We start from the raw sequence: 72,089 nt of genomic DNA, 5'->3' as shown, positions 1-72,089 counted from the left end.
AGGAAGCCTCTTCTTGGTTATAGGAAGTGCTTCCCTAATATTTTGCCTGGTGTTGTTTCAAAAATCTAATGGCTGACTTTGTGGAAGACAGTTCCCTGTGGGTTTCTTGTGCTTCTGCATGTTTCACATGAGGTTTTGTTCCCAACTATTTTCTCAAATAGTCTTGGAAGGTAGTGATGGCATCTATCTTAGGGGAGAAGGCAGATTTGTCTGCTCTTCAGGATAATAAAGATAATCTCTCCCCTCTGGAACAAAGGGGCAGGTTTGCTAGCAGTCTCCTTTAAACTCTGGGATTTGCAGAGGTGTGGGGCTCCTAAGCTGAGATCCAAACCCATTGTGTTGGCCACTGGACCTTGACCTGTAGCACTTGCAGGGTGGTAAGGACAACTGATATGAACGTGCACATCATGCTCCCTGCTGTACCGCAAGTAATCAAGTCCTTTATCTTGGACCCACAAGGCGTATGTCTTATTATCTGGGAGCACTCAACCTGTACTTGTCCTGTCCCCCTGGGGAGAAAGCTTGGGAACTACAGTTCCCAGACTCCTTTACAGCTGGTTTCTGGTTAGATTCTTCTAATATGAGGGAGTCTTCTGTGATGAGAAGGGGGACGTAAGCAGAAGCCCTCTGACTTGGGCTCCAGCAGGAGTGCTGATGTGCAGGTGTGAGGGCCTGCAGGTGTCGTGGCAGTGGCAGCAGCAGCATCTGGTGCAAATGTCCTCCCACGGCTTGGAGCAGAGCTGTGTGGCCTTCTGGACATCCTGATGTGCTCAATACCCCCTTCCCCTCTGATCTCCTCTAGGCCTTCCAACGGTGTTCATTTCCGTTTTTTTTTTTCTTTTAAGTTTATTTACTTATTTATTTTGAGAGAGAGCATGCACATAAGTGGGAGAGGGGCAGAGAGAGAGAGAGAGTCCCAGGTAGGCTCTGTGCTGACAGTGGATCAATGTGGGGCTCAAACCCACGAACCGTGAGATCATGACCTCAGCCAAAGTCTGATGCTTAACCAACTGAGCCACCCAGGTGCCCCATTTCTTTTGTGTTTTAAGAATGCGTTCTACTTTTTCTGCCTGAACCCTGACTGCTTCACGCACATCCCCACCCTGCCCCCGCCCATTTAAGGCTCTTCTGGCAAGGTCTTGTAGAGGACAGCAGAAATACCAAGGGCTGGAGGTTCAATAAGCTTTTTTGAAACTAAGATGGGTGGATCTGAGGGGAAGGTTTTGGCCAGACTTAACTTTCCAGTCTCAGGAAGAGATGCTGGAACACAGAGAATGTTGGGGAGTTGCTCCAAAGAACCAGGGCCACACAAATGTACCAATTAGATTAGAGAAGCAGAATGGAAGAGGAGCTTTGGAATGTGGCTGCAGGCCTTTTAAGAAAAAGCAGCCTGGGGCGTCTGGGTGGCTCAGTTGGTTAAGTGTCCGACTTCAGCTCAGGTCATGATCTCACTGTCCGTGAGTTCCAGCCCCACGTCAGGCTCTGTGCTGACAGCTCAGAGCCTGGAGGCTGCTTCAGGTTCTGTGTGTCTCTCTCTCTCTGCCCCTTCCCTGCTCACGCTCTGTCCCTCAAAAAGAAAAAAAAAGAAAAAAAAAAAGAAAAAAAGAAGCCTTATCTGCTAATAAAATGTGGGCCAATGACCAGTTCTTAATTATCTTCCCCTCCTTACAGGAGGAAAAAGTGAAGGGAATGTACGGGAGAACCCAGAGTGCTTGGGGAACTGGACACGTCTGCTAATCAGTGAGCAGTGGCAGAAACTGGGGAGTCAGGAGAGGCGGTCCTTGCTCCACAACAAAAAAACTGAACTCACTCTGTCAGCCAAGCAGGAATGAGGAGAAGCCCACTGAGACACTCACCTGAGTACGATGAGATGCGTATTTCATTTGCTTTCCCTTTTATCACCAGCACAAAAGCTGGTGTGCTTCTCGTGCGGCTGAATTCCTGCCAATGAGATCCCAAATCTAGTACAACTTGGGGACGCTTCGTGTTCGTCCATTCCGAAACTCACTGGAAGTTTTCGGGAAGAAATCTTGATTTGAAAAAGTTAAGAGTTGATGAACACTTGGATTTGACCTCAGACAAAAACCCTTTAAATCCTACTGGATTTATACACACAACCAGAGAGGTCTTGATGAAAGTTTGTGCCCTGGGAATGGTCAAGTTGAGTGTGGCTTGAAGCACTGTCTCTCCTAGATTATGCGACTCACTACGTAACTGTTGACATTTCTCCCGGGATTTCACAGCTGATCATGGAGCTGACACACTAGTTTCTTCAATAAGACTAATGATGTTTTCCAGTGCAGCCAGCTCCTGTGTTTTGTCTGCTATGTGCATGCTGATGCCATCAAAGAAAAAGTCCCATTTCTTTTTTTGGAAACTGGAAAGGTTGTCAGCAGTTTCAAAATGATGCAGTGTTTCTCAGCCAAGCAAAACTTGGCCTGAGAGAAAAATTGGGATACTCTGTGTACAGATGGGGTCTGTGGATGCTTGGCCCCACACGTGACTTTACTGCCTGCTGACATGTCAGAGTCACTCGCTGTTTTTGACACGGCCATGTGTTGGCAATCAATACCCTGTCAAGAATTCTGAAAGAAGTCGTGCTCACGGCTGTGAAGAGTGTTAAGTTCACAACTAACATCTTTTCAAGAGGGTTTGTCAAGAAAATGGGAGCCAGATACAAAGTTCGGGCCGATTTCACAATTTACTGGTTTTCCAAAAGCATATTTTGAAACACGGGGTTGGATGGAAGTTTCTCTTTGTTGAGAGAAAAAGAAAGCAAATCTACTCTTAGAATAGTTTTGACATGGGAGCTGCTCTTTCATGGCCTGACTTACCTGGCAGATATTTTTAGTCACATACTTGAGTAAATATTTTGATTCAAGGTTCTGCAATGACAATTGTGGGTGCTACTGGAAAATTACAAGCTCTTTGGCTAAGCTGCTGCTGGAGTTGGCCAAATATGTATGTGAATTTTCCGATGCTAGATAAAGATGTCTGGCAATGGGGATGTTGAGGAGGTAGCATTGTATAGATTTCTGGTAATACAGTACAGTTTGTTTGACAGCTACTTTGTTTTGATAACCTTAAAATAGGAATTTGGATTTGCAATTCCTTCCTTGCTGACAAAGATAGCATCAGTGATTCAGACTTTGCTGAAGATACTATGATGGTTACTTTATGTGTCAATTTGACCAGACGATGGTGTACCCAATATTTGGCCAAACGTCATTCTGGGTGTTTCTGTGAGGGTGTTTTCGGATGAGAGTAGCATTTAAATTGGCAGATTAAGTAAAACAGATTGCCCTCCCTGATGTGGGTGGGCCTTATTCAATCAGTTGAAGGACTGAATAGAGCAGAAATGCTGACTGTCCCTTCAGTAAGACAGAATTCTTCCTGCTTGACTGTCTTTGAACTGGGATATTGGCTTTTGCCTGCCTTTGAACTTGAATTGAAACATTGCTACTTCCTGGGTCTCAAACCTGCTAGCCTTTGAATTGGAACCACACCATTGGGCCTCCTGGGACATGCCAGTCTTTGCGATCATGTCAGCCAATTTCTTTCTTTCTTTCTTTCTTTCTTTCTTTCTTTCTTTCTTTCCTTTCTTTCTTTCTTTCTTTCTTTCTTTCCTAATATTTATTTACTTCTGAGAGAGAGAGAGAGAGAGAGAGAGAGTTTGAGAGAGAATGAGTGGGGGAGGGAGAGTGAGAGAGAGAGACTCCCAAGAAGGCTCTTCACTGTTAGCAGTAAGCCTGATGCAGGGCTTGAACTCACAAGCTATGAGATCATGACCTGAGCTGAAATCAAGAGTCGGCCGCTTAACTGACTGAGCCACCCAGGGGCCCCTGAGCCAATTTCTTATTATCTCTATCTCTATTGCTCTCTCAGTGTCTATATCCTTTTGGTTTTGTTTCTCTGGAGAACCTTGGCTAATATAGACGACTTTATTGATGTGAGGATAAAAGAGATAATTTGACTTCTAGTCAGTTCACAGTCCGAGAGAATCCTGGTGTTGCTTGACACAATTATCTTCATTCGGCAAACCAAGTGATGGTAGTTTTGACTTCCTTTACTGCAGAGAAAATAGTGTAATATTAAGGGCTGCCTCCCAATTCCTTTTAGAACTGTCTCTGTTGGGAAGCATACTTTGACAAATGTGTAACCGGGATTGGATTTTGTCACTACTCAGTTTTGCCCAGATGCTGAACTGGTGGCTTGCCCCTCCATACTTTGGCAAATCCTGGGCTTTTGAAAAATAAAGTATCTATATGACATGTTTTGGAGGTGGGGAGAGTTCAGGTAGATGTCCTGCTGGTGGGTGATCCTCGGGTGGCAAGCCTCCCCCATCAGCATGAGAGGAGAGCTAACACAGCCCCTGGGGTGGTTACTGAGCTGGCTGTGACTGTCAACTGGAATGGCCATAGGTGGAGGTTGGGCATCCACACAGCTTCCACTGGGCCCCCTGTAGACAGTGCTTTAGAGATCTGGCTGCCCTTGGTGGTGGCTTTGCCCCGCCCCCAACCCCATCCCCTTTGTGATTCATCCCTTCCTCCCGCCTCCTGTCAGGTGCTGTGCTAGTACAGGGCTTGTCCCTGTCGCCTCTTTACCCAGGCAACCCTCATTTAGTTCCCACGGAGATTTGAGGGAAAAATTGTCTCCTTCGGTTTTCTTTCTAATAAATGATTATAAATAAATTCCATGTCCTGATTCCCCGCAAGGCTTTCCTGCTTCTCACTTAACATTTTTTTTTTTAACATTTATTCATTTTTGAGAGACAGAGAAAGACAGAACACCAGTGGGGGAGGGGCAGAGAGAGAGGGAGACCCAGGACTGGAAGCAGGCTCCAGGCTCTGAGCTGTCAGCACAGAGCCGGACATGGGGGTCCAACTCAGAAACCGTGACATCATGACCTGAGCCAAAGTCAGACGCTTGACCCACTGAGCCACCCGGGTACCTCTCCTGTTTCCCACTTAACAGCCCATTACAGATATAAAACAGGAATCAAAAAAGGTGAACCCAAAAATCCACCAAAAATTGAAACCCTCCATTGGATTTTTTGCTTTTTATATGCCTGCCTTTATGATTCTAATTATTTTCACAGCAACTTGGTTGCCTGTTACAGACTGGGAAGAGTCAGTACAAAGAAGTGGTATAAAAATAACAGAAACAAGGTACAGAGATTATCACTGGGTAAAAGAGAAACCCCCTTAGGGCCTGGACATCAGTGGGTCTCAAAGCTTCAGAGAATGGCCATAACTGCTTTGTCTGATAGAAAGAAAAATTTAGAGTCAGTAAAATAGTACAACATTGCTTGATGTGACCTTTCTGCATGCCCCTCTCAAAAATAAGATTCAGTCAAATCTATTAATGTCACAAAAGCTTGTGTGTGAGAAGGGCCTCAGACAGAGTCAGTGTTGGGTGAGATAAGGCAGAATATAAGGACATCTGAGCTTAGAAGTGAGGCCAGGCAGATGCCAGTTGGAGCAGGATTAACAGCAACCTTGAGAGAGAGTTTTGGATTTCACGAGCTGCAGAATTATTGACTAAAAGGACATTTTACCTAGAGATCAAGGGGCCAGTGAGGCCTCCAGCTGCCTTGAGGGTTATCATAATTTACAGCTTTGCGATTAAGCAAAATGGAAATAAGTTGACTACGAAAGCCGACAAGTGTGTTATGTCAAAGATCACGGTGATTTTGCCTTCTTCTTCTTGCCAAATAACTTCAGAATTCTCATTTCTGAGCAGTCATCAAATCATTTTCATTTCCTTTGAACAATTTTAACTCATTTTGCATTTTTCAGGACGTTGCCATTAATTTCAGTAAGAAAACAAAAGAAAGTGTAGCAGCCAGGGCTGATAAAGCAGGAAAAGAGTTTACTGAAAGACTATGGGATTGCTCCCAGAGTTACCAGGAGGGCTGGCAAACAAGCCTCATGAAACCAGAAGGAACAGTGGCAGACTAGGAGTCAGAGCCATGGTCAATATTGTACTACAGAACCAGACTCAGGGAGGTACACTGCTGCCTTTACAGGGCCGGGGATGCCTCAGTTTTTATCACTGCCACAGAAGGCACTGAACGTTGCACCTAACTGCTACTGCCCTTGACATCATAACGGATTCTCTCTCGCTCCTGCCTCTTTGTCTGGGTTGAGAATGCCAGGCGGCTGCACTTAAGTAACCAGACCTGTGCCAGTAGTCCATGTCCTAAGTCAGAGGCGATGGGGAACAGGCTTCTGGGTTTTGTGGCTCCCATGGTGGAAAGTAAGTTTGAGCAGTGAATGGGGCTAATATGGGGATAATATGCCAGGAAGTCAAAATGATTTTTTTTATAAAAATGGGGTCTTTTTCTATTTTACCTGTGTGAAAGTAATGAACATTCAAAGCAGTAATATAAATCGTAAGTAAAAATGAACTCAGGGTTTTGTTTTATTGAGATAGAGTTGACATACAATGTTATATTAGTTTCAGGTTTACAACACAGCGATTTGACAACTCGGTAGGTTACGCAACGCTCACCACGGTAAGTGTAGTTACCATCTGTCACCGTGCAAAGTTATTACGGTATTAGTGACTATATTCTCTATGCTGTGCTTTTCATCCCTGTGACTTCTTTTATAATTAAAAGCTTATAACTTTTAAGCCCCTTCACTTCATTTGCCCATCCCTCCACCCCCTTTCCTCTGGCAACCATCGTTTTTTAAATCTGTATTAGGGGTGCCTGGGTGGCTCAGTCGGTTGGGCGTCCGACTTCGGCCCGGGTCATGATCTCATGTCTGTGAGCTCGAGCCCCGCGTCGGGCTCTGTGCTGACAGTGCAGAGCCTGGAGCCTGTTTCGGATTCTGTGTCTCCCTCTCTCTCTCTGACCCTCCCGCATTCATGCTCTGTCTCTCTCTGTCTCAAAAATAAATAAACGTTAAAAAAAAAATCTGTATTAATGAGTCTATTTCCATTTTGTTTTGCTTCTTAGATTCCACATATAAGTGAAATCATATGGTATTTGTCTTTGTCTGACTTATTACACTTAGCATAAAATACCCCCTAGGTCCATCCATGTTGTCTCACATGGCAAGATCTCATTCTTTTTTATAGCTGAGTAATATTCTGTTGTATATAGCATTGATCCTTGAGCAATGTGGATTTGAACTGCATGTGTTCAGTTATAAGTTAATTTTTTTTCAGCGAATACAGTATAGTACTATAAATGTATTTTCTTTTTTATGACTTTCTTAAAACAATTTTCTTTTCTCCAGCTTACTGTACTATATAAATACAGTAGATAATATGTCTAACATACAAAATATGTGTTCATTGTTTATATCATCAGGAAGGCTTCTGGTGAAGAGTAGGCTGTTAGTAGTTAAGTTTTTGGAGGAGTCAAAAGTTATATGTGGATTCTAGACTGTACGAGTGTCAATCTTCCAACCTCTGTGTTGTTCAAGGGTCTACTGTATATACGACCTCTCCTTTATCCATTCTTCTATAACGGACACTTAGGTTGCTTTAACGTCTTGGCTATTCTGAATAATGCTGCAATAAATATAGGGTACCATATATCTTTTTGGGTTAATGTTCTCATTCTCTTTGGGTAAATACCCAGAAATGGAATTACTGGGAAATACAGTATTTCTATTTTTAATTTTTTGAGGAAACTCCATACTGTTTTTCATGGTGGCTGCACCCATTTACACTCCCACCAACAGTGCACGGGGTTTCCCTTTCTTCATATCCTCACCAACACTTGTAATTTCTTGTCTTTGTGCTACTAGCCATTCTGACTGGTGTGAGGTGATACCCCATTGTGGTTTTGATTTGCATTTCTTTGGTGACTAGTGATGTTGAACATCTTTTCATGTGTTTTATGGTCATCTGTGTATCTTCTTTGGAAAAATGTCTATTCAGGTCTTCTCACTTTTAATTGGATAATTGTTATCGGTGTTACATTGTATGAGTTCTTTATAGATTTTGGATCTATATTGGGTATATTATTTGCAAATATCTTCTATTCAGTAGGTTGGCTTTTCCTTTTGTTGATGGTTCCTTCACTGTGCAAAACACTCAGGTATTTAATTAATTAATTAACTTTTAAAAGTTTAGTTATTTTAATGTTTTTATTTATTTTTGAGGCAGAGAGAGACAGCATGAGCAGGGGAGGGGCAGAGCGAGAGGGAGACACAGAATCTAAAGCAGGCTCCAGGCTCTGAGCTGTTAGCGCAGAGCCGGACGTGGGGCTCGAGCTCACAGACTGTGAGAGCATGACCTGAGCTGAAGTTGGACGCTTAACTGACTGAGCCACCCAGGCACCCCAAAGTTTATTTATTTTTGAGAGACAGAGAGAGAGAGAGAGGGAAACAGAGAATCCCAAGCAGGCCCTGTGCTGTCAGTGCAGAGCCCAACATGGGGCTAAATCTCATGAACCACAAGATCATGACCTGAACTGAAACCAAGAGTCAGACACTTAACTGAATGAGCCACCCAGGTGCCCTAGATTCTGTTTGCTTATATACCAATTCTTATATTTTAAAAAATGGTGAAGTGATTAACCACAGTAAGCAAAAATGGTTATTTAGAGGGGACCTCAGGGGATGAGGAGGAGACAGAACTGATAAGAGTCTTTTGTGAATGTACCTTGTTCTATTTTTTGAGTTTGCCACATTGGTTTACATAATTTAAAAGAAAATTGAATAATAAAAAGGAACCCTTGAACATTAAAAACTAGTAGAAATAAATAAATCTAGCTGTATGCATATTAGTTTGTAGCATAATCACATGCATAAATGAATTATTTAAAGATACTTTAAAGCTCAGTATTATGACTGTTCCTTACTAGTGGGGCAGATTATGTCCCATCCAAGTAGCATAAACACAAAGAGGTCCACACCCAGACACATCTTAGTAAAAATGATGAAAGCCAAATCAAAAAAATATCTCGAAACAAGTGAGAGAAAAATGACTCTTCGCATACAGGGGAACTCCAGGAAGATTAATAGATGAGTTCTCATCAGAAACAATGTAGGCTGGGATACAGTGTGGATTGACCTATTCAAAGCTTAAAGGAAAATTTTGCCAACTAAGAACCTTACATTCCACAGAAAAGATGAAGTAAAGGCATTCCCAGATCAACAAAAACTGAGAGAATTAGTTGCCAGGAGATCCACCTTACCTGAAATGCCAATGGAAGTTCTTCCGGCTGAAGCCAAGTGATCCCAGACCTTAACTCATTTGTATGCTAGAAAACAAAAAGGACTGGTAAAGGTAAGTATGTAATTATTAAAAGATAATATAAATGCACATTTCTTCTCTTAACTACAATTTAAAAACAATTATATGGGGGCGCCTGCATGGCTAACTCTGTTGAGTGTCTGACTTTGGCTCAGGTCATGACCTCGCTGTTTGTGAGCTCCAAGCCCCATGTCAGGGCCTGGAGGCTGCTTCAGATTCTGTGTCTCCCTCTCTCTGCCCCTTGCCTGCTCACACTCTGTCTCTCTCTCCAAAGTAAAGAAACATTAAAAAAAAATTTTTTAAAGCAATTCTATGAAACTATGTATAGAACTGAATTATTGGTCCTATAACACATAGGAATATAATATATTTGACAAAAACAGCACAAAGGAAGTGGGTGGGAACAAAGCTGTGTTGGAGTAAGGAAATGACACCAGATGGTAACTTGAATCTATGGGAACAAAGGAAGAGAACCAGAAATGAAAAATAAAGATATTAATTTAACAAACTCTAGATATATACTTGCTCTTCTTTATTCTTTTCCTTAAACGACAACATTTTATAAAGTAATGATTAGAACATGTTTTGTTGGGTTTGTAACATATATAGATGTAGTACATATACTGATTATAGGCCAAAAAAGGGAAAGAAGGAATAGAGCTCTACCCATGAGAATTGAAAACATATATTCACATAAAAACTTGTCCACAAATGTTCATGGCAGCATTATTTCATAATATCCCCAAACTGGAATCAAATGTTCATCATCTGAGCAACAAGTGTGGTATATCCATAGAATGGAATATTATTCAGCCATTAAAAGGAATGAAGTACTCATATGTGTTTAATAGGGATGAACCTTGAAAACATACTAAGTGATCAGGTGCCTGGGTGGCTTAGTTGTTTAAGCATCTGACCTTGGCTCGGGTCATGATCTTGTGGTTCATGGGTTCGAGTCCTGTGTCAGGCTCTGTGCTGACAGCTCAGAGCCTAGAGCCTGCTTTAGATTCTGTGTCTCCCTCTCTCTCTGCCCCTCCCCTGCTTGTGCTCTGTCTCTCAAAAATTAATAAACTTTAAAACAAAATAATAAAAAAAAAAGGCAACATGCTAAGTGAAAGAAGGCAGACAGAAAAGACTGCCTATTGCGTGATTCCATTTATATGAAATGTCCTTAATAGATAAATCAATAGAGACAGAAAGTAGACTAGTAGTTGCCTAGGGCAGGGGGTGGGCGAATTGGGGAGTTACTGCTGATGGGTGTGGGATTTCTTTTTAGGGGAATGAAGATGTTCTAAAATTCATTGTGGTGATAGTTGTACAATTCTGTGGATATAATAAAAATGGAATTGTATACCTTAAAAGGGTGAATTGCATAATATGTGGGTTATACTTAACAAAGATGTTTAAAAAAAAGTCTAATATGAAATCATGTCAACGGGGCATAGGAGCCGGTGCAAAGGATCTCCCCGTGCATGGGGTGGTAACATCAAGAAGACTGACTACATTGAATTGAAACACAGCATATATACAAAAGCCAGTGAGTTTGTAATGACAACAAAACAAAACAAAATAAAATGTCTCACCATTCACCACTGGAGGTTGCCAGAGCACCAATCATTGCTCTGAAAAAGGGAAAGAACGAAGCACATCCTGTGTTGCCTCTATGAATTGTATATTTATGTAACTGCATAGCTGATGAGGGAAAATTCTTCTTTATAGAAGAAGTACAGTTAATAGATGCAGAAAGAATGGTAGAACTAGAAAATCACAGTTTTGCAACTTCTAACAAAATAATGCTTTTAGGCAACAAGTATGGATAAATGATAAAAGCATGAGGTAGATTGTGATGGGGAATTTTGTAGTGGAGGGATCCGGCTGATACAACCTGAACTCTCTGATTTCATATTAAAAAAATAGCTTTATTGAGAAATAATTTACATATAATAAAGTTCACCCTAAAAGTGTACAATTCAGTGGTTCTTAGTATAGTCACTTAGTATAGAGTGGTACAACCATCACCACTGTCTAATTCCAGAACAAGTTTCTTCACTTCTAAAAGAATCCCCATGGCTATTAGCAATAGTTCTCTATTTCTTCTTCCTACCTGCCTTTGGAAACCACTAATCTACTTTCTCTTTCCATAGATTTGCTTATTCTGGACATTTCATTTAAACAGAATAATATAATATGGCTTCTTTCATTTACCATAATGTTTTTATGTTCATCTACATTGTAGTATATAACAGCATTCATTCTTTTTTTTTTTTTTAAGTGTATTTATTTTGAGAGAGAGATAGCATGAGTGGAGGGAGGACAGAGAGAGAGAGGGTGAGAGGGAGAGAGAGAATCCCAAGCAGGCTCTGTGCTGTCAGCATGTAGCCTAATGCGGGGCTTGAACTCACGAACTGTGAGATAATGACCTGAGCTGAAATCAAGAGTTGGATGCTTAACTGACTGAGCCACTCAGGTGCCCTAGCATTCATTCTTTTAATGGTTGAATAATACTCTATTATATGGATATACCACATTTTGTTTATGCATTCATTAGTTGATGGACATTGGGTTGTTTCCTTTTTTTGGCCATTGTGAATCATGCTGCTAAGAGCATTTGTGTACAAGCCTTTGAACATAGGTTTTCAGTTCTCTTGTGTATACCTAGAATGAAATTGCTGGGCCATATGGTAACTTATGTTTAACTTCTTAAGGCGATTACATCTTATCAGTGAGAGTAGGACAATCAAGTATTATGCCCCTCATAATGTGACACAAAATAATTTTACAACATACCTATAAAGCATTCTGGTCTAAACAATTGAATCTGAATGTAATCAAGCATCTAGATGAAGAGCCTTTGAACTTTTTCCATTAAGGGCCAGGCAGTAAATATTTTAGTCTTTGTGGACCACACAATCTCTGTCACAACTTCTCAACATTCCTGTTGTAGCACAGAAGGTGAAGACAATATGTAAATGAATTGTATGGCTTTGCCCCACTAATTTTTTTTTCCCCCGAAGCAAGTAGCAGGTCATATCTGGCCCACAAGCCACACTGTGCCACAAGATTTTATAGGAAATTTGGTGGTTATAGAAACACCTTAAATCACCCAAACCCAGAAAACGAGACAAATGACTAAGTTTTTGCAAAAAAACACTGATGGCTTAAAGAAGGCTCAAATTCTACTTTTCCCATAAATTCTTTCTTTTTGATCTCATGTTGCATGTTTCTTGAATGAGTAATAAACAGGAAGCGTGGGTGTATTGAAAAGAACACTCCGGAATTACAATGTATCTTCCAGGGACTTTACTGTGCTTCCCTTTCTCTTAGTGGTAAAGGAACCTCTGTCTGGACCAATTGTAATTCTTCGTCCCTATGGCAACAATCATCTCTCCAAGACGTGAACATTTGATCTAAGACCAGTTAGAAATTTTCCCTCAGATTTTTTTTTTTCAAAGTAAAGCTGGGGGAGAAAAGCTATCTTTTCTCTCTGGTGTAGGAGAGACTCTGGTCAGAATTTCAGGTTTGGGTAGCCATTGATCTTTAGAGAGTGAAGCCAACGTAAAAGGAGAAGGAAAAATGTGAGTGAAAGAGAGGGAGAGAGAGAGACAGAGACAGAGAATGGGGAAGGAAGGGAGAGATGTTACTTGCAACCAAAGAGTTCTGTTTCATATGCCCATCTTAAATAATTTTTGAGAGGATTAGATAGATTATGTGTAAAATTGCTGACATTTTAGAATTTTAATAAATGGCATCATTTTTAACTAAATCACAAAGTGCTTATTAAATCGCCTGCATTATTTAATTTCCTATGTTTATATGCCTTGCCTTGCAACCAGATGGTCAGTTACCTGAGGACAGGAAACATGCATATTATACTTCCTTGCTTTCCACAAAGTCTAGCATGAGTTAAGTTCATTTCTGTAAAAAAGATATGCTTCATTGATAAATAAGAACATGAAATTGAATTATTTGATTATAACCTAGAACGACCTTAGTATCTTCTAATGAAGATAGACTTGTTTTCTGTCAGTTTATCCTATGTTAGAAGTGGCATTTTAATGTAAGCTCTTCTGGGGAGTATTACTATTTTTTTCAGTTAGTGTAAGAAGTATGGTTAGTCAGTTAAATTCTAAAAAATGTTTTTCCTGGAAATTCATGGATGAGATGTTATTGCCCATGTAATTTAGGTTCTAACGTTGAATATTTAAGGCACAGTTTTAGCTTAATTGCTGGAAAGCAATATCACCACAAGTTGAAATAGTTTTTAAAATAGAGGAAGACTTAAAATTATAGTGAACATGTCATTTAGAATAATTGGCATTCTAAACAAAATCTGAAAGAAGTCATTAGAGGTATTCAGAGCAATTAGCTGATTCTTAAAAGACTCATGTAACTGGATTTATTTACTCTATACATTTAAAGGCTTTAAATATATAACACTATAATTGCTGTCCTAGTTTTTAAATAAGTAAGTGAAACTCTTTTATTTTTTCTAAAACCCAAGTTGCTTAGAACCCTAAAAATATCTATTGCTAGACATATCAAATATGACGTCAGGCCCATTTTCCAAAATTTTTAACTATGATTATGTCTTAGTTACAACATCTAGGTGATGCGTATCCTATAGCTTGCTCTTTTTAGCTAATGGTAATTTTTAACAACTATCTCATTCTCAGGAAATAGTACAATTAAATAAAAAATTTGTCATCTTTATAGTATTTCCTTATTTTTATTCATATGTAAAATGTCTTTTCCAAAAATGCTGTCCTGAGAAAGTATTTTCTTCATGTGGTTTGTGTAATATATAAGCATAATTTTATTTACATAAGTTATAGGAAAAAACTGTGATGCTTTTGTTTGAGCTTAAATTAATATTCAATTTTATGTAAATATTTAAAAATTATATTCTTGACTGCCATTTTTGTTCATGATGAATTTAACCATGGACAAGATTTATCTTAAACAACTAAATAACAAGACAAAAGATATGAAACAATGGTTTTCAGATATTGGGCAACAGGCAGTATAGGAAAATGATCTTTGTTTTTTAATGTTTATTTATTTTTGAAGGAGAGAGAGAGAGAGTGTGAGCAGGGGAGGGGCAGAGAGAGAGAGGGAAACGCAGAATCTGAAACAGGATCCAGCTCTGAGCTGTCAAGCACAGAGCCTGACACAGGGCTCGAACTCACAAGCTGTGAGATCATGACCTGAGTGGAAGTCTCTTAACTGGCTGAGCCACCTAGGTGCCTCAGGAAAGTGATCTGTGAGAGAAGGTCACAAACCAGGTGAGCCTTACGATTGCCCAAGCTACAGGCTACCAGGAGTCTTCAGGCTTCAGTGCAGGGAGGAGAGCACAACCAGGACCTGGCACTCTCCTTTAGTTGAGGAGACAAAGGGCAGAATTCATGGAGGCCAAGGCACTTAAAGTGGAAAGGGCAGAGTACTGGAGAGGAGAGAGGGCATAGGGAGAGAGTTTTGGAGACCTGGCTCTCAGATATTTCTTCAGAAAGGATCAGGTGGAATAGCCAGTGGAGCTCACATGGTGCCAGGAATAGTTTGTGCTTCTACCAGAGTGGAAAAGCCTCTTTATTCCCAAGGAATTGAGTAGAGAGTCAACTTAGCCCCAGATGAAGGGTAGAAAACTATGGCGAGCAGCTGAAATCTGGCCTTTTTTGTCCAACCCACAAACTGGGAATGGTTTTACTTTTTTTTTTTTAATGAGAGAGAGAGAGAGAGCAAGCGAGCATGCAAGAGGGTGAGGGGCTGAGGGGGGAGAGAGAGAGAGAGAGAGAGAGAGAGAGAGAATCCTAAGAAGTCTCCATCCTCAGTGTGGAGCCTGAAGTGGGACTTGATCCCATGACTCGTCCATCACGACCTGAACTGAAGTCAAGAGTTGGCTCAACCAACTCAGCCACCCAGGTGCCCCTGTCTACTTTGTTGTTTTTATTTTATTTTTTAAAGTTTGTATTTAAATTCTAGTTAGTTAACATACAACATAATATTAGTTTCAGGCGTACAGTTTAGTGATTCAACACTTAATAACATGGGCTGCTCATCACAGCAAGTGCATCCTTAATCCCTATCACCTATTTAACACCTGCCCCCACTTCCCCGGCTTTACTTTTTTTTTTTTAAGCTTATTTATTTATTTTGAGAGAAGAGAGAGAATGGGGGAGGGGCAGAGGGAGATGGAGAGAGAGAGAGAGAGAGAGAGAGAGAGAGAGAGAGAGAGAATCCCAAGCAAGCTCTGCGCTGTCAGTGGGGCTCAAACTCACAAACCACGAGATCATGACCTGAGCTGAAGTTGGATGCTTAACTGACTGAGACACCCAGGCACCCCTCCCCTGGGGTTTTATTTTTTTAAAAAGTTGTTAAAGGCAAATAAAGAAGAGTATGCAACAGGTTATATGTGGTCCATAAAGCCTAGCTGTTAACTATGTTGTCCTTTACAAAAACAAGTTTGCTGAGCCCTACCCTAGATTAATGGCTGTTCCAAACCTGCCTAATAAAGCTTAAAAGCAAATGTCAAAATATCTTTCTCCAAGTAAATTAACTACATCTTAGAACAAAGTCTAAAAATATGTAAACAAAAAAAAGTAGTATCCATTTCCAAGAAATTTTCTGCATCCCTGAAAAATGTCCAAAAATATTTAAAGGAATACAAAACATCCAGTACCTGACAATGTAAAAACCACAATGTCTGGCATCTAATAAAAAATTGCTAGGCATTCAGAGATATAGTAAATTATAATCCATAATGAAGACAAAAATCAAGTAATAGAAAAAAGTCAATAGAAACATAAATGGTGGAATTAGATGATAGAATTAGTAGAAAAGGACAATAAATCCATTATTATAAATATATTCCGTATGTTGAAAAAGTCAGAGAAAAACATAAGCATGATGAAGAGAGAAACAAAAGATACAAAAAGACCTAAATTGAATTTCTAGAGATGAAACATATGGTCTTTGAGATTAAAATGCACTGAATGGAATTAAACAGGTGATTGATTATACACTATAGAAGGAAAAATTAGTGAATTTGAAGACACAGTAATGGAAACTATCCTAAATGAACACTGCAAGAAAAAAGACACAGAAAAATGAACGGAGCCCAAACTGTTGGGGACCTTCAGTATCTTCATATACTTGTCATTGGAGTCTCTGAAGGAGAAAAAGATGGGAGGAAGGCAGCAAAAATGTCTGAAGAAATAATGGCTGAAATGTTGCCAAATTTGAGAAGACTGTAAACCCCATAGATATAAAAAGCTCAACAAACCTTGATCAGAAGACACATGAAGAAAACCACAAGGCAGATGACTAAATTGCTTAAAAGCAGGAATAGAAAAAATAATTAAATCAGTCAAAGGAAAATGACACATACAGAAAAACAGAAATCCATATGACACGGAAAGAATGCAAATCAGAAAATAGTAGGGTATCAAATTTAAAGTACCAAATGACATAATCTCTATTATTTTATTTTATTTTTTATTAAAAAGAACTTAATGTTCATTTATTTTTGAGAGAGAGACAGAGAGAGACAGAGAGAGAGACAGAGAGACAGACAGAGCAGGCTCCAGGCTCTGAGCTGTCAGCACAGAGCCTGACGGGCGGCTCAGTGTCACAAACTGAGAGATCATGACCTGAGCCAAAGTTGGATGCTTAACCGACTGAGCCACCCAGGTACCCCCATAATCCTTATTATTTTAGACATCTATACTCAACTGAAATATATTTAAAAATGGAGGTGCCATAAAAGTATTTTCCAGACATATAAAAGTTGATAGAATTTATTACCAGCAGAGCAGTACTATAAGAAGTGTCATAGAAAGTTTTTCCAGAAAAAGAAAAGTGATGTCAGATGGAAATTTGTATTTATTCAAAGAAATAAAGAGAAGCGGAGGTAAAAAAATATTTGTGTAAATGTAAGAGTTTTTTTCTTACTTAAAAATCCCTTTAAAGGATAATTGTTTAAAGCAAAACTAGTAACAATGTATTTAATAATTTAAAACATATACAGAGGTAGACTGCAATAGTACTACAAGGTCCAGGATGGGGGAAATGGAAGTAGATTGTTAAAGAGTTCTATTGGTATATGTAAAGTAGTATAATATTAGTTGAAGGTAGACTGTAACAGCTCATACATATTGTGCTCCTAGAGCAGGGGTTAGTGAATCCTACAGATATTAAAAAGATGTATATCAGGAACAATTTTATGCTAATTAATTCAACAACTTTGTCGAGTAGATCAATTCCTTGAAAGATACAAAATACTGTAGCTCAATCAAATAAGAGAAAGAGATAAGCTGTGTAGTCCTGTATCTATTAAATAAATTGAATTTGGGGGAGTCTGGATGGCTTAATTGGTTAAGCTCTGACTCTTGGTTTTGACTCGGTTCATGATCTTATGGTATCATGAGTTTGAGCCCTGCATCAGGCTCTGTGCTGGTAGTGGGGAGCTTGCTTGGGATTCTCTCTTTTCCCTCTTTCTGGCCCTCATCCAATCATACTCTCTGTGTCTCTCTCAAAATAAATAAATAAACTTTACAAAGAAAGAAAGAAAGAAAGAAAGAAAGAAAAGAAAAGAATTTGTAGCTAAAACTCTTCTCACAAAGAAAAATTCTGGTGCGGAAGATTTCATGTGAATTCTACCACATATTTGAGGAAGAAATACCAGTTTTATGCTTTTTTTCCCCAGAAAATAGAAGAGGAGAGAAAAAGCTCCAACTTATTTTATGATGTCGGCATAACCCTGATACCAAAACTAGATAAGGACATGCCCATAAAACTGGAGATCAGTATCTCTTTTTTCTGCATATCATGTTTATAACATGAATGCAGAAATTCATTTAAAAAATTACCAATTTGATTCTGGCAATATAGTAAGAGGATAATATATTATGACCAAATAGGATTTATCCCAGGAATGCAAGATTGGTTTAACATCTTAAAAATCAATAATGTAATGTAAAATATTAACAAAGAAGGAAAAGCATATAGAAAAAGCATTTGACGAGATTCAGCATAGCTTCCTGGTAGAAACTCTCAGAAAAATAAGAATACAAGGGAATTTCCCCAACCTGATAAAGAGTAGCTATGAAAAACTTACAGCTAACATCATATTTAATGATTAAAGACTGATAATTTCCTTTTAACTTTGGCATCAAGAATGTTTACTTTCACTGCTTATGGTTAGCATTAGAATAAATGCCCTGGCCAGCAAAATAAGGCAAGAAAAATAAAAGCTCATACAGACTGGGAAAAGTAAAGTAAAACTGTCTTTATTCACAGAAAATATAATAGTTTATGCAGAAAATCCCAGTAAGTCTATAAAAAGCAACTAGAAGTGATAAGTGTTAGCAAATTGTAGGATACTAAATCAATATACATAATAAAAGAATTTAAATTAAATAAAAAATATTCTTTACCTTAGCACCAGCGTATGAAATATTTAGGGATATATTTGACAAGTATATCAAGACCTATATACTAAATACCATAAAACATTGTTGAGAAAATTATAAAAAAGATAAATAAGTGGAGGGATATTCCAGGTACACAGATTAGAAGTGTCAATATTGTTAAAATGTCAATTCTACACAAAGAAAATGATATTTAACTTAATCCCAGTCAAAATCTTTGAAGAAATTTTTAGTAGAAATTGATAAGCCGATTCTAAAATTCTAAAATGCGATGGACCCAGATAGCCAAAACAATTGTGAAAACAAATAAAGCTTTTTTTTTAATGCTACTAGATTTCAAGAGTTTTTATATGGCTTCAGTAATCCCATAGTGTCCAATACTGTCTTGTTAACTATTCTATACAGTAAATCTCCAGGATTTATTCATCTTGAATAGCTGAAACTTTGTATTCCTTGACTAATCCTCTTGTTTCCCCCTCCTCCCAGGCCCTGGCAGCCATTAATCTATTCTCTGCTTCCGTGAGTTGTACTATTTTAGATTCATCATTAATAATATTGTCTTGTATACTTAAAACTGCTGAGAGGATAGATCTTATGTTAAGATCACACACACACAATAAATAAAGAAGGCAAGAGGAAACTTTTGTAGGTGACAAATTAAAAAAAATTATAGATGGATATGTTTAAAGCCTAGATTGTGGTTATGGTTTCATGGATGTATACTTACATCCAAAATTTTCAATTTGTGTGCATTAAATATGTACCGACTTTGTTTCCCAAACACCAACCTTTCTTTTATTTTTCACGGAATTCTCCAATTATGGTTTTACTCCCAGGTTTATTGAGGTATAATTGACAAAATAAATAAATAAATAAACAAACAAACAAACATAAAAACTCGTAAAAACATAAATAAAGCTGTAAGATATTTAAAGTATAGTAAGTACTGGGGCTCCTGGGTGGCTCAGTCAGTTAAGTGTCTGACTTCGGCTCAGGTCGTGATTTCACAGTTTGAGCCCTGCGTTGGGCTCTGTGCTGACAGCTCAGAGCCTGGTGCCTGCTTCAGATTCTGTGTCTCCCTCTCTCTGTTCCTCCCCTGCTCGTGCTCTCTCTTTCCCTCTCTCTCAAAAGTAAACATTAAAAATCAAAAAATATTAAAATAAAATATGTACATATTTTTGTATGTCAGTGATACCTCCCTCAATAAAATACTTCAAAAGAAGGACAGTGTCATATTGGCATAATGATAGATACACATCTGGATCAAGGGAACAGACTAGAGAGTCCAGAAATAGACCCATCCATATGTATACAGTGGATTTTTTTGCTTTATCCTTTTACCCTGGGTTTTATTTTTCTTCATAGAATTCATCCTTGCTAGACATTTCAGATATTTATTTGGTAATTGTCCCTCCCTGCTAAATTTTTTTTATTGTAGTAAAAAAATCACATGAAATCTCCCCTTTTCAAAAATTTTAAGTATACAGCACAATGTCATTAACTAGAAACACAGTGTTTGTGCAGCAGACCTCTAGAACTTTTTTATCCTGCATGACTGTAACTCTACCCAATGAACAACACCTCCCCATTTCCCCCTCCCCTCAGCCCTTGACAACCATTCTTCTGCTTCTGCTCTGTTTCTGTGAGTTTGACTACTTTAGAAACCTCAGTAGAATCTTACAGCATTTGTCCTTTTGTTACTGGCTTATTTCATTCGGCATAGTAAAATTATGTCCTTGAGGTTCATTCTTGCAGCATATAACAGGATTTCTTTCCTCTTTTTATGGTTGAATAGTTTTCCATTGTGTGTGTATACATATATACCACATATCTTCTTTTTTAAACATTTTTCAATGTTTATTTATCTTAAGAGAGAGAAACAGCACGAGCAAGGGAGGAGAAGAGAGAGGGAGAGAGAGAATCTCAAGCAGGCTCTGTGCTGTCAGCACAAACTGTGAAATCATGAGCTCAGCTGAAGTCAAGAGTTGGACGCTTAACCAACTCAGCCACCCAGGTACCCCACCACATTTTCTTTATTTATTAATCTGTTGATGCACATTTAGGTTGCTTCTACCTATTGGCTATTGAATAATGTTGTCATGAATATGAGTATGCAAATATCTCTTTGAGATTCTGATTTTAATTCTATAGGATAAATACCCAGAAGTGGGATTTCTGGATCATATGGTAATTCTATTTTATAATTTTGGGGGGAAACTGCATAGTGTCTTCTATAGCAGTTGCTCCATTTTATATTCCCATCAACAGTACCCAAGGATTTAAATTTCTCCACGTCCTCTGCATCACTTGTTATTTGGATTTTTTTTTTTTTTTTGATAATGGTCATCCTAACAGATATGAGGTGATATCTCATGGTACTTTTGATTTGCATTTTCTTGATGATCGGTGAAGTTGCATACACTTGTTGGCCATTTTATGTCTTGTTTGGAGAAATACCTATTTGAGTCCTTTGCCTATTTTTAAATTTGTTTATTTACTTATTTATTTATTATTGCTATTGGGTTTTAGGAGTTCCTTATGTATTTTGGCTATTAACCCTTTATCAGATATTGATTTGCAAATATTATCTCCGATTCCATAGGTTGTCTTTTCACTCTGCTGGAGGCAGAATTACACAGGGGCACCTGAAAACTTTTGGGGTGAATGTTTGTTATCTTGACTGTGGTGATATTATGGATATATCCATATGTTAAAACTCTTCAAGTTGTACACTTTAACTGTGTGCAGTTTTCTGCATGCCAATTATATTTCAAAGAGTTGTGAGATAAATAAATAAATAAACAACAACAACAAAAGACCCCAGAAATTTACACTCTCTTACCTAAAGTGGTTTTTTTTTTGGTGTTATATAAACTATATATTGTATATTAATTTGCAAAACAGTTGATTTCTTTATCTTGAAAATTTTGTTTCATGAATATAAAAAGTATTCAGAGAAACCAATACTTTCTTATTCATTACATAACACACCATAATTAAATATACACCATGCCAAATTCTGAATAAGCAAAATGGATTAACTCAAATTAGAAAGCACTCAAGTGGAACAATCTTTGGCTTAACATTTTTAACTGTGCTTCAATATTGTGTGATTTCATAACTGAGAATTTTTGCAGTTTTGAGTTCCAAGCTAATAAGTTTCTGTCTTCATCCTTTTATGAATGGAGGGGACTGAATGCCCCAGGAAAACTGGCTATGAATAGAGAGAACCCTGTTCTGTGCAGAAGAAGCCAGGGCTCTGAGGCTTTAGGACTCTGTCTCCTTAGATAAACCCCTGTTGTGGAATTAAAGACCAATATAGACGTTGGAAGATAACCTGCAAAAAAAATGGACATATATGTCATCTCTACTATTGGCAAATACTAAAAAGATAGTTCGACTATGGTAATAGGAAAAATAACTCACGTTTGTCTCCCACGGTTCAAAAAATTCCTCCACATACATTATTTTCTTTAATGGACACTGGTCATGGCCCCTGGAAAAAGTAAGTGCTCAATAAAAACTTGCAGAAGGAAGGAATTGAAATTCTTACCAGTACCTAGCAGATTGTAGGCACTGAATGTTTAGAGGTAATTCTAATCTCTCACATCTGTACATCCTGTGAGCAGTGGAACTGATTATGTTTATTATGAACTATCTTTTCAAGGATGTTTGTATAGTAAACAGCCTTGGAAGATAGAGATAGTATCTCCCTGGAAAACAGCGGGCAGGTTTGCTTTCTGACCAGTATAATAAAGATGTCTCTTTTTTGGGGCAGAAGTCAGACAACTTTACTTCCCATTATAAGTGGTTTGGGATCATTATACTGAGGTTTCTTCTCCTGTAATTCACTGTACTTCATACGTAGGTATGTTTTCATCTTCTTGATGTCACACTGTGGGAATTGAGGTTTGGGGAACTGTCACAAATGATAGGACTCTGGCTATTGCTATGAGTAATAAACCATCCTTTGTCTCTGACTCAGGAGTCTCATGTCTTCTGCCAGCATCTATCAGAATGTGAGAGGCTAAGTTTTATTTGCAAGTAAGTTAAAATTTCAGACCCTTCTCAGTTCTTGACATGCTATACATGTTTTTTTTTTCCACTTAAATTTATAATATCAGGAAAGCTTAAAATATCAGAATAAGTAATCAACTATACTGGGTAAGAAAAACAATAAGCAAAATCTAACCAAAATTATAACTTCCTCACTCTTCAGAACAAAGTTACCAGTAAAGGGGTAAAATAGCCACTACCTCACTATCTTGTATTGGGGAAAAAGAAGAAAAGTGAAGCCTATTTGATGTGAAGGTAGCAGTTCAAAATAATTATAGGGACCAGAAAAAAATACAGAAACTGGAACACGATAGAACGTCAACATGGGGAAAGTTGCAAAATAAGTAGTTGACTCAGGAGGCTTCCAAAGAAGTATTATGTCATTATGCTGGCATTGATTCTTTCACAATCTCTTGAAGGAAGTATGAAATATTGCACAGAATTGGTTATTTTTGAGAATGTAAATGGGATGAGAGAGAAATATACTTTGTAAAATTTGAATTTTGTACCATCTGCAGGTAGTACTTATTTAAAAAACACGTGTATCAAATTTGATTTAAAAAGCTCTTAAATGGTTTTTTTTTTCTTTTAGGTAAGAAAGCATGAGTTGTTTTTAGATTAAAAAAAAAAACTACACAGAAAGACTTTACCTTTTAAAAGATTTACTGAAGAAACTGTTCTTTTCATGGTGACTGGCAATTTGGCTTTATAGAAGTAAAAATGTCTTTGCCTTTGGAAGGAACTACTTTTGTTAAGGAAATTCTTCAGAATAGGCTCTTTCATTCTGGGTCAGTAAGATCAGAAAACACCCACCCCTTGCTCTTAGGTAAAGGTATGAGGTTACCTCGAATCTAAGAATGCACATATTGTGTTCTATTTAGTAAATGTCAATTAGATGTACATATTTTGCTTCTCAAAGAGGGTGCAGAATTAGTTTTCCTAAAAGATATTCAATAAGGATTATTAGTGTCCTCTCTTGGGCTTGTTAAGGATTGAATAACTAAGAATTTGAGATGGTCTCTTCAGGAGCACAGAGTTTGCTTTTTTACTTATGCTTCTGAAAAGTCAAGAGAGTGAGTCTGGCCAGGCTTACAGCAATCCTGAGAGGCTGGTTTTAGGGGTGCCTGGGTGGCTCAGTTGGTTAAGCATCTGACTCTTGATTTTGGCTCAGGTCATGATCTCACGGTTCATGAGATCAAGCCCTGAGTGGGGCTCGATGGTGACAGCACAGGCCTGCTTGGGATTCCCTCTCTCCTCTGTCTGCCTGTTCCCTGCCACCACCGCACACCCTCCCCCCACCAACTGCTCGCATGGGCTCTTACTCTCTCATAATAAATAAATAAACTTAAAAAAAAAAAAAGACGGAGACTTCTCTGGGCACAAAAGTGTGGCTCATACTTGAATGTCTGTGGCCCAGTACCAACAGAACTACAATAGCAACAGCAAATGGGGCATTTGTCTGGGTGGCTCAGAGTGCCATTGGAAGAAAAGTACTGGGGCTTTTGGGCTGTCTGATGAGGCTCAGATAATTATATATGGGAATTAACTCTTTATTTTGTTTTTTAAGTTTATTTATTTATTTTGAGACAGCATCCCAAGCAGGCTCGTCACCTGCAGTGTGGAGCCCAATTCAGGACTCGAACTCATGAACTGTGAGATCGTGGTCTAAGGTGAAGCCAAGAGTCCGATGCTTAACTGACTGAGCCACCCAGGCACACTGTAATTAACTCTTTAAATTAAGTAAACAATACTAAAGGTCCTTGGGAATCTCAGAAGAACCCTGGGAAAAGATGGGGCCTCTTGCAATTGTAGAGTGGGGGCTTGGAATTGTACTAGTAGATTTTTGTTACTCTAAAATGTTGAGATGGAACATTTTGATTATTTGATTATTTACTTAAACACGTTTCAATTTATTAGAACATGCTCATTCTTTGATAACTTAATCATTTAAGAGATTAATAAAGTAGGGACTCCAGCTTGAGTCTAAGTGGTGTTTGAGTGTGACTAGAGTGAAATTACGGATTAGGCCACCACATATATGTAAGAGGCTTGAGGAAACTTACTTGGGGAAGAAGAATAAGCCAATTTTGCTGAAAATACCCAGTGAAAAAAGGTTAGTCATCAGTCAGGAAGACATACTACGAATAGAGTGTAGTCACTGTTGGGCTCATGTTTGAGTCCTGTGTAATTCAGAAAGTCTGTGAGAAGCTTTCACTGAAACAGCTCTTCCCACATTTCTCACAGCCTTTCTGGAATCCTGTTAACAAAGGCAAACAGAAAAAAAAAGACTGTCTCTCACTTTGTCATAGATCCCTGCATAGGTGAAGTCTCTGAGGAAGCTGGGCAGTTCTGCTGGAAGCCTTCCCAACATGTTGGGTTGTACGCAGAGCCTCTTTTCTCAAGCTGCTCACTTCCAAATCAAAGACTCATTGTGAACACCATATGGGTAAAGTCTAGGTCATATGTTCGAGTCCTAGCTACAAGGGAGGCTGAGTTTCCTGGCTTCTACCTTGAAGATGCAGGACTCTGAAGCTTAAAAATTTGCCAAACAAAAAAAGGAAGGCTTTCAGTCAGAAAAACCACAAATGTCTATCACAACACGTATCTCCAAAGTTAAGCTATGGGAGTTGAAAGTTTTTATTTTACTGTGCAAATAGAAGTAGTTTTGAAAATGTTTTAGTTATATCTACATGTTAATTTAAATGCAGGTAATTACCTGGACCACGGGTCTTGTATTTAAAATGGGATCCAGATATTTCTGGAGTCATGTGGAAATGTTGGGTTAGCATTAAGGAATGAGAAAGCTGATAAGCATAAGAACTGAGAACTCTTCCTGGGAGAGGATTTCATTCTTGCCGTATACGTTTGCCACCTGGAAAGGGGAATTCTAATGAAACCATCCATTTTATTTATATTTATGTCTCAGGCTAGCCCTCTTTGGTCTTATATTTGAGATCTATGTGGACTAGGAGAAACAGGAAATGATTTTCATTTAAATTTCTCTAAGACATCAAGAGAAAAAGCAAACATTCAAGTAGGCATATACAAGAGGTGTCTCCCCAACTTCATAATGTACTGTCACCCTCTATTGCTGGAGAAGGAGCAGAGGTAGAGTCCTGCAGAGGCTTGAGGAGAAGTGGGGCACAGTGGACCATGCAGGGCTTGTGGGGCCACACCCATGGGGAACCCTAGAAATACTTAGGGGAGGGTCTTAGGACATAGATGAAAAAGTAAGTAAAATTTGAGTGATTACTTTTTAGGTGACCCGGAACTTGGAGAAAAATCAAGTCATACACATATTTCAGGTTTAATCAATATATTGTCGGGGTTGTTTTGTGGCTAACCAGGACTGTTCCCAAATGCATAGAGTCACTGCTCTGACAGGATTTGAATAATTGGAAAAGGATTTCATTATAATTGGCACCTTACCATGTATTTAAAACAAACACTTAGATATTAATGTATACTAGTGATGGATGCCTATTAGCAAAAATTAATTGGTTTCATAGAGGGAAGTATAAATCTATCAGATCTTAAGAAAATGTATGATATAAAAGGAACTATTTTTAGTGTTTCAATTGAATTGCTGATATATTGCAATATTTCAAAGGTCCCTGGTGAGAGATTTGCTTATATTCTTGAACTCCACTTTATTGAAAAAAATCCCAATGTTATAAAACTTGAATATTTTCAGAAAGCAAAAAGCTTTTTCAAATACAAGTTGTTCAAGGAACATTAGGTCTCTTATTGCTTGAATCAATGAGAACAAAGCTAAATGGTTTTAGAAAAAGGTTTGAAGCAGCCAAAAAGATAATCTTTCTTTTCTTCTGGTAGTCAATTTGAAAGATGAACAAGCATAGTACAACATCTAGCTGTTAAAATTTGACTTTATTTACACATTAAATTACAAAATAGAAGGAAGCTCTCTCCCATTTAAATTATCTACTGTAAGGTTTATGATTGTACCAGAGCTGAAAACAAATGAATATTTTTGCAATTAGATTTTCAATAAGAGGAAGGATGAACTAAAACATCATAGCAATTAAAATCGTATAAAGTATAAAATTAATTTCAAACTGTTTGGAACTTTCCGAACTCCATGCTACTGGTGAAACTGAGTTTTAAATAGGTATGTTTCAGAGAAAATTATATTATTAGAAACAGAAGGCTCTGAAACATGAAGATTTTTTGCTGTTTGCTTAGAAAGGGAAGCTTTCTCCTTTAACTCCTTTCTCTTCTGTGTTTGATCAAAGTGGTCAGGGTCAAGTGTACAGACCTGTTACATGAGATACACATCTGGGGAGTAAAGGTCAGTAAGAGATAAAGTGAGCTAAAAGAGAAGCTTTCTGGACTGAAGCCTGACAGGGCTGATGTCCTTGGAAAGAAAGCTGACAAACTTCTTCAATTCAGGGTCAGGAATGTAATCTGCTTGGTGATGTAGTTGTTTTTTTTTTTAATAAAAAGAGCTTTATTCTGAGCCTTCATTGTTTTCCTCTTAATAAGTTGAGTACAAATGCTACCCTGAAGGGAACACAAAACATTTTATGAATTAATTTGGTAGTGTGTGTGTTCATGTGTATGTGTGTATATTCATACTTCATTTGATTTTATACTGCTCATAATTTGCGTTTCACCTTGACACATGACATATTTCTATTTCAAAATTTAATATACAGAAAAGACTCTCTTAAGTGATTATAATGATCATTAAAGGAAAGTTAGTATTTAGAGCCTGCATTAGTACAAAAAAATGCTAATTTTCAGGGTAATTTGCTCAGTGACAGGGAAAGCACACTTTACTGTGAAATAAGTCAGAAGTAAAAAGCACAGCTGAAGATTGAATTTTATCCCAGAGTTCCTCATGGATACGTGACTGCAGGGATAGTGAATTAGGGCAGCTGCCTTGGGCAATTCTCTGGTATCTTGAATGGCTGGAAATCTGGAGGTATTCAAAAAGGCACCTCTTTGGGGCGCCTGGGTGTCTTAGTGGGTTGAGTGTCTGACTTCGGCTTGGGTCATGGTCTCACAGTTTGTGAGTCGAGCATTGGGCTCGTTGCTGTCAGCACCAAGCCTCTTTGGATCCTCTGTTCCTCTCTCTGCTCGTCTCCCCCTCTCAAAAATAAACATTTTTTTAAAAGTTGCAAGAAGACATCTCCTTGCTTTGTAGCATGACTTCTTCAGTGAAGCTTCCTTTGATATTTTAAAATTGACTTAAAAAAAATAACAACTTTATGTTGTAAATACTCTCTTCATCCTCTTCCTTCTTGATGTTTGTCCCCATTGAGACTTTTGGCATTTGAGAAATGCTTCTTCTGTGATAGATTGTATTGCTTGTCAACAATTCTTCCCCTCTCCCCATACTTGCTATGTTCATGTGGATATAATATACTTTCTAGACCTATCAGTGTTGGACTTGATCATGTCTCGATATGACTAGTGGAATATAGGAAGAAATGACTGTTCTGATTTTAATCTGAAGAGACAATATGTTTCTCTCTTTCTGTCTCTCTCTTTTTTTAGGTAGACTTCAGCCAGCACAGAACCCAATGTGGGGCTTGAGCTCATGACCCTGAGGTCAAGACCTGACTGAGATCAAGAATTGGACGCTTAATAGGCTGAGCCACACAGGTGCCCCACGATGTATGTTTCTGTTAACCTCTTGGACTCCATCATCTGCTACAAGATGAGCATACACTGGGTAGCTACTGGTATCAGTACGGGGATATGCTGAACAGAAATAAACCTGACCTACGTTTTAAAGCTGAGCTGCTTACCCAATCTGTAAAGCTGTGAATGAGAAATCAATGAATGCTTTTTGTTGTAAACCGCTGAGATTTTAGGGATGTTTGTTATACAACATCATCATAGCAGAATCTGACTTAACACACTGTCAACTTTTCATTTTTCAAACTTTGAAACCTATAGAAAAATGAAAGAAGAATAGAGCGAGTACCTGTATGCCCTTGACTTAAATTTAATAATTGTTAACATTTTGGAATTTTTATCTCTCTATACATGAGTTTTTGGGGACCATTGAGAATAAGTTGTAGGCATCATGATATTTCACTAAAGCTAAATACTTTAACTTTTAGCTCTAAGAATAAGTACATTCTTTCACTCAACTAAGTTTGAACTAGGTTATAAATATAAAAAATTGTGTTAATTTTACCCTAAGAGAAATGCATAGAAATCACCAAGACAGTGATATAATACCATTGTCTTAGTCAACTTGGGCTGCTATAACAAAATATTATAGAGTGGGGAGGAATACACAATAGAAATTTATTTTTTTTATGGTTCTGGAGGTTGGAAGGCTGAGATCATGGTGCCAGGACATGGCAGGGTTCTGGTGAGAGCTCTTTTCCTGGCTTGCAGGTGGAGGCCTTTTTGCTGTGTCTTCACATGATAGACAGAGAGCTCCCTGGTGTCTTTTCTTATACAGGGACTAGTTTCATCATGCAGGCCACACCTCATCTAAGATGAGGTGACCTCATCTAAGTCTAATTACCTCCCAAATTTCCAAATATCATCACATTAGGGGTTAGGGCTTCAACATATGAATTTGGGGGGAGGGTGGGACATAATTCAGTCCATAATAACTACATAAAAGGTGATCTAGTATGGAGATACAGGGCATAAAAAGCAACTGTAGCCCATCTATAGTGAGTTGCAACTGTCCAACAACTTCTTGGAAAACATTATTTTCAATTTTTAAAATGTAAGTAAAAATAATGATTTAAAAGTGCTGCTACGTATATTTTATAAGCATTACTGAGGGCTTAGGCAATGAGGTGTTTTAAGCTATCTAAGTTTAGTGGTACATAAATCCATCCAGGGCTGGCATGCCAGAGAGTGTAAAGAATTATAGCCTGGCATGAATTCCTAATGTGACTCAGCATAATGTGTGATGCCTGCTGAGCACTTTCAAATGAAGTGATGAAGATTTCTGTAGGCCACACTCCTTTAAACTTCACGCTCAAGGTTGTTTCTTATACTTCAGCAATGAAGTCCTATAAAATGCCCAGGACGGGGGAAGGATAAAAATCACAGATACATTTAGACTAGAGACAAAACAGCATCATGCAGACTTATGAGTTGTGCTTTGGCACTAATCAGACCTGAGTTTGAATTCTGGGTCTACCCTTCCCTGGTTAGTTATCTGGGGTAAATTTCTTAACTTTTCTGTGCTCATTTTTCTCATCTATAAATGCAGATGATAGTACCTACCTTACAAGGTTTCATTTAATGGTAAATTCTTAACTAAATACAAGTATTAATAAGTTAATATTCTTCTGGCTTTCTCTGTAATCTTCTAAACACAGTGGATATGGATCTCTGTTCATTTAGCTTCTCTTCCTGTAGTCTAAGGAGAAAGGCTTCTCAGGCAGATCTGGTAGTAATGGAGGGAAAAAAAGAGGAAAACCAAACTGTGAGGACAGCAGGCCAAGAACACTCTGGCACACATTAGGGAGACAGACCTCATCAGAGCACATCCTGGGAGGGAGTGGTGGGGAAACAGACATGGTTGGAAGGGATAGTCACAGGGGTGGGATGTTGGGGTGAAAGGTACACTCTTCTGGGGGTGTACTTGCGAGTGAAGCGCTGTGTCCGTGAGTTCTCATATATTTTATTAGACATAGCTCTGGATTGGAATCCAGATTTAATTGCAACCCAGCTCTGGTCCTGCACTATGGGAGTTACAGTTCAACAGAAAATATGTGTGAAACTCTTCATGCAGTGCCTTGCACATGGAGGTGATTGGCAGGTGAACATTTTTGTACATTTTTAGAGACAGACAGTACCAGAGCCACCTGGTCTAGTAGTTCCCCCACTTTACTGTGAAAACCACCCGAAGTGTTTAAAACATTGCTTCCGGTTCCCACATCTGTGAATTCTGGCTCAGAAGGTCTGAGGTGGAACCAAGAAAGCTGCCTTCTACTTTCTTACGTATTTATTTACTTTGAATAAACTCTCCTATGATTCAGGTGGTCTGTGGACTATAATAAGTTGAGTTTAGACTCAGTTGCCATCATTTGGTAGTTCTTCTTTCTGGAGCTATTCTAGCTACTCTTTATGTGTACAATAAAGGATGTACAAGGGTATTACAGCAACGTTTCGTGGAGTATAAACATGAGAAAAAGTCTAACTAGCCCCCATTTGAAGAATGGTGAACAGATGTGTGGTGTAGTCACCTATGTTATACTACACAACAGTGAAAGACATGAAGGGGGGAGCTGTATGTTCTGATGTGGAAGAATCTCCAAGATCTGTAGCTTAGTGAAAACAAGTTACAGAGCAGGATGTGCAGTGTGGAACCATTTATTCAAGACAAAGTGAACGCTACTATCTATATTTTATATGTAGATATAGATGTGTAGAGATATATAAATGCTTAAAAAGGTTTGGGAGGATTCATGTGTGATAACAGTGCTCACCTTGGGACAGTAGAAGCAGGAGGCAGTAATTGGGGTGTTGTTCCCTGTCATGTCTTATGCATTTACAGAGAAAATGTATTTACATATTACTTGTGTCATTAAACATCTATGAAAAAAGACCTAGCCCAACTCCCCCATTTTACAGATGAGGAAACTGATATTTGTTTGCCAAGGATCTCAGATAGCAAGATAATCTCAAAGATAGACTTCAGTGAGCTTGGTTGCTGGTTCCAGGGCATTAGCTTTCTTCATCATGCCTAGTTGACCTTACCAGGCATTTTAGATGAAGATGGGGTAGCCATAGCTTATATGCCTATCTCCTCAGCATCAGGAGGGAGTGGCTGCTAAGGAAAGACCAGCTAGAGCTTGGCTGGGACACTCTAGGTAGAGGCTTGATGAATTTTGCATTTTTAGGTTTCAGCAGTGATCAAGACCCCAGAAACACTAAACCGAGGAGAAGGCAGGTAGGTTTCATAAAGCTCATTAGTGTACAATGAGAAATGTAGCCACATGGGCTACTGTACTTGTATCAGCCTGACCATAGCATTTTCTCCATGCCAGCAAGCTACAGGGAAGCCAAATGATAATTAGAAGCCCACTTTGTAACTTACCATGAGCAATCACTGTGTCAAATTATTTGAAGTCTTATGACAGCATTTTCTCTCTGAGGCAGAATCAGGAAGCACTTGGTAAGTGTGGCATCAGAATGAGAGGATTTACATTAATCAAATACTTCATGGCTTCTGGTTAAGCTAATCAGCTGTATCCAGTTCATAATGGGGATCAACTTACTAATGTAATATGTAAGTCCCATTGGCTTAGGCTCCTTGGGACCGTCTGGATGGGTTCTAATTCTTCCTGTGCTTCGCAGACTCCTTTTTCTCTGTTTTGATGATTGAGCAGTGCTCTTCCATAGGTCCGGTCTTAGATCTGTAAATATACTTAATCATATCCATATACCATTTTGCTTGTCTGGGATTTAATTTGGTTTTCTTTGGGTCTGTGCTCTGATACATTTTATGTTGCTCTTCCAGTCTAATACTTGTTGCCATCTCAGCGTCTCTCTATTTGGGATGCTCTTGTCTATCCTCTGACTTCCTGCACTTCCATGGTTGTCATTCAGATCGCAGCAGTTTAAATATCAGCTTGTTAGAAAGATCTTCCCTGAGCATCCAGTTTAAAGAAGTCACTGAGTCATTCTCCATGACTTCATTTTTAGTTTGAGCATAATGCTTATTCGCTTAGTAGTATCTGATATGTACTGTTTGCATCTTTTTGTTTTAGTTTTTGGTTGTCTCTCCCATTAGTATATAAACTCCTGAAAGTAGGAATCTTGTCAATCTTTCTCCTGCTCTGTGCCCAGCATCTAGAGCAGGCGCATGTCAGGTTCTCATGAATGCTCGTTTGTTTGCATGCTTACTTGCTAAATGAATGATCTGTCAAGAGGCCTACAGTGGTTTTGTTATTTGTTATTATTTTTTTATTTGTGAGAGAGAGAGAGACAGTGAGAGAGAGAATGGGGGGAGAGGGGCAGAGAGAAAGAGAGAGAGAATCTCAAGCAGGCTCCATGCTGACTGTGGAGTCCAGTATGGGGCTTGATCCCACCATTCTGGGATCATGACCTGAGCAGAAATCAAGAATCGGGTGCTCAACCTACTGAGCCACCCAGGCACCTCTGCTTTTGCAATTTATAAGTTCTTGGGAACATCTCATTGTAGTCCCAAATAAGATGACAAGGATATCGTCTTAGAAATGAACCTGGCCAAGAATCTACAAGTCTTGATCAATTCTCAATGGGTGGCAGGCCTGTGCAGTAAAAGAGAGGGTGGTGGGAGTGTGTTCACAAATGTCACCCAAGTGGTTGTTCTCCTCCAGGGAGGGCTCACTCAGCAATGGAAACAGATATACCCAAATACTGCCTGAATAACAGATTCCAGTGGAGATCCTTCAGAATAATATAGTATTTCCCAAACCGGAGAGTTGTTTGACATTATGGTGTCATGACCTGAAAGTATTAGGATGAAGGTAATTCCTTAAACCGAGGGGATTGGCAGACAAGTTCAGGCCAGTGAGCAGCTAAGACTTCAGTATTCCTGAGGCATTTGCCTTTCATCAGATTTCAGAGCCTTTCTTCAGAGTCAGAAAAAGTCACCACTCCCCTCATCAAGGGCACTCACCTCTCATTGGGTAGGGGCAAATCTTGAAAGAAATAAAACAGACCCCTATCTCATGATAAATGAAATCGAACTTTCCAATGTGCCTTCCAGGAGAGGGATTCCTGATAAGGAAACATCCATAAGGTAGGCGATGATTACAAACATTGATTTATTTTATCTTCCATCAGGTCTTTTGCAGTAAGATCCCAGGCTTACAAAAGTCCTGTTGATATAATTTGCCTCAAGGAAATAAGAATATGAATAGAAATGATAAAAGCATGCAATTGATAGAAAGCAGTCTTTCCTCTGTGGTGTTAAATCTATTTTTTGAATTGATTTTTGAAATGTGGAAGGTTGTGGTATGGAGTATAGAATCATTTTTAATTTTAAAGTCACTAAGTTTATGAATATCTGTGAGATAAGCAGAATGACTAAATTCTAAAGGGAGACTGTAATATATTGAGATTACTGGGATAGAACTACGTATTTTTGGTTCCATGCAATATTTAATCCCCTTGCAGAGACGATGTGCAATGAAAGTCTTAAAAATCAGGTTTTGTTTAGATTATAATAGTGTGGTATATTTTCAGTTAAGATGATGTAGGCAGTTGCATTAAAAATATGTTTTCTATCACAACAACTATCTGGTAAGGAGACAAGACATTTTGCTTTAAAAATTTGATATGCCTGTGGTATTTTACAGAAAAATTATAAATAAAGACACAAATTTAACATGCATTTGGCTTTCTATGATAGAATTAGTGGAACATTACATTTCTAGATCTATTCGTTATTTTATTTTCACTCCCTTCTCTAAAGGACTTATAATTCCTGAATAAAAATTAACTACTGGTTTCAACCTGACTGGAAGGGTTTAGGACAGAAACAAACTTTTATATATCGTGTTCTTTCTACCAGTGTTTAGGAAAAATAATTATAGACATCTATTTGGATGCCAAATGCTATTTCAATTTTTGAAATTTCATAAAGAACTCTATCATTTATTGTCGATTTTGAAGAAGTCAATTTTTCTGATGACACATCTGCACATACATATAAAAAGAAATGCTATGCTTCCGTGAGAATGAAGTCAGACAAGTCATTAAACAGAGAAATCTTATCTAAAGATCTTTCTGAGAAATAATTTTCTTTCTGAAATTCACATTGTATCCATTCCTTTTCTAATCTTCCTGCTTAAAGTCCATTGGCAGAAATCCAAATTAAAACTAATAGCTATATTTTTTAATCTTCAAAAAACAATTAGCTAGAGATATACAAAGTATTCCGTAATTAGGCCAAAGGTGGGAAAGAAGATATTCAATTCAAACATGACATTCTTGATCTCATTTTCTTTACTGTTGAATCAAGACTAGACACTTGGCCGCCCTTTTCAATTTCTGGGATTTATGAGATATTAAGCAAGAGTCTATATTAGAAAAATTTTATTTTCATTTATGTGATACCCACTGTAGTAATATGACATTTACTATAATTTAGTCTTACTGGGTAGTTTATAAGATTTGAAATCTCAGGGCTTTGCATAATCTCCTTCCAAGTGTTTTAATTGACATTCTGCTATAATGAACCCCACAGACCATTACCTGGCTAATTGCTTGAGTTACAGTGCTTATACAATGCCATTCTTTGTCCTTGGTCTTTTGGGGTATTAAATAGCAAGGCTGTCCTGAAAGAGAAAGTGACTGCTGGTTTTCATGTGAAGCTTTAATGTCTTCGTAGTTTTTTTCAGGGACAGACCCCCTCTGTTCTTCTCTTGGCTGATACCAAACCTGATGCTTATCAGAGACACCCTTATTCTGGGATTCTCAATTCCCTCTGGGAGAGCCCTTGACCTCTAAAGTGTCTTCCAGAGCCATTGCCACAGGTAGAGCTTTCTGTGACCTGATGCGGAAATCCTGGAATAGGCCCCGGAGCAGGTGACAAAATGAAGATATAACAATATTTAATTATTGAGTGCTATGATTAGTCAGAATTTGTTGGGACAAGAATCTTACTACTTTAGAATTAGAAAAGACTTTATTTATGGCTCACCTAGTCCAAACTGACTGCTTTTAATACAGGGACATTGAACCATAGTGGCTGAGTGACTTACCCCAGGTCTCATGCAGTTGCTAGTGACCCAGGCTCTGGGCTTCCTTTCATGGAGTTAACAGAACCCAGATCCACGAAAATGTTTTAGAGCCTAACGTCAAATTACAGAGTTAGAACCAAGCAGGGAGGTGCTGGGATCAGCATGTCAGCACAACCCAGATAAATACAGTGTGGCCTATATCCTTCCATTTTTCTGCCTTTATTTTTTATTTTTAGAATTTTTTTAATGTTTATTTATTTATCTACAGAGAATGTTAGTGGGGGATGGGCAGAGAGAGAGAGAGAGAGAGAGAGAACTCCAAGTAGGCTCTGTGCTGTCAGTGCAGAGCTCAATGCAGGGCTTTATCCCATGAACCATGAGATCATGACCTGAGCTGAAATCTAGAGTCAGATACTTAACCAAATGACCCACCCAGGTGCCCCTGTTTCTGCCTTTTCTAAATGATGGTACAGGTCACTGACAATGGCCTTATGAATGGTTAGGAGTGATTAAGGGTTTTTAAAGAATTTTTTGAGAACTAGAGACAGGGTAGGAATGAACTCCAATACCTATAGGCCTAGATCGATTTCTCTTGGTAACTCCTGATTAAAATGTTTCTAGGGTGTCTGCTCTAAGTTTGTTAATTTAAGTTATTTGATGGAACTAGTACAGATTCCAAAGGGCAGGATAGGGACTGATATATTTTGGGATGTACCCAGTGTCTGTTGACAAACTTCTGACTTTCTGAATGTTTGTTTAGAAGAGGATAATTGGGGTAGTAGGTTCAGAGCCCCAGATTGAGAAAAAAGGGGGACGGATCTTAAACACGGCAGAAATTAAAGACAAATGGAAATTTGTTTATTGGAGATATTTGTATGATAGAGCATTTCTTTCATGCTGTAACTGCAGTAGTTTTACTTCATATTTGAGTTCCCTGCATCTGAGCATGTGAGTGGGCTGACGAAAGGACCAACACACGTCTTTCCACACGGAGGAGCAGCGTAATCAGCAGAAGGTAAGCTGCTAGTGATGACGATTCTGTAGCTATCACATCATTAGAAAACCACCTTTTCCTTCAAAGACAAACTCCTTTTCCTTAAAGCCCTCCAATCTGTTAGATTCTATATCCTGACGCTTCCCCGGAACCTCCCCTTCAGAGAACCTCTGGCTAATTGTAGATGGACTGGATGAAGCGGGAGTGAGGATCTTCTAGTCCTTTTCCGTAGTGATTCCCAGCCCTACAGAGGAATATCCTACAACAGGCATTCTTCTTGGTCTCCAAAAGGTAATGTGGTTTGCTTAGGTTTGGGCATACTTATTAAATGGGCATATAAATAATTTATACCCAGGAAGTAGGAAAATCTCATTGAGATCTCTGCTTCCTGGAGGAGGTTTCTACCACGGAACTCAGTTTGGCTCCATCATTGATTTTTATTAACATGCCCAAACTTAACAAACAGGTATTAGGAGCACATGTAAATTTTAAGTTCAGTTTTTCAACAGCAACTTTGATAGGTGATTAACTGCTGCTGGGACCAACTAATAAACAAATAGTACACAAATCAATCATGTTCAGGCTCTGTTGCTTTTTTTTTTTTTCCTTTTTTAATTAATGAACTTTATTGTTTAGAGTAGTTCTAGGTTTACAGAAGAGCGGAGCAGGAAGTACAGACAGTACCCATCTCCCCACCTAGCCCACCTTTACACTCTATGCCTCACTGCTTTCTTACAACCGGTGGACTAAGTCAGCCTGAAATGCTGTCCAGCGGCACACTGGCTCGTTCATACTATGCTCTCACCGCCTCCTTTCTCCCTGTCTCTAAAGTCAGAAAACCACTCTGGCAGACAAACTTGAAATCCCTGAGAAGGAAAAAAAAAAAAAAAGATGAAACAGAGGCAATAATTTTGTTCTTGTCTTTGCCTGATCCCATCCTTTAAGGTTTCTTTTAGGTTTTGGAGATGTGGAATGAGGGCTTGTTTTCATGTCTAAATTTAATGTGTATTTTTAACCTGTCTATTCATCCATGTAGGTGAGTTTGCTTTTCCACCAACTGGTCACCTGAATTATTACTTTGTCCTGCCCTATTCTGATTGCTCCCAGCTCTCCTGAGTGCAGTTCTTTTTCTGCACCTAATCCAGTGCCATGGGCCTCATGTGCCATTTGGAACATTCTGCTTCCTGTCCCACCACCTTGATTTAAGACGGGGTTCAGGGGAAGAGGAGTAGGTGACAAAGTGGTGGCATGCATAGAGAAAAACAAACAAACAAACAAACTATCCATGTTTGCTTCTAGACTTTTTTTTTTTTTACAGTGTTAGATTCTGAACTAAAGCCAATCCCTTTTATCTAACAGAAAAATGCTGAGAATGTTTCTATTTTACTGCACCCTTGTTATATACAAGAAGCATTTAATGTGGTGGAATGTAATATTATATTCAATGTGCTTAATAAAATTGTAATGGATTCGCTTATTTAGACACTCTGGGAGAAATAGTCTCCCACTGGATAATAGAAATGGCGGTGCTTTTGCTGCATCTATCAACACAAAGGGATGAGCAAAGCTTATCAGAGCTGATTACAATCACTCTGGAATTGCCCTTAAAAAATAAAGTGGGAAATAGGAATCTGCAGTTACAAAATTTCTCCTTCTTCCTTTTCATGGCATTACATTTGCAAATGAATTCAAAATCTGAGCTTTAGGAGGCCTGTGAGTTTGTTGGAAAAATGGGGCAGGAGAAAACAGCTTATCAGGAATCCTCCACACCAAGGTGGCTTAGCACTGAGAACTCAACACGAGGCACCTTACAAAGAAAGGAGGATTATTCAATGGATGTAGCTCTCAAGGCAAGAGAAGGAAGAAGCAGTAGCAACTGTCCTTCCCAAATCTCCTTTTCCTCACACCCTTCTATACCATGCCCTTGTCTTGGGACCTCCCTCCTGAGGGTAAACACACAGGAAGTGGCTGTGATGGTAGTGAGCCCTTGTAGCTGCTGTCCCCGACTCTCCATTACACTTTAGGTTACTTATTTAGGCAGGGAAGTCACGGGGATGCCAGCATCCCTTCAGGATGAACAAGCCCTGAAATCATCCCATTACTTGACTGGAGTTCAGACCTCTTACAACCCTACCTCTTTTCCTTTCATACCTCAGCACAGGGAAAGCCTCTCAGCCCAACCCAGTCTGTCCCACTCAAGCTGTTTCATCAGGAGTTGGGGCTAAGATCTTACTTTAAGATCTCCTAAAATCCACTCAGGGAAACTAGGGATTTATTATTCTGGTCTTGGGGAGACAAAATTGACCAAGCATCATTTCTATGCAAACATCTGTGTGCCTAGGTTGTACTTCCTAGTGCAAAACTATCTCAGATTTAGTGTGTGTGTGTGTGTGTGTGTGTATGTCTTATATGTATATATGTATATGTATATTAAAAACATTTTTTAATGTTTTTAATTATTTTTGAGACACAGAGAGACAGAGCATGAGCAGGAGAGGGACAGAGAGAGAGGGAGACACAGAATCTGAAGCAAGGTCCAGGCTCCGAGCCATCAGCACAGAGCCCAACGCGGGGCTCGAACTCACGGACTGTGAGATCATGACCTGAGCTGAAGTCGGGCGCTCAACCGATTGAGCCACCCAGGCGCCCCATGTATATGTATATTTTAAATGTTTATTTATTTATTTTGAGAGAAAGAGAGCACTCACAAGCAGGAGAAAGGCAGAGAGAATCCTAAGCAGACTCCACACTGTCAGTGCAGAGGCCAGTGTGGGGCTTGATGTCACCAATCATGAGATCATGACCTGAGCTGAAATCAAGAGTTGGATGCCCAGCCTATTGAGCCACCCAGGTACCCCAGATTCATTGTATATTTTAAAATAAAACCTTGACCAACAACTCAACCTCACCTTGTGTTTCTAAAGGAAAATAATTATTAATCGTATTCTTCAAGAATTTTCCCACATGTAGACTCACTGTGGTCTCTTTGTTTTCTCAAAGTGATATAGATTTAAACCACAATCCTAAGAAACCTTCTAAACTCAAACTGTAAACTTAAATTCTAATTTAAATGCGTTGAATATGCAATTTTCAGATAGAAATTAAATAAAATGATGATTGTTTTCCAGAAAGGGTGATCTTTTAATTGGCAAAATAATGGCAACAAACTTGTAAGCCTCTCTCGTCTCTTACTGCCTGGACTACAGCAGCTCCCACCTGCTTTTACTGCTTCTTGTTTTGTCCCCTCTGCAACCATTCTCCACACAACAGCCAGGGCCTCTCCCCTGCTTGAACATTGAGTGACTTTTTACAGCCTGTAGAACAAACCTCGAATCCTTACAAAGGTCAACAGCAGTTACACAGTGTGTCCCGGGGGGACGGGGTGGGGGGACCATGCCAGGCTCCCTCTCTCTCCATGCCTCCAGGGCCTCTGGGCCTTCCTTCTCTCTCTGTACCAAGGCACATCCAGTTCCTGCTGCTTGGAAAACTCTTCTTGCCTGTCTCGTGACCAGCTCCTTCTGATTCATCAATGCTCTTTCCTCAGGCCTTGCTATCAGCTTAAGTGTTATTGCTCAGATAGGCTTTCTCTAGCAACCTGTCTGAAACAATCTTTCCTTGTCACTCTTTATCAAATACCCCTATTTATTTCCTCCCTACCATTTATTACAGTCTGAAATATTGATTATTTTTACCATCTGATATTTGTCACTGCCATTAGAATGTAAGCTCTGTGACAGCAGATATTTTTTTTCCCTCTAACTCCTGCATATAATACAATGTATGACTCAGCATAGGTGTTTAATAAACACCTGTTGACTGAAAGAAGGAAAGAATAGCATGAAACTTGGGTATGAGAAGGAACACAGCATGGAATATCGGTCATAATGAAATGTGAGAAGCCAAAAGTAACTATTAAGATAGAAAAGGAATATGAAACACATAAAAGTTCATCTAATAATTTTATATAACTATACAAAGGTCACAGGGTGAAGGTTGCTCTGTATAAAGTAAAACAAATGTCAACCCTTTCACAGATGGAGAACTGATCCATACATATCCACATGCTTCAAATTATTTCAAAGTCAACATTTATACTTAAATCAGCATTCAAGAATGCACCTGGAATACAACATTGGTGTGGATTACATATGTGCAGGCTCAGAACATTGTGGGAGGATCTTCTGACAAAACTTCTTGGGACATAATTGGATCCAGCTAGTTTCTGACAGATTAAGATGTTATAGATGGATGAAGAGTGGTTAGGGTAAGAAAAAGAATGTAAGATTGGATATAAGACAGTATATAAGACAGCCTGGGAGTTTATGATAAAGGAAGTGGAGATAAAGTAATTGGAGAAGAATAATAATGTAGGATTCAGGATGCAGTACAGGATTAAATCTGGAATTTATTACGAGTAATTGGGTACTGATGCAGTCATTGAAGGCGGGAGAGGTACAGGGCTGTCACTAGCTGTCAGGTTTGCCTCTAACCTTCAGAGGTTTGGGATTTTGCTATTGATGCCCAGGGCAGGACCTGCAGAAGACTTCTGTCAGTGGTCACAGCCACCCACAGAACCAAGGCAGGAAATCGTGTTGGTGTGTCAAACTTCAATTCTGCAGAAGTCCCTGCATTCCAGCTGCTGCCAGCAGAAGAAAAATGGCTTTTGCTATTTTCCTGTCTTCTGTGTAAGTGTCTCTCACTGGCAGAAACTAAACTGGAACCTGATGACAAGAGATTCTGGGAAAAGTAGTTCTTAGGCTTTGAGCCCTTGAGATATAGAGGAGAACATAAAAGAGGATAGAAATGGGCCAACTGCCAGTCTGACACAATATGAGAATAGGAAACACTTGTCACTGCTTTGAAATACTATTTCTGGCTAGTTAATTTCATTAGGTCTAATCCTCACTAAAATAATAGCCCAACAGTTACTAAGGGCACTGTGTTAAGAGCTATTCATGCATTATCTCATTAACTTTCACGACCATACAAAATGAAGCTACTATTACCGTCTCCATTTTAGAATCGAGGAACCAAGACTTAGAGAGGTACGCTAACCTGTTCCAAATGAAGCAACTAGTAAGTGGAAGAGCTCAACCCTACTCATGACTGGCCAGCTACAAAGCCAATCCCTTTTAGTCCTTATAGTAGAGTACTTGCTAGTCAGTTATTAAATTTCTTTGTAATCCATGGCCCTAGCCTCCACGTGAAACTCGTCAAGTCATTTTACAAACGTAGACTATTAAATCAATATAAATACCTTACTTCTAAGTTGAGAAAAGAACTAATGAATCTTCACAGGATGTCCTCCCAAGCATGGGCACTGTCTTAATGAGAGAGAAAAGTATATCAGTAGAGGAAATGTAGTGTCCCCTACACTTAGAGTGAAATTTTATGTTATGAACAGATTTTCACTTATTGTCAAAGTATCTATTGTTATAAGACCACATCATAGACTCTCAAGGTTGGAAGGGGCATTCAAGTTTGAAGAATCTTCAAGATCCCTTCTGATAGCATTTCAACAAAGGTTGGCTCAACTTCTGTTTAGGAACTGTCAATGGGTGCAACTTCCAGGACTATGGGGGCAGATTGATGAGTTGGGGGAGCACACAGGATGTCTGCTGCTGGTTGAAGATAAGATGGTGCTGCCTGGGGGCCGCTTAGTTCTGTCTCAACGATAGCAAATATGGTGTTAGGCTAGAGGTTGGAGCTATTGATATTAGTTAGCTTTTGCTGCTGATCCTGTCAAAATTCCATGACTTACAAATTATAGCTTGAGTGTCTATGGTGGATTCAAGCTGGCCAGAGATTATTTGGCACTCCTCTCACTGAGAAGTAGAGGCTATGCCCCTTCCCTTTGAGTCTGGCTGGCCTCTGTGACTGCCATGACTAATGAAACTTAACACAGATGTTGTGCCATTCTTAGGTATAGCCTAAATGGATTGGCAGCTTTCATGTTCTTGGAATTCTCTCTTTGGGAGCCCCAAGGCATGATTGAAGAAACCTGACAATCTTGAAACTGGCACGCTAGAGAGGCCAGGTGATAGGAGAGCCCACTTTTCTTCCATTTCTAACAAGGCATTGGACTTGCAGTGAGGCCTTTCCAGACTATCCCATGCAATGGCTGAATACTGCTAAGTGACCCTAAGTATGTCTCATGGAGCAGAAGAATCGCATAACTGATCCAGGCCCAAATTCCTGACCATGAAATTGTGAGCTACGATAAAAGTTATTTTCAGTTTCTGAGTTTGAGGTCTTTTTTACACAAGAGTAGATAACTAGCATGTTCTGTGGGATTCGTGAGGGTTGTTTGGTCTAGACTGGCCTTAACCGGTCTCATCTGGGCTCACTCATATGTCTGAAGATCAGCTAGGGACTCTCTAGATTGTACTTGACTAGGGCAGCTTACCTGAACTCTGCTCCATGTGTCTCTCATCCTTCTCTGTGACAAGCAAACTTGTCCATGCATATTCTAGGGAAATGGCCAAACTGCAAGAGAGCAAGTGGAAGCACATAAGGGCTCTTGGAACCTAGGCTTGGATATGGCACCCTGTTACTGCCATCTCATTCTATTGGCCAAAATCACATGGCTGAACTCAAAGTCAAGGGTTTGGAGTACAGACCTCATTTCTTTTGTGCAAAATTCATATCTCAAACAGTGTGAATACAGGGTGGAATGGGAAATTGGAGAAAATAATGCAATCTATTACATTTACTTCATTTCAGTACAGCAAACATTAATAGGATACATATTATTCGCAAACATTATGCTAGGCACTGGGAACATAGAAACAAAAGATACCTAACTTTTTGCTCTTGAAACATTTATGTTCCAGGCAATATTTAGGATTTTTACTTCTAATCACTGTGTTAAGATTTACACCTGCATTAAACTTCAGCGTTAGCATCTGAGTCATGTTTTATTGTTTCAGTGACTTAAAATTTGATTAGAATCCCTTACTTGCTTAACTCGTGGAAGTTGTGTTCGGTTAGGTTTTTATGTTTTTTCATCAACATGAAAAAATTTCAATTGAAAAGAAATTACATATATGTACTGTCAGCTTGCTATCAACTCTTCCTCTGTTGGTTTTCAAAGGGCCTATGTTTTTCCTCATGTACAAATTCTTGGGGAACCTCATCATAGTCTTAATGTACCAACTACATTATCCTTTAACATCTGGACTTAAATTGGGAAGCAGGAAGCCACAATGCAAAGAAAACATATGAGGACAATTCACACTTCCAAATATGGTCACCAAGCACCTTCCTTACATTTGTTGCTCTGCTCATTCTTTTCTGTAGCTCTTTGGTTTCTGGCTGGATGTGCTTTGTTTCCCTCTGTAACTTTGCTCCACACTAGTATGTTCCACCATCAGAGCCAGACTTCTCATCTCTCTTCCTCATGTTTCCCATTAAGTTCCTGTTTCTTCTCAGTGGGAAATATCTTTCTTCCACTGAAAGGCCTAGAGCTGAGCTCCATGAAGGGTTCAGCTTAATGCCTTCTGCAGCATCAATGGTCACTCATTAATCCCCAGGCAACATGGGACAGTGGAAAGTGCATGAGCTGACTTTGGAGTCAAATGGGCCTAGGTTTTAATCCTAGCTCTACTGCTTACTAAACCGTGATCTCAGGCAGGCTACTTAACTTTCTGTGCCTGAATTTTAAAGTATTTTTTCTTTTTAATTTTATTTTTTTAATTACATCCAAATTAGCATATAGTGCAACAATGATTTCAGGAGTAGATTTCTTAATGCCCCTTACCCATTTAGCCCATTCCCCCTCCTACAACCCCTCCAGTAACCCTCTGTTTGTTCTCCATATTTACTTGTCTCTTATGTTTTGTTCCCCTCCCTGTTTTTATATGATTTTTCTTCCCTTCCCTTATGGTCATCTGTTTTGTGTCTAAAGTCCTCATATGAGTGAAGTCTTGTGATACTTGTCTTCCTCTGACTATTTCACTTAGCATAATACCCTCCAGTTCCATCCGCATAGTTGCAAATGCAAGATTTCATTCTTTTTGATTGCTGAGTAATACTCCATTGTATATATATACCACATCTTTATCCATTCATCCATTGATGGGAATTTTTAATTAAATTCCAGTTAATTTACTTATAGTGTAATATTAGTTTCAGGTATATAATATAGTACTATATATAATACAGAGAATTATATATATAGTATATGATATATACCTCCATATATCACCTGGTGCTCATCACAAGTGCACTCCCTAATCCCCATCACCTATTTAACCCATCCTTCCATCCACCTCCCCTCTGGAAACCATCAGTTTTTTCTCTATAGTTAAGAATCTATTTCGTGGTTTATCTCTCTCTCTCTCTTTTTTCACCCTTTGCTCATTTGTTTTGCCTCTTAAATTCCACATATGAGTGAAATCATATGACATTTGTCTTTCTCTGACTGATTTATTTCATTTAGCATAATACTCTGTAGCTTCATCCATGTCATTGCAAATGGCAAGATTTCAATCTTTTTTTATGGCTGAGTAACATACCATGTATGTGTATATATACATATCACATCTTCTTTATCTATTTTTCGATCGATATACACTTGGGCTGTTTCCATAGTTTGGCTATTGTAGATAATGCTACTATAAACATCAGGGTGCATATATACCTTTGAATTAGTAATTTTGTATCCTTTGAGTAAATAGCAGTGCATTTGCTGGGTACTAGGGTAGTTCTATTTTTAACTTTTTGAGGAACCTCCATACTGTTTTGCAAAGTGGCTGTACCAGTTTACATTACCACCAACAGTGCAAGAAGGTTCCCCTCTCTCCACATCCTCACCAGTACCTGCTATTTCTTATGTTAATTTTAGCCATTCTGACAGGTGTGAGGTGATATTTCATTGTAGTTTTGATTTTTATTTCCCTGATGATTAGTGATGTTGAGCATCTTTTCATGTGCCTGTTGGCCATCTGTATGTCTTCTTTGGAAAAATGTCTACTCATGTCTTCTGCTCATTTTTTGAATGGGTTATCTGTTTTTTGGTGTTGAGTTTTATATGTTCTTAGTATATTTTGATTACTAACCCTTTATCTGATATGTCATTTGCAAATATCTTCTCCCATTCCTTCAGTTGCCTTTTAGTTTTGTTGATTGTTTCCTTCACCATGCAGAAGGTTTTTATTTTGATGTAATCCTAATAGTTCATTTTTGCTTTTGCTTCCCTTGTCTCAGGAGACATATCTAGAAAGAAGTGGCTACAGCTGATGTCAAAGAAGTTACTGCCTGTGTTTTCTTCTAGGATTTTTACGGTTTCACATCTAGGTCTTTCATCCATTTTGAATTTATTTTTGTGTATGGTGTAAGAAAGTGGTCCACTTTATTCTTTTCCATGTTCCTGGAAAGTTGTTCCATTACCATTTGTGGAAGAGACTGTCTTTTCCAATTGGATATTCTTTCCTGCTTTGTTGAAGATTAATTGACCATATAATTGTAGGTTTATTTCTGGGTTTCCTATTTTGTCCTATTGATCTTTGTGTCTATTTTTGTTGTGCCTGAGTTTTATATGCCATTATATGGGCATAGTAAATCTTATCTTGCATGGTTCATGTGTGATGTAATTGAAATAATAATTATAAAGTGCCTGGACAATGCCTGTCATGTTCCTGGTGTTAGATCCCTTCTCCTCCCAATCCCAACAGCTTATCTCTTACTATATCAGCTTCTCTCTTATTGGCCACCTTAGGACTGGCTTACCGAGAGGCTATCATAACATGTTTTCAGGGTCAGAAATACTTTGTATGCATGGTAAAACACAGACATGTTTTAGTGAGGAAAAAAAGGGTTATTTTTCCATATGATTTCATTTGTTTAAGAGAGCATAAGCAATGTCTTAGAGCATTTATACTCAGCATTCTGCAAAGTTGAGTTCTTATGGCAAAGTGGCGAGAGAATTAGAAGTTACCAATATTTCACTTTGGATACTTTGCACTTTGGATATTTGCTGTGTTCGGATGTTCAGCGCAGACAAGATCCTTAGGGATGGGGCTGGGTTTTACTTGTCTTTATGTTCTGTGACCCAGCACGGGACCTGGCACTTCAGAGATGCTCAAATAAATGTTTGTTGAACAAATAAATGAATGTTTTACTGACAGCAATTGTGTGAATTGATGAAACTTGAACTATTTTATATGTAGCTGGAATACTTCTGTTGCCTGGTTTTTGCTGGGCCTGAATTTAGCTGATTGATGCTTAGTAACTCTGGTTTATGCGCTGACTTTTGCAGGGGTTGGAGGAGAGTGGGACATCAGGTCTATATTTGGGAAAATGCAGTGCGATCACTTACCCTTCACACTTTCCTCTTTGCTTTTGCTGTTTTTCATCTTTCCGAGCAGACTGTACACTCCTTAAGGACAAACACCATGGCTCACGTTTGCTTTCTCCGTGTTTGTGGCATTGTTGATTTTCAGTAAATACTGGTTGAGAGGGTGAATATGGCAATGAAGACAACTTGAAGGAAAGTTAGCGTTTTGGGATTTTATATGATTTTAGAAATGCAGCATCTTATCTGAGCCCTTTCTCATCTCCTCTGATTTATTCTTCCACTGATCCTGCCCTTGGATTTCTTGTTCTTTAGTGTCATCCTTACAAATGCCATGTGATTTGTGGGAAAGGATTGAGGCTTTGAAATTAAAAAAGCATTTTTTAAAAATGTTTATTTACTTTTGAGAGAAAGAGAGACAGAGCATGAGCAGTGGAAGGACAGAGAGAGAGGGAGACACAGAATCTGAAGCAGGCTCCAGGCTCTGAGCTGTCAGCACAGAGCCCAACGTGGGGCTCGAAGTCACGAGCTGTGAGATCATGACCTGAGCCGAAGTCGGACTCTTAACCGACCGAGCCAGCCCGGTGCTCTGAGGCTTTGAAATTAAACAGACTTGGATTTCAGCTCTGAATTCATAACTTTCTGATTGCATGATCTTGAATGAGGCGTAGAACCCCTTGGTTCCTGTGTCCTCATTCGTGAAGATGAATAGTGTCTTCTACCTGGCAGAGCAGTTTTGAGAACTGATTAGATGGGTGAATGTAAGGCAGCTGGTCATAGTAGGAGCTCTATAAATAGTAGGTGTTATTACGATCCTTAACCCATTCTCTTTACCCTCATACTGCTCCTTTTTCCAACCAGAAAACATGCATTTCTACCCCTGGCCATCTGTTGGTAACATCTGAACGGCTGTGAGTTGCTGGGGACCGCACTTCACAATTTCACTTCATTGGGAACTTTGTCTCATATCACTCTGATTAATAAAAGCCTTAATAAGAATAACCACCCTCTGCCCCATTAAAATCATGCAAGGATAAATGTGAGTTTTCAGGAAAACTCCTCAAATGATGAAGTGAAGAATTGGAGAGTTAAATGACATGTGAAGAATCGGAAGATATAGCATATATTCAAGTTTATGATCTTTTTATTCCCTCTCTCTCCATTTATTACAATAGATTCTAAAAAATTGCTCTCACAACAGGACCATTATCCCTAGTAGATTTAAGGACCCTTTCACCAGTATTTTTTCTTGAAATAATTGAGTTTGCTGGAATAAACTACTCAGCTCAATATTTTTCATCTCCCTCTAATACAAATGTATTTGATTCCTATAAATCTGAGTGAGGTCAGTCAGGAAATTATACATATTTGTTTTCCACAGGGTATATGAGCTATTAAGTCATGTTGCATTTATTATAGATCATGTTCGCTAGTTGGCAAGATAATTTGAATGATTGAAAACAATATTTTAGAACATGTAGCACCAGGAAAACAACCAGAAAGGAGAATTGAAGCAAAATCTTCCTTATGATAAATATTTTAAGTAAACAAAATATCCTGTTGTGATTCAAGTACATATTTGCATTAAAATGCATTTAAAATACCACTCAATATTATGCATACTGTTTATTCTTATGGTTCATATGCGTTTATATATTTCCTTCTTATATATTTATATCACTTAATCATTACATTTGGATCTCATGTCATATGTGTATATATATTCCCATTATATCTTTCTTCCAGCCTCAACTATGTGGATGTTTTCTTGGCTGTGTGCCATTTTAATTATTTTGGCTTTTGCTGGTATGGACACAGTAGCAAAGACCACACCACATCCCAAATTTACGAAGAAATCTGACGGAAAAGAGATGCCGAAGGGTCTAAAGCCGTCCAGTGGCCCACCTCCAGAAGAAGAGGAAATTCCTTTCACAGAAGTGGCTGAAATGGTGGAACCGACCCCCAACCCCCCAGCCCTAGATTCTGCCTTCGGTACTGCCACTCTCTTCCCCTTTGAAAACTTCACTCTTGACACGGCTGATTTTTTTCTGAATTGCTGTGATTGTTGTTCATCTGTCCCAGGGCAAAAAGGAGAACCTGGAGAGACTGGAAAGCCAGGTATTTGAAAGTGCATGAAGCCATATTTCCTACCTGGATGTTCTTGGAGTTGAGAGGTGGATTGGAGGTAGAATTGTCCCAAAGGTTTCTACATTGTCCTGCAAATGGTGACAGGGTCTAGGTGTAACACCGTGACAAATGCAAATGGGTGCTGTGTTGCCCACCAGCCACACGTGTGGCTATTAATAAAAATAAACATAAACATTAATATTAAAAATTCAGTTCCTCAATGACACTAGCCACATTTCCAATGCTCAATGGCCACACGTGGCCAAAGACTACTGTATTGGGCGGTACAGATACAGAGCATTTTCATCAGTGCAGAAAGTTCTATTGGACAGCGCTGGCTAGAGCAGAAACCAGGCTCCTGACCCCAGCCCTGGCACACAGTTCTTCACATTACAAACTTACTGCCAGTACAGTCTTCTCGTTAATGGCTGATGTAAAAAGGGTAAATGAAAATTCTGCTGGCTAGTTAGAATGTGTCTTGACTGATGGATTTCTGGAGTGCTATTTGTAGTTAGGATTAGAAATGGCATGTCTGGGACGGGGAGAATAAGGGGCAGGATTCAGTTTGCTCTTCATTGAGATTCCAAGGCAACACTGTATCCTTGCCCAACAATGTTCTCCATTGAACATCATGGTTATATATTTCAAAATTTAAGATATCTTTAATATATACATTATGCATATACTGAGTTTTACTGTAATACATTTCAGCTTTTACATGTCATATAGCAGAGAACTCAGGTAAAATTGAGATAGGAGTGTCAGTTTAAAATTCACTATTCCCTAAAAAAAATGACATATATATATTTGTTATGTCTTGCCTGCAGAACTTAAAGTTATAAAAGCAGAAATTGTGCACCCTCATTAAGCTTTTCATTCATTTCATCCTATAGTAGGAACCTTTTGGGAAATGTGATCAATATTCATGCAGAGCTGGAATTAAAAGGTAGAGTTGCTGGGCAGTGGTCAGGGCATGAAGATTTCTGGATTGCTGAAACATTATTGGAAATGCAATGATACCGAGAAAATTACATTTACCAGAATTCCTCTTAGTATCATATCTGGCTGGTGAGCTGCTTGAGGGTGAAGACCTCCAAGGACATGGTCAAGTAAACACAGCTGGTTGCTAAACTGTCTTCTAAGGCTGTAGGTCTGTCACATGAGAGCTTTTGTTTTACCCTTTGGTAGATTAGCTGGACAGTTCTCAGAGCTCAGTCTCTCCTCTAAATACATAGGACAAACATTTTGCACGTATGCCAAATTATTTGCCTGCCTGGGGTGCTCATATGTTTTAGTCTGAACAAGTCAGCACAGAGCAGAGTGTTCAAGAGCTCAGAATGTCTTGTCTATCATGGTCCTACCTTTGGGAAGCGTCATTACCTAAGTCTCAGTTTACAAAATAGTAGAAGTGGGGGGTGAGTGGGTGGCTCAGTTGGTTAAGCATTGGACTTGGGCTCAGGTCATGATCTCGTGGTTCATAAGTTTGAGCCTCGTGTTGGGCTCTGTGCTGACAGCTCAGAGCCTGGAGCCTGTTTTCAATTCTGTGTCTCCCTCTCTTTCTGTGCCCCTCCCCTGCTTACACTTGTGCTCTCTTTCTCTCTCTCTCTGTCTCAAAAATAAATGAAAATAAAAAAAAAATTAAGGGGTGCCTGGGTGGCTCAGTCAGTTAAGCATCCGACTTCGGCTAAGGTCATGATCTCATGGTTCTTGAGTTCGAGCCCTGTACCCAGCTCTGTGCTGACAGCTCAGAGCCTGGAGCCCGCTTTGGATTCTGTGTCTCCCTCTCTCTGCCCCTCGCCTACTGATTCTCTCTTTTTTTTTCTCTCTCTCTCAAAAATAAATAGACAATAAAGAGAGTAGTAAAATGGGATAAGAATAGTACCAACTTCATGGGGTCATCAAGAGACAGAATGAGGTAATACACGTAAAGACTCACTGTGGTACCTGATAGAATAAGTGCTCAATAAATTGTGTTTGTTTTTCCAGTTAGCTGTAGTAGGAGTCTTTTCCTCTTCTCAGCCTAATAGGGTCTTGTTTCTGAGATTCATAGATATTTATTCTACTGTTTCAGTGTTTCAAAGATGCTGTTTGGTTAAAAAGTTAGAAATCTAGCATAAGAGGGACATTAAACAAACTGGAAAATGACAATAAACCCTCTCAAACCCAACTATTTTATTTTATTATCATTTTTGTAAACTTTATTTGTTTATTTTGAGAGAAAGTGTGTGGGAGAGGCAGAGAGAGAGGGAGAGAGAGAATCCCAAGCAGGCTCTGCACTCCCAGCGCAGAGCCCAATGCGGGGCTCAAACTCACAAACCTCGAGATCATGACCTGAGCTGAAACCAAGAGTCGGACACTTAACTAACTGAGCCACCCAGGCGCCCCACCCACTGTGCTCGTCTTTCAGTTTCTTAAAAACACCATGGTCTTTTCCCAAAATGCTCATCTATGTATTTTGGGGTTGTTTTTTTTTCTTTTTCCTTCTTTTTTTTTTTTTTTTTTTTTGTTTCAGAAAATCCTAATTCGTTCATTTGTCATTTTCCCAGGGATGTCTCCTCTGATAGCATAAATTAGGTTCTTTTAGCACAATCTATAATGGGACTTTCCTGTTTTCCTTTGCCTCACTAGCTGCAATGTGATAATTTCTACTTATTGGTGTGGTTATTGTTCAGTGTTTATCTCTCCCAGGCTCTCAGCTCCACCAGGGAAAGAACAGCTGGGATGTTGATAGCTGATTCTTAACACCTCGTATGGTGCTTGGTGTCTAGGAGGCCTCAGCAATACTTCCTGAAAAAATGCATAAGTGAATGAATGAGAAAACCAAAAATGCTAGGTATTGGGTTTTACTTCCAATTAGAGAGTGTGGTCCACATGAGGTTAAGAGCCAGATAATCATTTTGTCCTTGTTTGATATGGCAGTGCTTCCCTGAATCGTTTCACTGCTGCCATGAATCCAGTGACAAGGACTAATGGGCTCAATTTATCTATTCAGGTGGCACAAAATTATAAATCAGACAAAAATATTGTCCTTAGGATTATGTAGTTGTTTTAGTCTTACCCGGATTTTATTATTAAGACTCTGACAGTTATTGGTCTCAATGAAATGACACCTAAAAAAATTTTTTTTTCCAGAACTAATGAATTTCAAAAGAGAATTTTTTTTTTATCCTGATGGTTTTAAATCTCATTTCCAGGTCTTAAGGGAGAGGCTGGTGGAATGGGGATCCCAGGGCCACCAGGAATTGTTGGACCCCCAGGTCCAAAAGGCCAGAAAGGAGAGAAAGGTAGGTACTTATATCCATTTCGTGTCAAAACTCAAGACATGTTCTGTATCATTTTTCAGGAGAGCAACCTGCTAAGTAAATACCATATTCTTGCAGGTGGATCATTTTTTAAAAATGTAAAAAACTTGGTAAGGCATATTGCAAGTTATATTTGATATAAAAATGTTAACTTTATAAATAGTCTATTGAGGGACTTTAAAGTTTTCTGGTAACGTTTCTCTCTCTCTCTCCACCCTCCCTCCTTCCCTTCCACACATGTAGGCTCTCACACATCTTGTCTTTTCTTCTTTTTAAGAGAGAGAGAGAGAGAGAGAGAGAGCGAGCACAGGCACGTGAGAGCAGGGGAGGGGCAGAGGGAGAGGGAAAGAAAGAATCTTAAGCAGACTCCACACCCACCCAGAGCCTGATGGGGGGCTCAATCTCATGAACATGAGATCATAGCCTGAGCAGAAATTAACAGCTGGACGCCTAACTGACTGAGCTACCCAGGCACCCCTCACACATCTTTTCTATGTCTTGTTGGCCACACAGCTGACCTAGTGACTGGGAACCACAGGGTATAGTCTCTGGGGAAGGATCCTTTCCGGTATACTCCTGAGTGAGCTCTTCCTCATGATACACATTAATTTTGTATTAGATAAAACTAACTAGAGCAGGCTATAACCCTATAGAATTATTCTGTTTAGATTGATAGCATCCTTACTAAGGAGAATATGACATGCCTTTTTGGCTCACTCCAATCAGGAGTGGAAAGAGCACTGAATTAAAATGGAAGAAATCAAGCTTGTAGCAATGACCTTGTACCAGTCACTTTACCTCATCTGGAAATCAATGGGGAATAGACTAGGTATTTATTTATATCCTATTTACTATCAAAGAAGATTTGTGGTTATGTGTGCTTTCATAGATCTTTTCCGGCTCAGAAATTCTGTAATTCCATAGATCTATCAGCCAGGGGAAATCCCTGGTTCTCTAAGTGCTTCAAGACATTGAGGGAAGGTTATAGATTCACCGGGACATTTAAAAATTCCGCAGTGAATACTACCAGCCTGTAGAAATACCATCTATCCATCAAGTTAAATGTTTTAGCCTCAGTGTCACATGTCAAAAGACCTAATATCATCTATACATCACCCTCCACATGGCTGAGGAACTGTCTAACTCATTTCTAGTAGAATATTCAGTGAAGTAATTACTCCAAAAAGATGCTAAGGTAAGAAAGAGCTCCTTCACAGTTGTCAGTTATGCGATTTTCATTCTCGGAAACATTTAATCCTTTTGTGGCTGAATTATGTTAGCAGAAAGCCCTGTGAAATAAAGATGAGTGATGAACCTCCCCAGTGATTCATACATTTTGGAAGCCAGACTTCTGGAAGTAGAAGAAAAAAACAGGGAAGTATGATAAGATAAGGTTCTTAAGATTACACTTTGATGAAAGATCAAAAGTAGAAATTCATTCAGCCAGTCTCTATAAAGGGGCAACTCTACTTTCTTTTTATTTCCAGACTTAGCTTGGACTCTTGGTTAAGATTGAAAGTTAAAATAATAAATGAGTTGAATGACTGCATTCTGGTTCATCACAACCTGATTAAGTAAACTCAATGTAAGCAGTTAAATTGAAATTGAGAACCAGAATAACTGTGCAGTAAGGCTGGTATATGAGTATTGGCAAGGACGGGGGTTAGAATAGTCCTTCACTTCCATTCAGAGTTGGGTTCTCTCCAAAGGGATACAGATATTCTCCTGATGGCCTATGGGTTAATTTCCAAATTGTAAATTTTATGTGGAATGGTAATGGAAGGGGGTCAGCTACTTAGAAAACTACTGAGCAGTTTATGTGGGATTTCTCTAGCTGGTCTTGTGAAATTTGGTGGTGGGGGGAGTCTCTTCTCACGATTTGTAATTTGACATTGGATTTCTTTTTCCCTAACAAAAATAAAACAAAAAAACAAAGTAAGTCAGAGAAAGACAAATATCACATAATTTCACTCATATGTGGAATTTAAGAAACAAAACTGATGAACATAGGGGAAGGGAAGTAAAAATAAGATAAGAAGGGAGGCAAACCATAAGAGACTCTTAAATACAGAGAACAAACTGAAGCTTACTGGAAGGATATTGGGTGGGGGGGATGGGCTAAATGGGTGATGGGCATTAAGGAGGGCACTTATTGGGATGAGCACTGGGCGTTGTACATAAATGATGGATCACTAAATTCTACTCCTGAAATCATTACTACTCTATATGTTAACTAACTTGGGTTTAAATTAAAAAAAAAAAAAGAAAGTAAAATTTAAAAATTTTCAGCACATAAGAAAGGAGTTATATCTATAAAACCAAATAAATAAAAATTAATAAATTAAAAAAGTAAAAAAAATATTAGTTGTATCATAAATAATATGGTTGGCAAACTGATGCCAACCAATGTTACATACAGTCATGTTTGACTGTATGCGAATTTGTAAACTTTCATACTTCAGTTTCTTCTGTGATAAAAAGTGGTAAAAATATCTGCTCTACCTTTCTTGAGGGGAGATGCTATAAACTTCTGTAAATGAAAAATGTTCCCATTGATGAAATGTGCTCTGTTATATGAGTCTCCCTGTTATCCAAGGGGCTATGTTAATATCAAATGAGAATTAATTTTGAATTGAAAAGGTTGGATTAATTTTTAAAAATTATTTACTTATTTTTTTATTTTTGAAAGAGAGAGAGAGCACTTGAGCACATGCACACACACGAGCAGGGGAGGGTCAGAGAGAGTGGGAGAGAAAGAATACCAAGCAGGCTCCATGCTGGATGTAGAGCCTGACTCTGGGCTGGATCTCATGACAGTGAGATCATAACTTGATGGGAAATCAAGAGTCGACCCCTTAACTGACTGTGCCACCAGATTAATTTTTTTTTACAGTTTATTTATTTATTTTGAGAGAGAGAGAGAAAGCAAGGGAAGGGCAGAGAGAGAGGGAGACACAGAATCCCAAGCAGCTTCCACACTCTCAGTGTGGAGCCCAACACAGGGCTTGAACTCAGAAACTGTGAGATCATGACCTGTGCTCAAATCAAGAGTTAGATGCTTAACTGACTGAGCCTCCCAGGTGCCCCTGGATTAAATTCTTTAAAAATCTTGTTAAGAACTTGGAACATTACTTGGCACAAAGGAAATGCTCAATAAAAATTAACTATTATTCCTCCTACTATTATTACTGCTATTATCATTTTCAATAAAAATGAATTTAGTGTGGTTGTACTGTAACAGGAGGGGCCTTTAGCAGGTCCAGTATAAAAATGCATTTTGTGGCACTGGGAAAATATCCCAAAACCTAGATCTTTAGATTTCTTTTCAAACATGAATTTTTACAGTTCTGTGATTTGTCCAAAGGGCATATGAAAAAAATTCCAAACACAATGAAAATTGGCTTTTCCCTAATGCTCTATGTCAAGGACTATATATTTGCATTTTATATTTATATTTGTATTTATATTCACTATCCTGGATGGGGTTTTTTTTGTTTAATTTTTTAATATTTTATTTATTTTTGAGAGACAGAGTATGAGTGGGGGAGGGGCAGAGAGAGAGGGAGACACAGAATCTGAAGCAGGCTCCAGGCTCCGAGCTGTCAGCACAGAGCCCAACCTGGGGCTCGAACCCATAAACCGTGAGATCATGACCTGAGCCAAAGTCGGAAGCTTAACCGACTGAGCCACCCAGGTGCCCGGGGAAGGGTTTTTGATATGATTAGTTTTAGCTAATTGCAGAACGTGTGCTCTGTGTTATAAGGTGGTGACACTCTTTTTTAGGCATTGTGGGGAACATAAAGAAGGGGATATTTTAACTGTTATTCAAGATTCATAAGAAGAAAAAACAAACACATAAATAACAAGACAAAATATCATGAATTTCATGAGAGATTTGAAGAGCAAGGAGAATGCTGGGGAAAAGCTGAATTTTGTGCAAAGAGATTGGCACTATCCCAAATCTTGTTTAAATGGTTCACCATCAACTGGAACAAAATATTCCTAATCATGCTCGATAAATTTTTTTCCCATATCGTTTTTCCTTTATCCATTTTGGTAGAGGAAGTGTTGGATTGTAACATGGTTACAAAATGGATGTTAGTTATACCATAACTAATATAGTTGGAAGAAAGTTAATCTTGGTATCATTTTAGGACTTAAAGGGGAACGTGGGGACCAAGGAACAAGTGGAACCCCAGGATACCCGGGAAAACCCGGAGAACCAGGTAGAGTGTAAACTGTATCTATTGCGTTCAGTCATGTGTGCAGCACAGCCCCTAATTTTCTTCCTGTTTGTACTTATGCAGGAGGTAAGATGGACATACGAATTGCTTTTATTCTCATACTTCAGTGTCCTGATTGCTAGAGTGCAACAGGTGCTGGTCAGGTAGTTTGAAGACTAAATAAAAGCTTCTGAGCTCGTGTCCTCAGTCTAGCTGTCTTTGGGAAAAAGACAGCTTCAGCTTCTCTGCCTGTGGGATTTTGGGTTTGGATGGACTTAGTGGAGATGTAGGGGAATACTTGGGTTGGGCCAAAACACAAAGGGTAATGGACTACCATGGGTTGCTGTGGTTCTAAATCCTGTTTCTTATCTTAAAAGTACAAAAAAAAAATAGAACTAGATTTATGAGATTTAAATATAGGTTGTCACTACTTGGTGGCATTAACTCCTCCCCCTGTGAGAGAGCCGCAGGATCCAAATGGCACAGCTGTGGCTGAGACAGGAGTTGGGGTTCCAGCCTCAGTGAGTAGGTGTCATTTCTGTTTCGTGAGCTCTGTGGTAATAGCGTTCTGTTCAATGTGATCCTTGAATGTCATTTGGACTTTCTGTTTCAGGTGGCCTTGGTCCTAAGGGGGAGAGAGGAAACATCGGACTGACAGGAGTGAAGGGGCAAAAAGGCTCCAAAGGGGACACGTGTGCAAATGGTACCCAAGGAGATAAAGGAGACCAGGGGGCTGCGGGCTCACCTGGCTTGAATGGAGAGCCTGGGGCCAAGGGAGAGAAAGGGGAGATGGGGGAAAAGGGCTGCTGTGGGCAGTCTGGGCAGAGGGGAGGGAAGGGAGAAAAAGGTGAGGAGGGTCTGAAAGGGGAAAAAGGTAGCAAAGGAGATACTGGAACGGAAGGCAAAAGCGGCCCAGATGGGCTGCCTGGGGCCCCAGGGGATCCAGGAGTTAAGGGAGAAAAGGGAGAGTTAGGTCCTCCTGGTCTTGCGGGGCCTGTGGGGCCAAAAGGTGAGGTTGGGAGCAAAGGGGTCCGGGGATCTATTGGCAAGAAGGGCTCTCGGGGCTTCAAAGGCTCCAAGGGGGAGGTGGCCAGAGTGCTGCGGTCAGCCTTCAGCGCCACTTTATCGAAGCCTTTCCCTCCTCCCAACATCCCAATCAAATTTGACAAGGTTCTCTATAATGACCAAGGGAATTACAGCCCTGTCACTGGCAAATTTAACTGTAGTGTTCCTGGCGCATATGTATTTTCCTACCATGTCGCTGTGAGGGGCAGACCCGCTCGCATCAGCCTGGTGGCCCGGAATAAGAAGCAGTTCAAGTCCAGAGAAACGCTCTATGGCCATGAAATAGACCAGGCGTCTCTTCTTATCATCCTGAAATTAAGTGCAGGGGACCAAGTCTGGTTGGAAGTTTCGAAAGATTGGAATGGGGTCTATGTCAGCCCTGAGGATGATAGCATTTTTACTGGGTTCCTTTTGTACCCAGAGGAAAATTCTGGAATTTCACCATAAGCTGTGTCTTGAATGCTGTAGTTTGGGTTCAGTGGAATAAGTCAGGTAACACAGGTAGTATTACTAAAAAGAACAACTTTCATTATGTTTTTCATGAGTATAAAAATGATACAGAAAAAATAAGAAAAATATTGTATAACCTAAAGTCAATTACTCTGCCTATTTTAAGACATCACCTTTAAAAAATATATTTATATGTATTGGAAACATGTGTCTATTAATTTTGTAGTTTAGCTTTTTTCATTTAGCATTATAATGCCATTTCCCATGCCATTTAAATAATATCTGCATATAAAATATGATTGACATCTGTAATTAATAAATATATTCTTACCAAATATCTTGTATATCTCATATAGGTGTGTGCAACTCTTTTCTGTGTGAGTGTAAGGCTAACAAGTGACACATGATGGGCTGGTATGTCTCAAGAGTTTAGAAACTGTTAGGATTGACTTGCAACAAAATGGAGCTATTCCCTTGTCAGTTTAATTCAAGGAGAATGCACAGAAAGAATGATAAAAAATAGCTAAAATATCTTCAAAATTAATCAATGTAAAAGTTTGACCATAAAAATCCTGTATTAGGTGGCCATGTGTGTTGGATAAAAGGTAAAAAGTAAGTTTGTAAAAGGGCTCCTGGGTGGCTCAATCAGTTAAGCATTGGACTCTTGATTTCGGCTCAGGTCATGATCTCGTGGTTTGTGGGACCGAGCTCCTCATTGGGCTCTTTGCTGACAGCACAGAGCCTGCTTGGGACTCTCTCTCTCCCTTTCTCTCTGCCCCTCTTCCACACATGCATGTTCACGTGCTCTCTCTCTCTCTCTCAAAATAAATACACATTTAAAAACAAAGGAAAGTTGATAAAGCTATTGCTGAGTCATAGCAAAGATCCAGCCATTCATCAAATTGTTGTGCTTAGAAAAACTAAATGTCCCCCAAAGAGTCAAGAGTAAAATTAAATCATTATTGATCTAAAATTTCAGCCCTTCCTTTCTTCATGGAAGAACATTTAATTTGGATAAATTGTTTGGCTTCATTATCATCATGTCTATACTAATTAATTCTGGTTATTCACTGAACAGGTGGGTATTTGGGAATTCACTTGCCATGTGAATATTCAATAATTGTGAATATATAACAACCTAGCAGCCTCATTTTTAAAAGAAACTAATTTATTGAATCCAAATTAAATTTGGATCAATGAAGGTGTGTAGTCACATCGATTTGAAAACCTCAGTGAGTCAAACTGGGAAGTGGGTGATAGGCAGCTCTCTGGTCTTGCTCTTCCAGACAAATAAACTTTGAAAAACGTGATTCCCTTTTGAGATTTATATGTATATTTAAAATATATTTATTGAAAATATATTCTATCCTCTTATTTTAGTGTATATTTTCATGTTGAAAAAGTGAAAAAAAAAGCTATGGTTTTTAAGACTGACAGTTAACAAACTATCAAAGATGACTAAAGTACTATTGTGTGTGTCTGGCTGTTCTATTAATGGGCAGGTGGTATCTGGATGACTAGCAGAGAAAGATGTTAATGAATTACTATACTTTTATCCTCTAGATGTTATTTTTAAAACTTAAATTTAGCGAAGTGTATGTTTTCATAATTAAGTTTTCCACATAATTCATGTTATTTTTTAAAAATTACTTTTTAAAAAATTTTATTTAACATTTATTCATTTTTGAGAGAGAGTGAGTGGGGGAGGGGCAGAGAGAGAGGAAGACACAGAATCTGAAGCAGGTTCCAGGCTCCGAGCTGTCAGTACAGAGCCCCATGAGGGGCTTGAACTCAAGAACTATGAGATCATGACCCGAGCTAAAGTCGGACGCCTAACCAGCTGAGCCACCCAGGCGCCCCCGAAATTATTACTTTTTAAAAGATATTTTATTTTGAGAGAGAGACAGAGGCAGAGAGACAAAGAGAATCCCAAGCAGGCTCTGCACTGTCAGCCCTATGACCCAGCAATAGCACTGCTAGGAATCTACCCAAGGGATACAGGAGTGCTGATGCATAGGGGCACTTGTACCCCAATGTTCATAGCAGCACTTTCAACAATAGCCAACTTATGGAAAGAGCCTAAATGTCCATCAACTGACGAATGGATAAAGAAGATGTGGTTTATATATACAATGGAATACTACTCGGCAGTGAGAAAGAATGAAATCTGGCCATTTGTAGCAATGTGGATGGAACTGGAGGGTGTTATGCTAAGTGAAATAAGTCAGGCAGAGAAAGATACCACATGTTTTCACTCATATGTGGATCCTGAGAAACTCAACAGAAAACCATGGGGGAGGGAAAGGGGGAAAAAAAGCTACAGAAAGGGAGGGAGGCAAACCATAAGAGACGCTTAAATACTGAGAGCAAACTGAGGGCTGATGGGGGGGGTGAGAGGGGAAAGTGGGTGAGGGGCATTGAGGAGGGCACCTGTTGGGATGAGCACTGGGTGTTGTATGTAAGCCAATTTGACAATAAATTATATTTAACATAAAAATAGATATAAAAATAGAAAAAAATAAAAAAATTATTACTTTTTAAAAGTTATTTTATTTTGAGAGAGAGAGATGGAGAGACAGAGAGAATCCCAAGCAGGCTTTGCACTGTCAGCTCAGAGCCTGACATGGGGCTCGAACTCACGAACTGTGAGATCATGACCTGAGTTGAAATCAAGAGTGAGACACTTAACCAATGAGCCACCCAGGCGCCCCTAAAAAATTAATTTTTAAACGTTAATTTCAATTTGGAGAATATTTGCTTAGCTGGGTTAACAATAAGTTTTAAAAATGAACCATGAATAGTACATACCATGTTCAAAAATTGTAATTAGGGTTGTGCATAATGCATTATCATGATGGTAAACAATTTTGCAAATACTTAAATTTCATCATATAAACGATCGCTTCTACTGCCATTTCCACCATCTCTTAACACAATATTCTAGAATCTAGATCCATCTTGAATTTTCTGTGTGGGCCTGCATACATACAAATTTAGAGAGATGTGAATTATTTAATATTTCCAGCCACTAAGCATGCAACTGTTGCAAACATCAGGCAAGTCATGAGTACTTCAAGAATGATGAACAGGAACATGAAGAGAGCAAGAAAATGGATGCTCAGCACACCTGAGATACAATCTTAGGAAGTTGATAAGTTGTATTTCTCTTAATTAAGCACATTCATTGCTCAAACCCTCTTCACACCCGAAAGGAGTATCCATCTCCTATGTTTGCAGCAATACCGCCCATTAGCCTTGATGGCATTTGGAGACAATCACCTTTTATTTGATGAACATTAGGCAAGAGGTGTGGAGACGAGTTTCCCCAGGGCCTGAAACTGATCGTAATGGGAATACTTAAGACTGCAAGCTGTGCTGTGCTAGAATGGAGCCTTGATCTCTAGAAAAGATGCCTTGGGTACTATCATAAATTTACATGCTGTGTGTTTGTTTTATGCAGAACCCTCTAAAGCATGGAGCTCAGGGCAGGGGCCATTCTTGCTTGGGTCCAAAAACAGTATCTCCATTTCTTCCCCTGACTCCTTCAATCAAAGAAATCCTGTTTAGAAAAAAAAAAAAAGTATCATCTTCTCTGCTCACAGCCTCGTAAGGCTCCTGTCTCATCTGGAGTAGATGCTGAATCCTTACTATGACCAGAAAGGGCCCATGTGATGTGGTCCCTGCTTTCCCTCGCACTTTCCTGCCATCTCCTCCACACTTGCTCTGGGCAGTGCCTTCAATGCTAATTCCTCAAATTCACCAAGCACATTTCCACTTACAGCTTTGCATGTGCCTTTCTATCCACATGGCTTTTACCGCAGGTAACTGCATGGCTGGCTACTCCCTCTCTCTCTCTCAAGCCTTTGTTCAAAATCACCTTTTCAGTAAGGCCTTGCATACCCTGTCCCTCTTCTGTGCTTTATTTTTCTCCATAGCACTCAGCACCCTCTAAAACATCATGTGTTTCACTTACTGATGTTGTTTATTTTCTGTCTTCCCGCTGGAAACTAAGTTCCACGAGGCCAGGGATTTTTGTCCGGTTACTGCTCTATCCTCAGCACCAGCACATTAAATAGGTGTTCGATGAATAAAGATTGATGTTGTTGTAGATCTTTCCACAAGGTGGTGCTCACAGATTATTTTTGCTTTAGGATTCCATCTTAAAAGGCAACAAACTGTTGCAAAGTAAATAAAATGGTGACTTTGATTTCATAATTAAGAAACTGGTTTCACGAAATACCATGTTTTATGTTTTATGTCTCAGAGAGCTACACAGTTTTTTTTTTTCCCCGGTTGGGACATAGGACTCTGAGTGGTTCTCTGGGGCTGCTGTGAGAGACTTACAACTATGGAAGAGGAACATGTCTCCTGTCATCTGGATTTGATCCTGCTTCTGAGTGGGGGCCCCATCGGTTTTTATCTCCCACTCCAGCCCCGAATAGCTCCGTTTTGAGTCCTGGGAATTAATATATTCTATAACTGTAAACCCAATTACAAAAAGGTTTAAAATGAGGCAAGAAGACTATAAACTTGAAGGTTTAAGAATGCTATCAAACCTGGAAGGATGTAGGGAGAAGAAAAACTGGGAGCAGTGCAGCTGCCAATGGTTAAGATGAATGGGGACAGGCAGGAGAGAGAAATGTTGGGAATTACGGAGTCATGATAACTACTGTTTCCTAGGTCCCACCAATGTACCAAGCACAGAGCTTTATGTGTCTACAGTGCCTTAAGCGTTATATACCTTGGGGCCTAATCACCCCAAGTCCTAAAGGACACCTATCTGTTAGGTGGGGGAGCCATGAACCCACTCTTAACCAATGGAGCAGGACAGTTTTCTAAAAAGCTTGGCTAGTGAAACCTGGTATAATGCGGAAAAGAATGGTGCTAGCCTAGTTTCTCAAGGCTAGCACCCCAAGTGGAAAAGGGAATGAGAAGTGGGACAAGAATCCACTGATATCGCAGCGGGGGGTGCAAGAGTGGGCCTCTTGTAAAACTGCAGGTGAATGCAAGGGCTTTACTGATAATCGGGACTGTACTTGGGTGTTCCGTTCAGCCTAGTGTTTACTCCATGTGAATTTGATGGAAAAATTTAGTAGGAGGGCTTCATTGCTCTAGAAACTAGTATTAAAGCATACTTATGGTTGATTGAATTATAAGAGTTATGTTGCATCTAACAGAGATGGTATGAGAGATGTACATATTCCTTTCTTGAGGTAGGAAAATGCGTGGAAACCTGCCTTGTCCTGAGCTTGTAGAAGGAGCGGATGAGGCAGAAGTCTCACACACTCTCTGTGGAGTCACTAATTTGTTTCGGATTTCTGTGTTCCTGGCTGAGGTACTGAGGATGAGTCAGTGAGCCCGACGGGGAGAGAAAACCCCTCTGTGTTTATGGAGCTTATGAGGAGAAGGAGTGAAAATCTGACAAGCTATTAGTTATACAGTATATCAGAAGGTGATAAATGCTATGGAGAAAAATGGGGCAGGATGGAAGGTTGTGAGTATTACAATTGGGTGGTAGGGGTGAGAAGGATTTAAAATAGACATCAGAAAAGACCTCACTGAGATGCAGTATTTGAGTTAAGATATAAAGAAAGCAAAAGAACAAGTTATGAATATCTGAGAAGCAGAGGGAGTACGAGAACAAAATCCCTAAGGTAGGATCTTGCTTGCTGAGGAGGCCATTGGGACTGCAGGAAGTAGGGGGTGAGGTCAGAGAGGTAATGGAGTCACAGATAGTGTAGGACTTTTAGCCTATTGTGAAGCGTTAGTTTTTACTCTGAGTTTGGCAGACATAGAAGTGCACCATCCTCATCAAGGAAAACACTAGATGCCCCACTAAGGGAACTAAGTTCAGCTCCCTCAGGCTCTGCCTGAGCTGCAAGAACTGCCTCTTTTGAGGTTATACCTTTCTCAGGGCAGCCCAGATCTGGTAACCGAGCAAGGTGGGGAGTCCTTCATGGCCTCCCTGATTAGCTATCCTCACTCCAGAACTTTCCGCGGGTGACTGAGGCTTTGCTGGGCCTTCATCATGGTTTAGCTCTTCCCTGCCCAGTTCTGCCTCCTTTTCCTTCCCTTCACAGGGGTTGATTCCTAATAAACATCTTGCACCTCAGACTCTCTCTGAACATCTGGTTCTAGAGACCCAACTGGTGACCATGAGACATAAACTGTGAGAGAAATTGATAGAGGACAGAATTTCGTGGACCACTTGTTCATTGCACACTTACGTGCACAGGAACATACACACACCTACATACTTTTTTCCTTTGTTCTAGGCCAGGGCTGAAGAATTAATTAGTTAATTGTGGAGCACTATTGGGAGCTTTGGGCCTGACATTTAGGTCCAAAGAACGTTCTGGTCTGACTGTAGTAATTAAGTGCGTGCACTCAGGAACTGGATGTCCTGGGTTAGAATTTCATTTACTAGCCACGCGACCTTGGGCAAGACACTTAGTCCGTGCCTTGGTTTTCTCATCTATAAAATGGGATTTTGATGTTGTAAATGAATTTATCTTTGGAAAACTCTTAGAACTGTGTCTGGCACATAGTAAGAAAACCAGCTCTATTAAAGTCAAATGTGAGAGGATGCATTTTATGTATAGTTCAGACTCCTTTTTTCGGGTCAGATACATATTAGTTTTTCAGCTGATGGGCTTATGAGTGGAAGGGGAGGTGAAATCAGGATGGGTTTAGGCTCAGTGTAATATCAGAGGTGATAGTGCTGGTTGGATTGGAGCTATGCATTTAATCCAGGCCTTCCTGTGAAATATCAGAGTTATTTCAAACAATACCAAAAAAGTGTGTTTTATAAAGGATACATACAAATAAAATGTTTTTCCTCTGAAATGAGGTTGAGGTTCACCCTTTCGTTGAAGTTAGTATTAAAAGAGGTAGTATACCAGAGTGCACGGATTCATCTTCATATTTTGGCACCCGGAACCACTGTTTTGGAGGGCCATGCTGACCAGGAGTTTCCTATACACCTGAACAAAACTCTGAAGGAGGGCCCAACTAAAGACGGATGTTTTGCTGATACGAAAGGTAATGACAGTGACAAACGAGACCTCCTAGTGGACCATAGCGGGGTTAGTGGCAGGAAATTGCATCGGCTCAGTGATGAAAGCAGCATCAGCAGTCAGAAGACAGTAGCAGGGCAGGTGGCCTTGGTCTTGCTGCTGCCTCATCTGATCCGTCCTGCAGGGCAATGAGTCTGAGATGTGTCTGCCAGGCCCACAAACACGATCCTCCCCTGCTTCTTCTTCTTCTTCTTCTTCTTCTTCTTTTTTTCTTGAGGATAAATGAGCAACAAGAAATTTGGAACATCCAGATTATTCAATGTCAGAGTTATTGCCAAAATAGCACGCCCACTCTCCTTGGATGTTGAATGCAAGTTAAAATTGCCTCTGGCAAAAGGTTTGTGAAGGCCTTATTCATTCATTTTAATTCGAGAGAAATTAATGAGCACCTACTGTGTACCAGGCACTGGGCTCCGTGCCAGGGATCCAAAGATGAATGAGGTAATTTCTTGTCTTCAAGGAAGTCACAGTCAAATGGAAGAGGCGACTAAGTGAGGACAATGGATGTTCCATCTTTTTTGTCTCAGGGATGGCCAAGGACCTAAATGCCAGGGCTATTACAGGGAAAATTGAGAAAACACTTAATCCAGCCAGTTGGTTGATTGATGTTCTTATTTAACTACCCCACAGAGTACTAGGTAAGCAATTCATTTCAAGAGGTTCAGCCTCAGCAGGTGAAAAATGTAAACAAACAAAAAAAAATCCAAGAACAACATTTTCACAATTGGGTGTTACCATGTGGGATCCTAAATCTTGTTTCTAAGACCTTGGATTGACAAGCAAGAGAGGACTAAAGAACTCTATGGGAAAATCAGAAGTTGACCTAACAAAAGTAAAAAAACAAACAAACAAAAAACAAAGATAGCAGAGGCATTCACTTGAGCTTAGGAAGCATCTCAATAATCACCTCACCAGCTTCTCTTGAGGGAAAGAATCCGAAGTCTGGATTCTGTAACTCTCAACATGTGACCCAAGGATGCACAGATTGTTTTTAAAACATGAAAAAAATATTGGGATATGATATGCCTGTAGAAAACCGCACAAATGTTGAATGTATGGCTTGAGGAGTTTAAACAAATGGTGAGTTATGAAAACGCTACCATGTCATGATACGGAAAATTTCCAGTACCTGGGAAGCTTCCTTGTGCTTGCATCCAGTCAAATCACCTCACTGCACAAACATAACCACTACCCTAATTTCTATTATCATAGGTTAATTTTGTATGTTCCTGAACTTCATATAAATAAAATCAGGCAGTTTGTAATCTTTCATTTCTGGCTTTTCTCCTCAACCTTCTCTCTCGGAGATCATTCATGCTGTTGTGTGTACAAGTAGTACTTAAAATGTTGAACATATTTTCATAGGATGATTGGCCATTTGTATATACTCTTTTGTGAAGTGCTTGTTAAATTTTTTTTTTTTTGCCAAATTTCAGTGGGTTATCAGTAGTTCTTTAGACCGCATGCAAAACTCTTGAGTTTTAACTGACTTCTTTTTTTCTACAAGTTAAGTCAATTTGTTTCCTGAACCCCCTCCTCTCTTTTGTTCACTCTTCTTAGGTTTCCCAAACTCTCAAAAGTAAGCTCCCCTGATGGTTCTCTATCTTTATAGTACTAACATTTCTTCCAAAAAAGCAAATTAATGCTTAGATGTAAATGATTAAAAGTTCTTTGTTTGTTACCTTAGCCTCTAGATATTTATCTCTTCAAAAGAAATGAAACCTACAACAGAATAGCTAATGGTGGAATTTCAAAAACTAGGAAGTTGATGGGGAGTTTTTTGGAAGGAGATTGGGGGGCAAGAATGACCAATTGGAAACATTTTTTTTTTTTTTTTTTGTCTCTGAAGTCCGACAATGCTGTCATTTCCAAACGTTTCCTTTGAATTTGGGCCAAATAGCTTTAAGAAATGTTGGATAAAGGAAAAATAAATTTATCAACAAATAATTGCTTCACAAAAAAAAGGATAAAAAAATATGGGGTTATACCTGGATCACTGATTTCAGAACTGTTTTCAACAAAGATTGACCATCAGTGGCTTACTGACAGCCTGGGAGCCTTACAGTGTGGTTTTCCAGGGAGACTGTTGTCTTAGAAACCAGTGCTAACATTGCAGTAACGATTTTACAGGGGATTACAAAGCATGCTTATGAAGTTAGTGACATTAAACTGGGAAGTGGAGTTTAACATCTTATAGGGAGGAGAATGATTTAAGATGAACTTGAAAATAAGGGTAAAAGACCAGAAAAGGTAAAAATAAATAGCAATGAAGGCTATTTATGTGATAAGAAAGAGGGACCCAAAGCAGTGGAAAGAAATTTAAAAAAGTTTGTGTGTGCTTGGTCAGACCCAAGTAGTCTCTGCCCATCCTCAAGGTGAGATTATGCTGGAAAAGAAAGCATGGTTCTGAGATGTCCAACCCAAGCAAACTGAATTATTTAATCTCTCCTTATGGATCCAGTTCTCAGTTACGTATGCTAAAAACAGAATGGGGGCACAGATTTGAGAATCCAGTCTGTTTCCACCATCAATAGTTCACTCCTCAAATATTTATTGGTCAGTAACTGTCAGGTGCTCTGATAATCATCATACAAGCTTGCAAATTCTTTAATTAAAGAATTTATTAATTATAACAGAACAGAAAAGAGGTTGAAGGCACCTGGGAGGAGTAGGGGAGCTTTTGCATTAATTTATTTCTCCATGCAATAATACCTCATGCCAGGCATTATGCTAGATGCTGAGGATACAGTTTTGAACAAGAAAGATGCATTTTTGCCTTCATGGAGCTGACAGTTTATTGGGAAAGACAGAGGAGATATCATTGAACTATGTTTCAAAATCCTTTTCTGGTGAAAAAGAGAGGAAGGCCATTTCTGGCAGAGGCTCTGAGAGATAGATTTGCCGAGTTTAGAAAGAGGTCGGTGAATTTGGAGAACTGCAAATAGCAGCAGGTGGCTGCAACCATGTGGAACGCATTTGATGAGAATCTAGTGAAGTAGATTCTCCCCAAACTTACACTTTGTAAGTAAGTGTATGGTACTTACAAACACTGGGGGATACAATGGAGATAGGGTCCCTATCTTATCCTTAATAGTTCTTAGAATAGAATATAGGAATGGCATTTCCAAATGATATTAAGGTGAGAGAAATTGAGAGGTGGATTAATATGGAAGGAGTTTAGGCTCACGGTTAATTTGGCTTCATTCTATCATAATCACTATAGAATTTTGCACTTTTTAATAGGGATTTCCCATCCTTTACCATCAGATGTTCCAAGACTTGTGTAGCAGTTTTGGGCTATTCAGCTCTACTGAGAAGTGTCAGATCAAACAAAAGACAAACCTATTTAAGTGTCAGGAAGAAAATTTCCCTTTGGGTTTCCAATGACTGTTTTCTGGTCAAATCTGTAAGTATCATATTCCTATTAGTGAGCTTTTTCTGCAGTGACAAACAACGCCCACATTTCTCAATGGCTTGCAACTTTTATTTCTCACTCATGTGTTTACAGGTTGGTTGTAGCTTCTCTCAGCTCTGCTTAGCTCTGCTAGTCTGGGCTCCAGGTCATGGTCATGGGCGGGGTTTAAGTCTGTCCCATATACCCTTTCATTCTGGGACCTAAGTGGAAGAAGCGGCTACTTAGGAAAAGTTTTCTTCATGGTGGAGGGCTAAAGCTCAACAAATGACAGAAACTTGCAATTCCACTAAAAGTTTCTGGTAGGACATGGTATAAATTATATTCACTCAAATTCCATTTGCAAAGAAAGTCATTTGACCAAACCCATAGCTGGGCTGAGAAGTATACTTTTCCATAGGGCAAGGGTGGGAGATGGTAGGTGAATGTTTGCTATTCAAAACAGCCTACCGCGATGTTTGTATATATGCATGCATGTATGTATTTATGTACTTGTTTCGTAAAATAATTTCTACAGATAAACTGAATGAAATGTCTCTCAGAAGCGTTCCGATAGAAGCCATTAGAAAATACTACATTTCAAAGGAAATGTTCTTTTCTCAGATTTTCTTTCATGTTACAGTAGAAAAGTTGATGTTAGAAGTGGATACATAGTAATGACCTGAAATGCTCGCGTTGGGGTGAGATTGCTGTGGGAAAAATTCAAATTCAGGCTATCAGAATTTGGAGGTATCCATTTGTGAGAAATGTCTGTGCAGTTATTCATTAATTTACATCTGATATGATAATGCTAGCTCTTCAGGCAGGATTAGAGTGGCCCATAGGTCTTCAAACATGACAACACATTTTTTTTTTTTAGCGGGGGAGTTTGGGATGGAGTGGGAGAGATAGTGAATGTTTTGCCGTGTAGATTAAGCTACATATAATTACTATGTTACTGATAAGAGTCTTTATGTTTTGTTTAGTTGAGGAATGTGCCTTCCAACCAATTTTCCCCTGCAAAACCAGGTGGTATATTGCCATAATTTCTGCTCTAACAAGTGACAGAAGTCGTCATTTTCCCTGTGTGTGGGAAAAAGCATAAATCGGTCTTTGCTATGTGACTATAAATCTCCATCTGAGGTATGAACTTGTGAGCTAAACTTGGTTATAGTATTGTGGATTAAAACTTAGAAAAGCTTCAATGCAGTGTATTTTGTGCAAATATTTAAGTGACTGGAGGACATTTCATAGAGTGATGAAAACATCACATTATCCATTCCTTCTGGTAGTTTTGTATTTTATGCTGGTATTAGATGTTGTTCTTAGCGTGCAACGATAATGATTGTAGATTATTATTAACACTTCTGAAGCTTCAGTGACCAATACTTAACACTGAGCCATTGAGTAATTTCAATAGATGTAGAGATCACAATGAACCTCTCTAATTAAGAAGCATCATTGTGTACCATGCTTAGAGTGACTCCCAATTCTGTACAAGGCAGCCCATACTGTTGTGTGCATCAAATTAGTTCTGTTTTTAAATGTTTGTTTGTTTATTTATTTAGAGAGCTCAAGCAGGGAAGGGGCAGAGAGAGACGGCGAGAGAGAGAGAATCCCAAGCAGGCTTCACACTGCCAGGGCAGAGCCCGACACGGGGATCGATCCCAGGAATCATGAGATCAACCTGAGCTGAGATCAAGAGTCAGACGCTTCACCGACTGAGCCACCCACGTGCCCCTAGTTCTGTTTTTAAATATAGATGATGTAAAACATTCCTGTAGAAAACTGCTTGCTAGTATTCTTGAAGCCACAGAAAATGTATTAAGGGGATAGAGTAGAAACTAGTAGAGAAATTTGATCTTGCATCTAAAGAGAGAAATTAAAGCCCTCATTAAATTGTTATGAGATAATTAGGGTCCAATTGCTTCTCTCCTTCTCCTTTTATCACATTATGTGGTTGGGTCCTTTCAGCTGTTACTAATGGGAAACCTAATTCAACCAATAAAGAGATTTATTATCTCACTTAACAGGTGGTCAAGAGGTAGTGTGGGCCCCAGCCACGAGACCAGGATACTCACTGTATTTCTGTTATTTTCTTGGCTCTTTGCTCTGCTGTGCATTGCCTTTATTCTCAGGCTGGCATCTTTCATTGTAATGACATGGTTGCCAGCAACATCCAAGGAAACATGCGTCCTTGATCTTGTCCCAAAGGAAATAATGATCCCCCAATATGTCAGACACTTTAGTTTTTACCCAATATCTATTCTTCCTTGTCACATACTGGATGGTTAATTTTATGTGTCAACTTGTCTAGGCTAAGAGATGCCCACATAGCTGGTAAAATGTTATTCTGGGTGTCTGTGAGGATGTTTCTGGAAGAGGTTAGCACTGAATCAGCAGACTGAGCAAATCATCTTCACTAATGCAGGTGACCATCATTCAATCTACTGAGGGCCTGAAGAGAATAAAAAGGAGGAGGAAGGGCAAATTTGCTCCTTGCCTGAACTGGGATACCCTGAGTTATTGGTGCTTCTTGTTTTTGAGACTATAAACTCAGACCAGGACTTACTCAGTTGTACTCCTTCCATTTTCTGACTTTTGGACTCGTAATGGGACTTACACCATCGACTTCCCTGGTTATTAGGCCTGTGGACTTCATTGAATTGAACCATTTTTCTCCAGCTTGCAGATGGCAGATTGTGGGACTTTGCGGCCTCAATAATCATGTAAGTCAATCTCTATGATAAATCTCCTCTTCTATGTAATGGACTGAGGGTTTGTTGGTGGGCTTAGTCCTTGAGATGGAAGTCTGGTATGGAAAAAGGCAGAGTGGTAAGGTAGAAGAAAGGGGCTGGGCCATTTGACAGCTTTGTGGGGGACAGCTACCTTACAAGCTTGAATTTTATAGAATAATAAACTATTGGTTTTACTTTAGGTTTTTGTGAATAAGTTTCCTGAACTGATGTCCTTACCATCAGTGGTAAGTGGAATAAAGTCCACTCTTCAGGCTTTCTCTGTCTGCTTTGGTCAAGTGCTCATCCCTAGGCCAGAAATGGTCTTCATGGGAACCTATGGAGTGTGTTAATTGGCTTAAACCTAGGTTGCTGAACTAATCATTGGCAAAGAGGGATAGGATTACAACGATTGGTTAAGGTTATTCCAGACCCACTCTTGGAGTAGGAACCTAATGGGGTTACTGGAGGTTCGGTCATGTTGGGGCTTCTATTACGAGGACATGAGGGATAGTTGGTCCAGCAAGGTACATTAGAAGCCTGTCTCCTCTCATTGGTATAGCTAATAGGTAGTAGTCTGTGAAAATAAAAGTTGAGTAATTTAGTCCACTGTTATAATCCTGGGGCCATTCTGCTTCTTAGATTACCTGGGTTGGAGAGTATAGCCTAAATGTTGGATGTTATTTCAGATTTAGCATGTTTGGTCTTCATTTATTCACATGTGTGAATGAATGCCTGTGTGCCTGTATGTTTGCATGTGGGTGTTGAGGGGGGTGATCCATGTTACATGTGGGTGGGGTGGGCAAAGCTCTCCTAGATCTTGTCATCTGAGAGAAGCTTACTTGATTTGTTAGCTGAGGGTTAGTTATAATTGGTACCACCAGGCTTCAGGAATATAAAAGAAATGGTCTCCAATAGTTGATCAGTCCGTTAACAGCCTAAATAGTTTAAGAGCTCATCAACTGACCAACTTCCCACCAGCGCTCTAACTATCCTGACTTCTTTATGAGAGTAAGGTGGAGAGTGTTATCTAGACAGAGAGAAGAAGGGATGAATTT

The 72,089-nt window shown here is 39.2% G+C and overlaps 1 protein-coding gene across 1 annotated transcript; it reads left to right on the top strand.

The window, feature by feature from the left end:
• Positions 1-33,385: 33,385 nt before the first annotated feature.
• Positions 33,386-58,084, top strand: OTOL1 (otolin 1). Its single transcript, XM_042903020.1, has 6 exons — positions 33,386-33,429; positions 36,305-36,389; positions 48,409-48,780; positions 51,984-52,073; positions 56,246-56,317; positions 56,928-58,084. Exons 3-6 carry the CDS (start codon positions 48,417-48,419, stop codon positions 57,824-57,826), a joined length of 1,425 nt encoding a protein of 474 aa, XP_042758954.1. The 5' UTR covers positions 33,386-33,429; positions 36,305-36,389; positions 48,409-48,416; the 3' UTR covers positions 57,827-58,084.
• Positions 58,085-72,089: the final 14,005 nt, after the last annotated feature.

The sequence above is a fragment of the Panthera leo genome, chromosome C2 (assembly GCF_018350215.1).
Source record: "Panthera leo isolate Ple1 chromosome C2, P.leo_Ple1_pat1.1, whole genome shotgun sequence".
Lineage (NCBI taxonomy): Eukaryota > Metazoa > Chordata > Mammalia > Carnivora > Felidae > Panthera > Panthera leo.
Note: the sequence above shows the minus strand (reverse complement) of the source record. Positions and strands in the feature narration are given on the sequence as shown.

What these genes read in the sequence shown, in the direction of transcription:
- OTOL1 (XM_042903020.1), top strand. Translation starts at nt 48,417, where the DNA reads ATGTGGATGTTTTCTTGGCTGTGTGCCATTTTAATTATTTTGGCTTTT. An exon ending in TGGAGAGACTGGAAAGCCAG is followed by an intron (nt 48,781 to 51,983) that starts GTATTTGAAAGT and finishes TCTCATTTCCAG; the next exon opens with GTCTTAAGGGAGAGGCTGGT. An exon ending in AGGCCAGAAAGGAGAGAAAG is followed by an intron (nt 52,074 to 56,245) that starts GTAGGTACTTAT and finishes GTATCATTTTAG; the next exon opens with GACTTAAAGGGGAACGTGGG.